We start from the raw sequence: 72,089 nt of genomic DNA on the forward strand, positions 1-72,089 counted from the left end.
TAGCAGACAATAGAGTCTATGGGAGTATTCCTGTCGCTTGTTAGTTTGCTTTTAGTTTGAGGTTTAACAAATAAAACGGCGAGAGCATGAGCTTGTTCATGCCTTGACCGAATCTGTCGTAGCAGCTAGGTAGTGTAGGCGACCATGCGCGCTTGGTGGGATGGCACGAACCAAAAACGCCCGTGGTGGCATCGTGGGCGTGGCGAGTGGCTGTGGGATGGCGCGGCCGAATAGCTCGGGCACGACCCCTTCTCTCGTAGATTCAAATTTTGTTTTGCTGTTAATAAAAGGAAATGACTGAAAACGCTGCAAGTTTAACGCAGCACAAGACTCTCTCGAGTCTCTCTCTGAAGTTTCTGACTAACATTGGCATCAGAGCCTCGTTTGAAGGATCCGGCAAGTCCGCCATGACCGGCGGCGAGAAGACTAGAGAGAACAGGGACAAGGCGCAAGGAGGAGCTGCGTCAAGATCCCCGGCGCGCACGCCATCGTGCGCGCCCTCACCTCCACCAGAGCGCGGACGAAGCCTGGTGCGCAGAGGCGGCAACGAGATTGTTGTCCACGAGCACGTGATCCGGGAGAGCCACGGCGGCGGCAACATCATCTACCCCACGCTCACGTCCACGAACTACATCGAGTGGGCGTTGGTTATGAAGATGAACCTACGCACTGTGAGGCCGTCTCCGGCATGGGTGAGCCGGGTGACCGCAAGGACATGGCGGCGCTGCTTCGTGCGGTGCCACCAGAGATGGTGCCAGTCCTAGCCGTGCATGCGAGGCGACGGCACAACGGCTGTGCAAGGAGTTCGAGCAGATCGCGTTCAAGGACGGCGAAACGCTCGACGCATTAGGCATGCGCATCACCAACCTCGCCAACACCCTGCGATCTCTTGGGGACGTGATAGACGAGGTAAAGATAGTTCAGAAGTTTCTTCGTGAAGTGCCATCGCAGTACACCCAGATCGCCTATTCGATAAAGACGCTCCTTGACCTCAACAGCATGTTCGTCGAGGAGCTGATCGGCCGGCTGCGGTCGACCGCGGAGAGGTGCGCGATCGGGACCACTGATGGGACCGGCTCCCAGTTGCTGTTCATGGAGGAGCAGTGGCTGGCACGAGCGAAGAAGAAGGAGCAGGGACAAGGATCCGGCTCCAACGGCGGCGGTGGCAAGGGGAACGACCGCGGCAAGCAGGGAGCCATGCCAACCATGGGCGCGGCTCCAACGGCGGCAACAGCAAGCGCGACATGTCTGGGATCAAGTGTTACAGTTGCAACAAATATGCAGGACAGATATCCCAGGACTGCCCTGACCCTCGTCGCGAACGCAAGCAGAAGGAGCATCACGTGCACCTGGCCGCAGCTGAGGAGGAACAGCCCGCGGTGCATCTGGCACGAGTGTGCAACCTCAGCAACGACGACGGGCCGGTGCTTATGATGGCCACCATCGCCAGCACCAGCACGCAGGCGGGCACGTGCGTCGACCTCGTGGAAGAGTGTCTTCCTCACCTCCGCCGGCCACGACGACGACACCTGGTTTCTGGACACGGACGCTAGCAACCACATGACCGGGCGGCGCGATGCATCGGGGGCACGGTGAAATTCGGCGATGGATCCGTCGTGGAGATCAAGGGGAGGGGACGATCCTGTTCCCCTGCCGCAACAGTGACCATCGTGCGCTCACTGACGCATACTACATCCCTTGCATGTGCAGCAACATTATCAGCCTGGGGCAGCTCGACGAGAACGGCTGCCACATCGACATCTGCCACGGCTTTCTGAAGGTGTTCGACCGACAACAACGGCTGCTCGCAAGGCTGCCACGGGAGCGCAACCGGATGTACGTTGTCGCTCACAACATCGCGAAGCCAGCGTGCCTGGCCGCGGTGCACACGGACGACTCCTGGTGGTGGCACGCACACTACGACCTCTGAACTTTGACGCGCTCAGGAAACTTGGGCGTCTGGGCATGGTGCATGGGCTTCCCTGCATCGAGCACGTCGAGCTGCTCCGATGGGTGTTTGGTCGGGAAGCAGCGTCGCGCGTCATTCTTGCTGCAAGCAAAACGGCAGGCAGAGGGATTGCTTGACCTGGTGTGCGGTGACCTCTGTGGTCCCATATCGCCGGCGACACCCGCGGGAAAGCGTTATTTCCTATTGCTGGTGGACGACAAGAGCCGGTATATGTGGGTCACGCTACTGCAGTCCAAGAATCAGGCAGAAGGAAATATGCCCTAGAGTCAATAATAAAGTTGTTATTTATATATTTCCTTATATCATGATAAATGTTTATTATTCATGCCAGAATTGTATTAACCGGAAACTTAGTACATGCGTGAATACATAGACAAACAAAGTGTCACTAGTATGCCTCTATTTGACTAGCTCGTTAATCAAATATGGTTAAGTTACCTAGCCATAGACATGTGTTGTCATTTGATGAACGGGATCACATCATTAGAGAATAATATGATTGACTTGACCCATTTTGTTAGGTTAGTACCTGATCGTTTAGTATGTTGCTATTGCTTTCTTCATGACTTATACATGTTCCTATGACTATGAGATTATGCAACTCCCGAATACCGGAGGAACACTTTGTGTGCTACCAAACGTCACAACGTAACTGGGTGATTATAAAGGTGCTCTACAGGTGTCTCCGATGGTGTTTGTTGAGTTGGCATAGATCGAGATTAGGATTTGTCACTACGATTGTCGTAGAGGTATCTCTGGGCCCTCTCGGTAATGCACATCACTATAACCCTTGCAAGCAATGTGACTAATGAGTTATTTACAGGATGATGCATTACGGAATGAGTAAAGAGACTTGCCGGTAACGAGATTGAACTAGGTATTGAGATACCGACAATCGAATCTCGGGCAAGTAACATACCGATGACAAAGGGAACAACGTATGTTGTTATGCGGTTTGACCGATAAAGATCTTCGTAGAATATGTGGGAGCCAATATGAGCATCCAGGTTTCGCTATTGGTTATTTGCCGGAGACATGTCTCGTTCATGTCTACATAGTTCTCGAACCCATAGGGTCCGCACGCTTAAATTTCGGTCACGATCGGTATTACGAGTTTATGTGTTTTGATGTATCGAAGGTAGTTCGGGTCCCGAATATGATCATGGACATGACGAGGAGTCTCGAAATGGTCGATACATAAAGATCGATATATTGGACGACTATATTTGGACGTCGAAATGGTTCCGGGTGAGTTCGGGCATATACCGGAGTACCGGGAACCGGAACCCAACGGGAGGTATATGGGCCTTATTGGCCATAGTGGGAGAGAGGAGAAGGGAACAAAGGAGGGGGCTCCCCCCCCCCCAAGCCCAATCCAAATTGGGAGGGGGGCCGCCCCCCCCCTTTCCTTACTCCTTCCTCCTCCTTCCTTCTCTCCTAATCCAACTAGGGAAGGGGGGTAATCCTACTCCCGGTGGGAGGAGGACTCCCCTTGGCGCGCACCTAGGAGGCCGGCCTCCTCCCCCTACTCCACTCCTTTATATACGGTGGAAGGGGGCAGCCCATAGAGACACAAGTTGATCATTGATCTCTTAGCCGTGTGCGGAGCCCCGCTCCACCATAATCCACCTCGGTCATATTGTTGCAGTGCTTAGGCGAAGCCTTGTGCCGGTAGCCTCGTCATAACACCGTCATGCTGACGAAGCTCTCCCTCGACACTCTGATGGATCATGAGTTCGTGGGACGTCACCGAGCCGAACATGTGCAGATCGCGGAGGTTCTGTACTTTCGGTACTAGGATCGTTCGGATCGTGAAGACGTACGACTAGATCAACTGCATTGTCATAACGCTTCCGCTTACGGTCTACGAGCGTATGTGGACAACACTCTCCCGCTCGTTGCTATGCATCACCATGATCTTGCGTGTGCATAGGAAAATTTTGAAATTACCGCATTTCCCAATAGTGGCATCCGAGCCAGGTTTATGCGTAGATGTTATATGCACGAGTAGAACACAAGTGAGTTGTGGGCAATAATAGTCATACTGCTTACCAGCATGTCATACTTTGATTCGGCGGTATTGTTGGATGAAGCAGCCCGGACCGACATTACGCATACGCTTACGCGAGACTGGCTCTATCGACGTGCTTCGCACACAGAGGCTGGCGGGTGTCAGTTTCTCCAACTTTAGTTGAATCGAGTGTGGCTACGTCCGGTCCTTGTTGAAGGATAAAACAAACATAGTTGACGAAAAATCATTGTGGTTTTGATGCTTAGGTAAGAACGGTTCTTGCTCAGCCCGTAGCAGCCACGTAAAACTTTCAACTACAAAGTAGAGGATGTCTAACTTGTTTTTGCAGGGCATGTTGTGATGTGATATGGTCAAAACATGATGCTAAATTTTATTGTATGAGACGATCATGTTTTGTAACAGAGTTATCGGCAACTGGCAGGAGTAATATGGTTGTCGCTTTATTGTATGCAATGCAATCATCCTGTATTTGTTTTTACTTTATCACTAAGCAGTAGCGATAGTCGTAGAAACAATAGTTGGCGAGACGACAACGATGCTACGATGGAGATCAAGGTGCCGCGCTGGTGACGATGGTGATCATGTCGGTGCTTTGGAGATGGAGATCAAAGACACAGGATGATGATGGCCATATCATATAACTTATATTGATTGCATGTGATGTTTATCCTTTATGTATCTTTTTTGCTTAGTTCGACGTTAGATAAGATGATCCCTTACTAAATTTCAAGGTATAAGTGTTCTCCCTGGATATGCACCATTGCTACAGTTCTTCGTGCTAAGACACCACGTGATTATCGGGTGTGATAGGCTCTAAGTTCACATACAACGGGAGCAAGCCAGATTTGCCCACGCAGAATACTCGGGTTAAACTTGACAAGCTTAGCATATGCAGATATGGCCTCGAAACATTGTAGACCGAAAGGTCGAGCGTGAATCATATAGTAGATATGATCAACATAGTGATGTTCACCATTGAAAACTACACCATCTCACATGATGATCGGACGTGGTTTAGTTGATTTGGATCACGTGATAATTTAGATGTCTATCTAAGTGGGAGTTCTTAAGTAATATGATTAATTGAACTTTAATTTATCGTGAACTTAGTCCTGATAGTATTTTGCAAATAATGTTGTAGATCAATAGCTCGCGTTGTTGCTTCCCTATGTTTTTATATGTGTTCCTAGAGAAAACTAAGTTGAAAGATGATAGTAGCAATGATGCGGACTGGGTCCGTTATCTGAGGTTTATCCTCATTACTGCACAGAAGAATTATGTGCTTGATGCACCGCTAGGTGACGACCTATTGCAGGAGCAGATGCAAACGTTATGAATGTTTGGCTAGCTCAATATGATGACTACTTGATAGTTTAGTGCACCATGCTTAGCGGCTTAGAATCGGGACTTCAAAGATGTTTTGAACGTCATGGACCATATGAGATGTTCCTGGAGTTGAAGTTAATATTTCAAGCACAAACCCGAGTTGAGAGATATTAAGTCTCCAACAAGTTCTATAGCTAAAAGATGGAGGAGAATAGCTCAAGCAGTGAGCATGTGCTCAGATTGTCTGGGTACTACAATCGCTTGAATCAAGTGGGAGTTAATCTACCAGATAAGATAGTGATTGACAGAGTTCTCCAATCATCATCACCAAGTTACTTGAACTTCGTGATGAACTATAGTATGCAATGGATGACGAAAACAATTCCCGAGCTCTTCGTGATGCTGAAATCGACGAAGGTAGAAATGAAGAAAAGAGCATCAAGTGTTGATGATTGATAAGACCACTAGTTTCAAGAAAAGGGCAAAGGGAAAGAAAGGAAACTTCAAGTAGAATGGCAAGCAAGTTGTCGCTCCCGTGAAGAAGCCCAAAGATGGACCAAAGCCTGAAACTGAGTGCTTCTACTGAACCAAAGATGGACCAAACTAATGATATTGATCATGAAACTTCAGATCAAGTTTCTACTGGACCTCGTAGGTCTACCAGAGTAAGATCCGCACCAGAGTGGTATGGTAATCCTTTTCTGGAAGTCATGTTACTTGACCATGATGAACCTACGAACTATGAGGAAGCGATGATGAGCCCAGATTCCGCAAAATGGCTAGAGGCCATGAAATCTGAGATGGGATCAATGTATGAGAACAAAGTATGGACTTTGGTTGACTTGCCCGATGATGGGCAAGCCATTGAGAATAAATGGATCTTTAAGAAGAAGACTGACGCTGATGGTAATGTAACTGTCTATAAAGCTCGACTTGTTGCGAAAGGTTTTCAACAAGTTCAAGGGGTTGACTACGATGAGACTTTCTCACCCGTAGCGATGCTTAAGTCTGTCCGAATCATGTTAGCTACTGCTGCATTTCATGATTATGAAATTTGGCAAATGGATGTCAAAACTACATTCTTGAATGGATTTCTGGAAGAAGAGTTGTATATGATGAGCCAGAAGGTTTTGTTGATCCAAAAGGTGCTAACAAAGTGTGCAAGCTCCAGCGATCCATTTATGGACTGGTGCAAGCATCTCGGAGTTGGAATAAATGCTTTGATAGTGTGATCAAGGCATATGGTTTTATACAGACTTTTGGAGAAGCCTGTATTTACAAGAAAGTGAGTGGGAGCTCTGTAGCATTTCTGATATTATATGTAGATGACATATTATTAATTGGAAATGATATAGAATTTCTGGATAGCATAAAGGGATACTTGAATAAAAGTTTTTCAATGAAAGACCTCGGTGAAGCTGCTTACATATTGGGCATCAAGATTTATAGAGATAGATCAAGACGCTTAATAGGACTTTCACAAAGCATATACCTTGATAAAATTTTGAAAAAGTTCAAAATGGATCAGGCAAAGAAAGGGTTCTTGCCCGTGCTTGAAGGTGTGAAGTTGAGTGAAACTCAATGCCCGACCACAGCAGAAGATAGAGAGAAAATGAAAGATGTTCCCTATGCTTCAGCCATAGGCTCTATCATGTATGCAATGCTGTGTACCAGACCTGGCGTATGCTTAGCAATAAGCTTGGCAGGAAGGTACCAAAGTAATCCAGGAGTGGATCACTGGACAGCGGTCAAGAACATCCTGAAATACCTGAAAAGGACCAAGGATATGTTTCTCGTATATGGAGGTGACAAAGAGCTAGTCGTAAATGGTTACGTCGATGCAAGCTTTGACACTGATCCGGACGATTCTAAATCGCAAATCGGATACGTGTTTTTATTAAACGGTGGAGCTGTAAGTTGGTGCAGTTCTAAATAAAGCGTCATGGCGGGATCTACATGTGAAGCGGAGTACATAGCTGCTTCGGAAGCAGCAAATGAAGGAGTCTGGATGAAGGAGTTCATTTCCGATCTAGGTGTCATACCTAGTGCATCGGGACCAATGAAGATCTTCTGTGACAATACTGGTGCAATTGCCTTGGCAAAGGAATCCAGATTTCACAAGAGGACCAAGCACATCAAGAGATGCTTCAATTCCATTCGGGACCAAGTACAAGTGGGAGACATAGAGATTTGCAAGATACATACGGATCTGAATGTTGCAGATCCATTGACTAAGCCTCTCTCACGAGAAAAACATGATCAACACCAAGACTCCATGGGTGTTAGAATCATTACTATGTAATCTAGATTATTGACTCTAGTGCAAGTGGGAGACTAAAGGAAATATGCCCTAGAGGCAATAATGAAGTTATTATTTATTTCCTCATATCATGATAAATGTTTATTATTCATGCTAGAATTGTATTAACCGGAAACATGATACATGTGTGAATACATAGACAAACATAAACGTCACTAGTATGCCTCTACTTGACTAGATCATTAATCAAAGATGGTTATGTTTCCTAACCATAGGCATGTGTTGTCATTTGATTAATGGGATCACATCATTAGGACAATGATGTGATTGACATGACCCATTCCGTTAGCCTAGCACTTGATCGTTTAGTATATTGCTATTGCTTTCTTCATGACTTATACATGTTCCTGAAACTATGAGATTATGCAACTCCCGTTTATTGGAGGAACACTTTGGGTGCTACCAAACGTCACAACGTAACTGGGTGATTATAAAGGAGTACTACAGGTGTCTCCAAAGGTAGATGTTGGGTTGGCGTATTTCGAGATTAGGTTTTGTCACTCCGATTGTCGGAGAGGTATCTTTGGGCCCTCTCGGTAATGCACATCACTATAAGCCTTGCAAGCAATGTGACCAATGAGTTACTTACGGGATGATGCATTACGTAAAGAGTAAAGAGACTTGCCGGTAACGAGATTGAACTAGGTATTGGATACCGACGATCGAATCTCGGGCAAGTAACATATCGATGACAAAGGGAACAACGTATGTTGTTATGCGGTTTGACCGATAAAGATCTTCGTAGAATATGTAGGAACCAATATGGGCATCCAGGTTCCGCTATTGGTTATTGACCGAGAATAGTTCTAGGTCATGTCTACATAGTTCTCGAACCCGTAGGGTCCGCACGCTTAACGTTATGATGACAATTTTATTACGAGTTTACAAGTTTTGATGTACCGAAGTTTGTTCGGAGTCCCGGATGTGATCACGGACATGACGAGGAGTCTCGAAATGGTCGAGACATAAAGATTGATATATTGGAAGCCTATGTTTGGACATCGGAAGTGTTCCGGATGAAATCGGCATTTTACCGGAGTACCGGGGGGTTACCGGAACCCTCCCGGGGGTTATTGGACCTACATGGGCCATAAGGGAGAAGAGGAGAGGAGGCAAGAGGTGGGCCGCGCCCCCTCCCCTCCCTAGTCCGAATAGTACAAGGAGAGGGGGGCGGCGCCCCTCCCTTCCTTCCCCTCTTCCTCCTCCTTCCCCCTTCTCCTACTCCAACTAGGAAAGAAGGGAGTCCTACTCCCGGTGGGAGTAGGACTCCCCCCTTGGCGCGCCCTCCTTGGCCGGCCACCTCGTCCCCCTGGCTCCTTTATATACGGGGGTGGGGGGCACCCTAGACACACAAGTTGATCTACGGATCGTTCCTTAGCCGTGTGCGGTGCCCCCCTCCACCATATTCCACCTCGGTCATATCGTCGCGGAGTTTAGGCGAAGCCCTGCACCGGTAAAGCATCATCATCGTCACCATGCCGTCGTGCTGATGGAACTCATCCCCGAAGCTTTGCTGGATCGGAGCCCGGGGATCGTCATCGAGCTGAACGTGTGCTGAACTCGGAGGTGCCGTACGTTCGGTGCTTGGATCGGTCGGATCGTGAAGACGTACGACTACATCAACCGCGTTGTGCTAACGCTTCCGCTTACGGTCTACGAGGGTACGTGGACAACACTCTCCCCTCTCATTGCTATGTCATCACCATGATCTTGCGTGTGCGTAGGAATTTTTTTTGAAATTACTACGTTACCCAACAGTGGCATCCGAGCCTAGGTTTTATGCGTTGATGTTATATGCACGAGTAGAACACAAGTGAGTTGTGGGCGATACAAGTCATACTGCTTACCAGCATGTCATACTTTGGTTCGGTGGTATTGTGAGATGAAGTGGCCCGGACCGACATTACGCATACGCTTACGCAAGACTGGTTTCACCGTTACGAGCACTCGTGCTTAAAGGTGACTGGCGGGTGTCTGTCTCTTTCACTTTAGCTGAATCGAGTGTGGCTACACCCGGTCCTTGCGAAGGTTAAACAACACTAACTTGACGAACTATCATTGTGGTTTTGATGCGTAGGTAAGAATGGTTCTTGCTAAGCTCGTAGCAGCCACGTAAAACTTGCAACAACAAAGTAGAGAACGTCTAACTTGTTTTTGCAGGGCATGTTGTGATGTGATATGGTCAAGACGTGATGCTATATTTTATTGTATGAGATGATCATGTTTTGTAACCAAAGTTATCGGCAACTGGCAGGAGCCATATGGTTGTCGCTTTATTGTATGAAATGCAAACGCCCTGTAATTGCTTTACTTTATCACTAAGCGGTAGCGATAGTCGTAGAAGCAATAGATGGTGTAACGACAACGATGCTACGATGGAGATCAAGGTGTCGCGCCGGTGACGATGGTGATCACGATGGTGCTTCGAAGATGGAGATCACAAGCACAAGATGATGATGGCCATATCATATCACTTATATTGATTGCATGTGATGTTTATCCTTTATGTATCTTATCTTGCTTTGATTGACGGTAGCTTTTTAAGATGATCTCTCACTAAAATTATCAAGAAGTGTTCTCCTTGAGTATGCACCGTTGCCAAAGTTCGTCGTGCCCAGACACCACGTGATGATCGGGTGTGATAAGCTCTACGTCCATCTACAATGGGTGCAAGCCAGTTTTGCACACGCAGAATACTCAGGTTAAACTTGACGAGCCTAGCATATGCATATATGGCCTCGGAACACGGATACCGAAAGGTCGAGCGTGAATCATATAGTAGATATGATCAACATAATGATGTTCACCATTGAAAACTACTGCATCTCACGTGATGATCGGTTATGGTTTAGTTGATTTGGATCACGTGATCACTTAGATGATTAGAGAGATGTCTGTCTAAGTGGGAGTTCTTAAGTAATATGATTAATTGAACTTAAATTTATCATGAACTTAGTACCTGATAGTATTTTGCTTGTCTATGTTTGTTGTAGATAGATGGCTCGTGTTGTTGTTCCGTTGAATTTTAATGCGTTCCTTGAGAAAACAAAGTTGAAAGATGATGGTAGCAATTACACGGACTGGGTCCGTAACTTGAGGATTATCCTCATTGCTGCACAGAAGAATTACGTCCTGGAAGCACCGCTGGGTGCCAGGCCTGCTGCTGATGCAACTGACAACGTTAAGAACGCCTGGCAGAGCAAAGCTGATGACTACTCAATAGTTCAATGTGCCATGCTTTACGGCTTAGAACCGGGTCTTCAACGACGTTTTGAACGTCATGGAGCATATGAGATGTTCCGGGAGTTGAAGTTAATATTTCAAGCAAATACCCGGATTGAGACATATGAAGTCTCCAATAAGTTCTACAGCTGCAAGATGGAGGAGAATAGTTCTGTCAGTGAGCATATACTCAAAATGTCTGGGTATAATAATCACTTGATTCAACTGGGAGTTAATCTTCCGGATGATAGCGTCATTGACAGAATTCTCCAATCACTACCACCAAGCTACAAGAGCTTCGTGATGAACTATAATATGAAGGGATGAACAAGACAATTCCCGAGCTCTTCGCAATGCTAAAAGCTGCGGAGGTAGAAATCAAAAAGGAGCATCAAGTGTTGATGGTCAACAAGACCACTAGTTTCAAGAAAAAGGGCAAAGGAAAGAAGAAGGGGAACTTCAAGAAGAACGGCAAGCAAGTTGCTGCTCAAGAGAAGAAACCCAAGTCTGGACCTAAGCCTGAAACTGAGTGCTTCTACTGCAAGCAGACTGGACACTGGAAGCAGAACTGCCCCAAGTATTTGGCGGATAAGAAGGATGGCAAGGTGAACAAAGGTATATGTGATATACATGTTATTGATGTGTACCTTACTAGAGCTCATAGTAGCACCTGGGTATTTGATACTAGTTCTGTTGCTAATATTTGCAACTCGAAACAGGGACTACGGAATAAGCGAGCACTGGCGAAGGACGAGGTGACGATGCGCGTTGGAAACGGTTCCAAAGTCGATGTGATCGCGGTCGGCACGCTACCTCTACATCTATCTTCGGGATTAGTTTTAGACCTGAATAATTGTTATTTGGTGCCAGCGTTGAGCATGAACATTATATCTAGATCTTGTTTGATGCGAGACGGTTATTCATTTAAATCAGAGAATAATGGTTGTTCTATTTATATGAGTAATATCTTTTATGGTCATGCACCCTTGAAGAGTGGTCTATTTTTATTGAATCTCGAAAGTAGTGATATACATATTCATAATGTCGAAGCCAAAAGATGCATAGTTGATAATGAGAGTGCAACTTATTTGTGGCACTGCCGTTTAGGTCATATCGGTGTAAAGCGCATGAAGAAACTCCATACTGATGGACTTTTGGAATCACTTGATTATGAATCACTTGGTACATGCAAACCGTGCCTCATGGGCAAGATGACTAAAACACCGTTCTCCGGTACTATGGAGAGAGCAACAGATTTGTTGGAAATCATACATATAGATGTATGTGGTCCGATGAATATTGAAGCTCGTGGCGGATATCGTTATTTTCTCACCTTCACAGATGATTTGAGCAGATATGGGTATATCTACTTAATGAAACACAAGTCTGAAACATTTGAAAAGTTCAAAGAATTTTAGAGTGAAGTGGAAAATCATCGTAACAAGAAAATAAAGTTTCTACGATCTGATCGTGGAGGAGAATATTTGAGTTACGAGTTTGGTTTACATTTGAAACAATGCGGAATAATTTCGCAACTCACGCCACCTGGAACACCACAAAGAAATGGTGTGTCCGAACGTCGTAATCGTACTTTACTAGATATGGTGCGATCTATGATGTCTCTTACCGATTTACCGCTATCGTTCTGGGGTTATGCTTCAGAGACGGCCGCATTCACGTTTAATAGGGCACCATCAAAATCCGTTGAGACGACGCCTTATCAACTGTGGTTTGGCAAGAAACCAAAGTTGTCGTTTCTTAAAGTTTAGGGTTGCGATGCTTATGTGAAGAAACTTCAACCAGATAAGCTCGAACCTAAATCGGAGAAATGTGTCTTCATAGGATACCAAAAAGAGACTGTTGGGTACACCTTCTATCACAGATCCGAAGGCAAAACATTCATTGCTAAGAATGGATCCTTTCTAGAGAAGGAGTTTCTCTCGAAAGAAGTGAGTGGGAGGAAAGTAGAACTTGATGAGGTAACTGTACCTGCTCCCTTATTGGAAAGTAGTTCATCACAAAAATCAGTTCCCGTGACACCTACACCAATTAGTGAAGAAGCTAATGATATTGATCATGAAACTTCAGATCAAGTTTCTACTGAACCTCGTAGGTCTACCAGAGTAAGATCCGCACCAGAGTGGTACGGTAATCCTATTCTAGAAGTCATGTTACTTGACCATGATGAACCTACGAACTATGAGGAAGCGATGATGAGCCCAAATTCCGCAAAATGGCTAGAGGCCATGAAATCTGAGATGGGATCCATGTATGAGAACAAAGTATGGACTTTGGTTGACTTGCCCGATGATCGGCAAGCCATTGAGAATAAATGGATCTTTAATAAGAAGACTAACGCTGATGGTAATGTAACTATCTATAAAGCTCGACTTGTTGCGAAAGGTTTTCGACAAGTTCAAGGGGTTGACTACGATGAGACTTTCTCACCCATAGCGATGCTTAAGTCTGTCTGAATCATGTTAGCTATTGCTGCGTTCATGATTATGAAATTTGGCAAATGGATGTCAAAACTACATATTGCGCATCAAGATTTATAGAGATAGATCAAGACGCTTAATAAGACTTTCACAAAGCACATACCTTGATAAAATTTTGAAAAAGTTCAAAATGGATCAGGCAAAGAAAGGGTTCTTGCCCGTGCTTGAAGGTGTGAAGTTGAGTGAAACTCCATCCCCCTTCTCCTACTCCAACTAGGAAAGAAGGGAGTCCTACTCCCGGTGGGAGTAGGACTCCCCCCTTGGCGCGCCCTCCTTGGCCGGCCGCCTCCTCCCCCCTGGCTCCTTTATATACGGGGGCGGGGGGGCACCCTAGACACACAAGTTGATCTACGGATCGTTCCTTAGCCGTGTGCGGTGCCCCCCTCCACCATATTCCACCTCGGTCATATCGTCGCGGAGTTTAGGCGAAGCCCTGCGCCGGTAGAGCATCATCATCGTCACCACGCCGTCGTGCTGACGGAACTCATCCCCGAAGCTTTGCTCGATCGGAGCCCGGGGATCGTCATCGAGCTGAACGTGTGCTGAATTTGGAGGTGCCATACGTTCGGTGCTTGGATCGGTCGGATCGTGAAGACGTACGACTACATCAACCGCGTTGTGCTAACGCTTCCGCTTACGGTCTACGAGGGTACGTGGACAACACTCTCCCCTCTCGTTACTATGTCATCACCATGATCTTGCGTGTGCGTAGGAATTTTTTTTGAAATTACTACGTTACCCAACACGCACCTGCCGGATCTGCGGAGCCATGGGCCGGATCTGCAGAGCCAGCGGCCGGCTCCGTCGAGGTCACTCCTTGATCTCGATCTTCTTGTCCTCCCCGCCTTCTCCGTCAATGGCAGGCAGCAGAAACATGCAAGCCGCACGCGACTGCTCCAACAAGAGGAAGACGTGAGGTGCGACGCAACGACGCGTGGTATCCGGCACGGCACCGGCGGGCACCACCTCACAAGGGCACGACTTTGGCAACCAACACCGGCGCCCAAATCGGATCCACCGAACCCAGGCGTGGGTTCCGAAGGGTGTGAGGAGGAGATGACCAAGGGCAAGGGTCCGTTGATCGGCATCGACCTCAGGAAAACCTACACCACGCCCTCCTACGTCGCCTGAACCATCTCGCAATGAACCCCACCAACACCATCACCGGTACATGCAGCCATCTGGAATTTCTTCTAGTGCGCAGAGTCGTTGTTCTATTCCCATGCACAAGATATAATCAGTTGGGGTTGTATCTATAGTTATTTTTTAATCAGATGTAGCTGTTGTCGAATCCGTCATGCAGTCCCCTGTTTTTAAGATTTACTACAGATTTATTAGTATACATATCTGCATGTCTACTCTTTGTTTTGAGATTTGTTTTGCTATGTTAGGTTGTCAAATTAGATACTTCAGAATCGGTGGCTTGATTTAAGTTGGGATGCTTCCTTAGGATTGAACTAATGATTTAGTGTTACATTCTGCTGTTTCAGATTGAACATAGCATAGTTTGGCAGCACCGTTTAAAAAAAACCATAATCTGTAACCGCAATTTTTAAATGTGTGGGCAGGGAATATTCAAGTTTCTAAAAACCAATCTCATTTTATCAACTTTGGATGTAGGCGAGCGATGAGTTCTTTCAGTTCAGTTTAGTAAAAAGAGGCCCCGACCTCTTTTTTAAATACCGCAATAAAACCACAGTATGATAGATATGAAAGTACAGTATTTGTTTTATTCAATCCACTCAAAGTATTTAATACCAAAGTTATTTCGGAAATCACAGTATTTTAAAAAACTGCAAATATACATTGCATCCAATCACAGTATGTGAAATTATCTTAGAATCAGAATTACGCTATCGATTGATTCATATATTTCAAATTGAACATTAGTTTCAGTGCATTATTAGGTCCCTTCTAGGTTTAATATTCCCAAATTATTTCCAACTTAGATATCAGGTAAGCACATGGACAAAATTGTGGTTTGAAGACAAATGTCGTGCCCTCCAACTTTTTTTCTGGAATATTTTTTCAGAAACTGCACTTCAAAACTAATAGTGATTGATAGCTTGATCAGATACACAGATCACAGTACAAAGTTAAGATGGCAATGAGGTACACTTTCCAACCATCATCCCTGGTTTATACATTTGTCCAGGATCTGACTCACCTAGTCTGAACAAATGCTTTATGTCCCGAATTTCATCAGCCTCCTGAATTTTGGCTTGTGGAATTTCAAGGTGAATGCTTGTTCCACTGATAATTTTGTTTGCTATTTAGGTCCAGTGGGGTTATAGTCAATACTCATGCTAATCAATAATTTTCCTAGGATGTTACTTAGAATTTTGGCATGGTACTGTGGTGATTTGTAGGTTGGCTTTTTTATTTCTCCATGGCTTGTAGCCACGATTTCAAATACATCATGCACACCAATTGTACCTTGTTGTTTCTCAGTTCAGTTAGTATCCATTTGAATTAGCTCTGTAAGAATTCAGTTAGTCAATAAAAACATTTGGGAAGGCCTGATTCTTAAGAATTGGGTACAGGTGAGACCAAATTTCTGTGTTAGTAATAATAAAATGAAACTACACATCCGATTTTAGACTAATTTCTTCGTTCTGGACAATATAGTCTGTACATCTCCTTCCTGATCGACGCCCACAATATAGCAGCAGAAGTACTTTTCAGTTTTGCTTTTGTTAAGATTTAATCTTGGCTTTTCAGCTTTGGCGAAAAGAATTTGCTTTCTTTGACATTAGCTTGATGGGTGGAATTGTTGGTCGTACATTTTCCCTGTACTTACTTATTTCCTGTGCTATTCACGATGTTGCAGATTTATGCAAATTTCTGTAAGGTATTCAAAAGTACTTATTTCCTGTGCTATTCATGATGTTGCAAACCTTCTAGCAGCATCATTTTAACTGGTTAAAACCATTCCCTCTTACAATTCATGATGTTGCAAATTTCTGTAAGGTATTCAAAACTAGTTAAGTATTTACTCATTTGCATTACAATATCTTTTCTAATATATACCGATTGTGATTAGTTTTTCTATTGTACTGATCCAGGTTTGGGTCTTCTTACTAAGTACACACTAGTTGAGCAGCTGAGCTTGAGGCATTGCATGTTGATCAAAATCAAGAAACACATGTAAGTACTGTTGTGCATTAGTTCCATTGTTTTCCATATTCCATGGCATGTGTGATGAATAACCAATACTCTTTCTATGCAACATGGAACATGATTTCTTACATGTCATCCTTCTTCTTGACCCATGTGTAAAATTGTGGTGTTGCTGCCACCATGGGTGCTACATGATGCTTTTATTGTACATAGTTGTGTTACAAGGCAAAATTATCAATTGTGTGTTGTTGTATTATGCCATCTGTTGTGCTACTTGCTATACTGTATCCAATGAGTACCCCCACACATATAATTATCACACACTAGGAATTCTTCTTTTATGGAGATAAGTAAATGAAGATGTATGTGCGCAATAGCCAGTTTGTTGGCTTAAATTTCACTTTTTAAAGCAATCTGTTATGATGTCTCTGATTTGGTTTACAAACATGTTAATTGTTAAGTGAAAGAAAGCAAATTCAACTAATATTATTGTACATCTGCACAATTGGAATGGTGAATCTGATGGTTACTTAACCTGACTTTAAATCTTTAAATCTGACTATTTACTTGGTGGAATGAGCTCAACATGATGCTGAAACTTTTGTCCATGATAGAATACTATTTACTTGGTAGAATACTATTTATCACCATTCGTTCTCATTGTTCATGATGCTGAAAATTTTGTAGCGCATTGGAAAGCTGCTGCTGCAGAACAACCAGGCCCGTATGCTGCATCTGCTATCGCACTTGGGAGTTTTGTGATGTGTGTTTTGTTTCTTTGTCATTTGTCTTTCATTTAACACAACTTTTCTTTGGATTAATTATAAGAAACCTCGTGTTTCTTCTTGTTTTATAGTAGATGTAATGTAATGTTATTCTCATTTGTAGGATTATTAAGATTTAAGAATCTTAGACATCATATAATTCATTTTTATCTTTGTTGCAATTCTCTTATTTCTACTATCTATTCATATCTACAAATATCTAATATGCTAGGTAAGATTGGGTAGCGAGCTACTTGGTGTTTCCTATCACATTCAGCAACGACATGATAATTGCCACAAGAGGGCCGAGGACGAGAACATGAATAAGAGTCTTAATAGTTTATATGGTCTGTTGATGTAAAATTGACTGTGCTGGTTCCTAACCTTGATGTGATATATTTTGTCAATCTTTGTTGTAAGTTATTATTTCATAGAGGATTTTGGAGGAATAAACTGGTATGTTGTACATACATACAGTTGGCTGCATACTCAATGAACCGTGTAATATTTGACACCTTGCAAATACTTCCTCTGGGGTCAAAGTTGGCATTAGGATCTATGTGATGCATTATGCTAAAAACGTGCTAATAATGGGCTCGACCCAATTTATACTATACCTAAATCCGTGACGGTTTTTATGACGAAAATAGCAACCACGTAGGCAGCCATGTTGGTCAATTGAAAATCCTATGTGGCATTAATCCATGATGGATTGTTCCGTCACAATGGTTTGGGCCTGGGCGGGCTTGGGGCAGATCCATGACGGTCAAGAACCGTCAAGGAAGGAACGATGTCAAATTATGACGCGATATACATGACGGACTTCATGTCCGTCATGTATGGGCACCCATGACAGTATTTCACTTATCCATGACGGATCAGATCCGTCATGTATTAACAGATTTTTTGTAGTGGAAGCGGAAATGCCCTGAATATTTGGTGGATAAGAAGGATGAGAAAGTAAACAAGGGTATATTTGATATACAGGTTATTGATGTGTAACTTACTAGTGTTTATAGTAGCCCCTGAGTATTTGATACTTGTTCGGTTGCTAAGATTAGTAACTCGAAACAGGAGTTACAGAATAAACAGAGACTAGATGAGAGTGAAGTGACGATGTGTGTTGGAAGTGGTTCCAAGATTGATATGATTATCATCGCACACTCCCTACACTTTTGAGATTAGTGTTGAACCTAAATAAATGTTATTTGGTGTTTGCGTTGGGCATAAATATGATTAGATCATGTTTATTGCAATACGATTATTCATCTAAGACAAAGAATAAATTTTTATTCTCTTTACATGAATAAAACCTTCTATGGTCATACACCCAATATTGATGGTTTATTGAATCTTGATCGTAGTGATACACATATTCATAATATTGATGTCAAATGATGCAAAGTTGATAATGATAGTGCAACATATTTGTGGCGCTGCCGTTTGGGTCATATCGGTGTAAAGCGCATGAAGAAGCTCCAGATGGACTTTTGGAATCACTTGATTATGAATCATTTGATGCTTGCGAACACTGCCTTATGGGCAAGATGACTAAAACTCCGTTATTCGAACAATGGAACGAGCTAGTGACTTATTGGAAATAATACATACCGATGTATGCGGTCCGATGAGTGTTGATGCTCATGGCGGGTATCGTTATTCTCTGACCTTCACAGGTGATTTGAGCAGATATGGGTATATCTACTTAATGAAACACAAGTCTGAAACATTTGAAAAGTTCAAAGAAATTCAGAGTGAAGTGGAGAATCATCATAACAAGAAAATAAAGTTTCTACAATTTGATCGTGGAGAAGAATATTTGAGTTACGAGTTTGGCCTTCATATAAAACAATGTGGAATAGTTTCACAGCTCACGCCACCTGGAACGCCACAGCATTATGGTGTGTCCGAACGTCGTAACCGCACTTTATTGGATATGGTGCGATCTATGATGTCTCTTACCGATTTGCCACTATCGTTCTGAGGTTATGCATTAGAGATAATTGCATTCACTTTAAATAGGGCACCATCAAAATCCGTTGAGACGACTCCTTTGAACTATGGTTTGGTAAGAAACCAAAGTTGTCATTTCTTAAAAATTTGGGGCTGCGATGCTTATGTGAAATAGCTTCAACCTGATAAGCTCGAACCCAAATAGGAGAAATGCGTCTTCATAGGATACCCAAAAGAAACTGTTGAGTACACCTTCTATCACAGATCCGAAGGAAAAATCTTTGTTGCTAAGAATGGATCCTTTTAGGAGAAGAAGTTTCTCTCGAAAGAAGTGAGTGAGTGGAAAGTAGAACTTGATGAGGTAACTGTACCTACTCCAGAATCGGAGAGTAGTTCATCATAGAAATCAGTTCCAGTGATTTCTACACCAATTAGTAAGGAAGCTAATGATGATTATCATGAAACATTAGATCAAGTTACTACAAAACCTCATACGTCTTCCACGGTATGGTCCGCACCAGAGTGGTACGGTAGTCCTATTTTGAAAGTCATGTTACTAGACCATGATGAACCTACGAACTATTTTGATTCGGCGAAATGGCTTGAGGCCATGAGATCTGAGATGGGATCCTGATACGTCTCCAACGTATCTATAATTCTTGATTGTTCCATGCTATTATATTACCCGTTTCGGATGTTTATGGGCTTTACTATACACTTTTATATTATTTTTGGAACTAACCTACTAACCGGAGGCCCAGCCCGAATTGTTGTTTTTTTTGCCTATTTCAGTGTTTCGAAGAAAAGTAATATCAAACGGTGTCCAAACAGAATGAAACCTTCAGAAGCGATCTTTTTGGAACAAACGCAATCCAGGAGATTTGGTGTGAACGTCAAGAAGCAGCCGAGGCGGCCACGAGGGTGCAGGGCGCGCCCTAGGGGGTGGGCACGCCCCCACCCTCGTGGGCCCCTCGTTACTCCCCTGACCAACCTCCTTCTCCTATATATACTTGCATACCCTGAAAATATCCAGGAGCACCACGAAACCCTATTTCCACCGCCGCAACCTTCTGTACCCGTGAGATCCCATCTTGGGGCCTTTTCTGGCGCTCCCTCGGAGGGGGAATCGATCACGGAGGGCTTCTACATCAACACCATAGCCTCTCCGATGAGTTGTGAGTATTTTACCACAGACCTTCGGGTCCATAGTTATTAGCTAGATGACTTCTTCTCTCTCTTTGAATCTCAATACAATGTTTTCCTCGATCTTCTTGGAGGTCTATTCGACGTAACTCTTTTTGCGGTGTGTTTGTCGAAGATCCGATGAATTGTGGGTTTATGATCAAGTTTATCTATGAGAAATATTTGAATCTCCGCTGAATTCTTTTATGTATGATTGGTTATCTTTGCAAGTCTTTTCGAATTGTCAGTTTGGTTTGGCTTACTAGATTGATCTTTCTTGCAATGGGAGAAGTGCTTAGCTTTGGGTTCAATCTTCTATAGTTTGCCAGCCAGTTTTTTCTAGTTTCGGGACCTTCTAGAAGGTTCCCTGAACCGGTTTTCCTTTTTTTATCCTTTTCCCCGTCCTTCTGTTTATTTTTCTGCTTTCTTTTTTCTTTACTTTTCTTTTTTGTTTTCCAGTTTAATTTCTTTTTAAAAAGTTCATGTTTCAAAAATTGTTTGGAAACATAAAAAGATGTTCATTCTTTTAAAAAACGTTCAATTTTTTTTTAAAATGGTCATGTTTTTCGAAATTATTCATAGATTTAAAAAATATTCACATTTCTAAAAAATTGTTAGGGAATTTCATAATTGTTCAGAACATATTTGTTCAATTTTTCAGAACTTTTCAATAGACAGGGATTTTAAAAATTGTTCACAAATTTCAAAAATTATTCTTGCATTGAAATTTCTGTTCACATATTAAAAAAAGTTGTGTTTCAAATTTGGTTGGGATTTTCAAAATTGTTCTAAGTATTCAAAATATGATCGTGATTTTAAAAATTGTTGCCGTTTTGAATTTTTTTTTTCAAAAAACCAGAAAATGTTCATGTTTATGAAAAAAGTTTAGAAATTTGAAAATGCGTTCATCATTTCAGAAAAAAATTCAGGTTTATTAAAAAATGTTTGTAAGTTCAGAAAATAACTCAAATTGGGAATGTTCTTCGGGATTGTTTCAAATAGTGTTAAGTCTGCTAATATGCTATTAGGTATTAACACTTGCGAAGGTCTTTTGTCACGAGTCGTCTTCTGTCGTTGTGGATAGTAGCGAGCGCACTTGAGTAGGTAGTTGCGTGTTTGAATCCCAGCAATCGCCACAGCCTTCTCTACGATTTTTCGCCATCGCATTCACGGCACACCACAATGATTGACAGCAACCTACCGGCCTACCCCGACGGTCGAGGATCTTCGGCCGGATCCTAGGATGGCGGCCACGCTCGTCCAAAGGAGCTCGCGCCGACCATCCAGCTCGTCGTGATGGTCTATGGCGGCTGCCGCCTCAACCACACGCCAGAAGACTGCCTCGTCACCGCCCTCACCACGAGCAACAAGACCAATCCATTCGACGTTGTCTCGACCCCGGGCAGTGAAAGCAGCGACGTGGTGCCGCTCTGCCTCACAAATGAGGATGAGAATGCTGGCCTTCATCCTAACAATGGAATCACTTACTCCGACCTTTGCGGAAGCTCAAAATTGCCAAGGCCAGAGGCCGCCGCCGACCTTGCCCAGGACCCATCACAATCTGAAACACCTCTGGTGATCTTCCACCATCAATTCAAGATGGCAGAACCAATCACGAGGGTTCCACCAGTGGCAGCAACGACGGGATCTACGCTTCAAGCATAACCACATCAGGATCGGTGGACGCGACAATGCAACCTCCCACCGACCCCATCGCAACACCCCAGCAGTAGGTTGGTACGCTCCTCCTAGCCAGCTCACCGTCGGGCCTCCTAGCAACAGGAGGACGCGACATTAAGGAATGACGCATCCAGTCTAGCTCCCATAACAGGGTACATCCTGAATTATCTCACGACGCTCATTATAGGCAATGATCCAGCATCCAGGAGCCTCCCAGCTTAACGTACAACTCATGCTCCAGCAAAGGAGATGGAGGCCTCAACGCGCGAGGCACGCTGGAATGACACAATGACGCTAGAATGTCTGTGCTGTGCCCCCCGTCGACCGCGGAACCTCATCAACGAGCTCATCAACCACGGATAAGAGCAAGGTATAGGATTCAACGAACCAGCAAGGGTGGCCGCATCGCCGCCAACTCCAGCTCACGGACTCCAAGCAGCGGCAGCACTTGCAGCCGACTCCAGGTCACGCCAGGAGATCCTAAATTCTTGGCCGACCTCACCCACATACTCCACAGAATAGTGGAGTTTGTGGACAACATCTCTCGTTCGAGGGACAAGCTTGCGGGCAGTGAAAGTGCCATATCCTAGCACATACATCAAGATGTTAACAACATATATTATCTTTGATGCATGTCTCGACTAAATTTTTTTCCAGGATCAACTACAACCGATAATACCCTTTATTTCATTATCGAACAGCAGCACATACTGAACATTTTGAAGACAACATGTCACATGAAATTGACAATTCTTCAAGGAGATCCAGTCGTTTTTTGTGCTTACTCCCTTGAAGCGGCGAGGAATAAACTATATATGCCGCTATAGCTTATATGGAGTCTAGCGTATCCTTATGTTTTTTCGTCCTATATTAGCATAATATATAGCTTATACAGAGTCTAGCGTATCCTTATCTTTTTTCGTCGTATATCAGCATAATCTATAGCTTATACGGAGTCTAGCTTATCCTTTTGTTTTTTCATCTTATGTCAGCATAATCTATAGCTTATACCGAGTCTAGCGTATACTTTTGTCTTTTCATCGTATGTCAGCATAATCAATAGCTTATAGGGCGTCTAGCGTATCCTTTTGTTTTTTCATCGTATATCAGCATAATCTGGATGCAGAATCTCCAACACAAATCAACGGAAGATCAATGCACGCTATATAGCATACGTGATAGAAAAATCACTCTCTTCAATATGCCTTTCCGGCAAATATGTATTAAAGAGTCTTTTTGAGGTCGCGTGATAGTAAAATGTTCAACCATGCTTATAAGAATAATACTCTCTCCGACTTATATTAATCGCCCCTGATTTAGTACAAAGTAATTTTTTTTTTCAAAATTTACTGTATATCCTGGGTGCATATATGCACCCAAAAGCAGAATAATACTTCCGTATTTGTCTTTTTCTCGTGATGCCAGAGAGGATACAGTCAGGCCACGTTAGAGAGAGAACTAGAAACATGCTGCATGAAGCATATAGGAAACTGAAAGAATAAAGAGCTTTGAAGAGGGAGAGAGAAACTTGCTTATCTGCTGCATGAGAGAGAGAGACAGAGAGAGAGAGAGAGAGAGAGAGAGATTCGGCTATCGATCTCCTGAATGATAGGGAATGCTTTTGAGGGGAGAGTGTAAACTTTAGTTCTGGTTTCATTTAATCGATAATATGCTTTGCTGAGAACAAACCCCAAGGCTTGTGGTCAGACTTGCCATTCCACCCGCAAAAAAAAAAAAAGACTTGCCATACTTTGCAAATTAAAAAATGAAAACAAAATATACGCCACTTACGTTTTCACTATTCGCGCCATGTTCGTTATTACCAAAATCCTCTGTAGGTAAGATATCATATGACAAACATGAATCGTTGTCACTGTTGTTATCATCTTTGTTAAAACTATCGTTATCAGTCTGAGTCACCTTATCAGTGTCATTCTCATCCCCGGTGAATACGGTTTGTTCGTCCATGGCAACATACCTAACTCACAAAACTGCACAACATTGATAATTTAACACGTGTTAAATTTCTTACCGTGGATCATGCCCAAGTGCAACACTAGTTTTCTACATCATGCGATCGTCCGGGGAGGCAGCGCTGCGGCAGTAGGTTTAGAAGAACCCTAAACTCTAAATCTCTACATGGACTAAATCACTTCCATCCATCATTCTATGTTTAGATGCCAAACCTTGCGCCGCGGTGTAGACGACGCCGGCGTAGGACGACGGGCCTTCACGAAGGGGTCTCCGACTTGATTCTAGCCGGTGGCGACGTGCAAGACAAGGAAGCCGCGGAATTTTTGGCCACGACAGCGGTCACTAGCGGAGGAGGCGGGCGTTGGACGTCGGGGCGTTCACCCCCGCAGCGTCGGACGAGGACGGTGAGATGCGGCGTCAGACGGGGTTGGGACGGCGGCGATCGGCCAGTTGGAAAAATGTAACTGGAGGAGCGTGATCGCCGGATCCTATGTTTTTCCATCGTATATCTGAAAAATCTAGATGCACGAATCTTCAACACAAATCAGTGGTAGATGGATGCATGCTGTGTTGCATACGTGGTAGAAAAATCACTGTCTTCATTATGCGTTTGCGAATATGTATTGAAGAGAGTATTTTCTAGGTCAGCGTGTGCCCGTGTGGATTGGAGGAAGTATAATTTATTGTTTATTTGGTCAAAATTTAGTGTACATACCGGATGCATGTATGCACCCAAAACAGAACATTACTTCCATGCTTGTACAGCCAGGCCACGTGAGAGAGAGAATCATGCTGCAGGAATAAGCATAGGAAACCGAAAGATTAAAGAGCTTTGGAGAGGGAGAGAGAAAATTGCTTATCTGCTGCATGAGAGAGAGAGAGAGAGAGAGAGAGAGAGAGAGAGAGAGAGAGAGAGAGAGATTCGGCTACCAATCTCGTGCTTGATAGGGAATGCTTTTGAGGAACCAAAAGAGGGAAAGAAGAGAGCGGCCACAGTATAAACTTTAGTTGTGGTAACATTCAATCGACAATATCTTGTGCTGAGCACAAACCCCAATAAGGCTCGTGGACGGCTACAATAATGGTGTCGGTATATGGATTGAGACATCTTTTGGGATATCAGATCTCGACCATGACCAAGACAATTGTTTAAAATATTTCGCTTCTGGTGAGGCCGATGATCTTATCTGGGAATAATTAGTGATCAGATGGAGATGCATCAGGTAATTAAACTCTTGCTTGTAAGTAGCGCAGGCGCTTGGATCCAGATCGATATACTCCTAGTAATGTTTTGAGAAAGGAAGCAATATTAATCAACGCAGGGTTCATCATCAGCCGGCAGCAGCAAAGTAGAGGTCAAGGATGCCGAGATGGCTGAGAGCAGCAACAGCCGCAGCATCCCCATGATGGTGAGCATCATGGCGCCGTCCACAAGCACAAGGGCGGAGCAGCGTGTGCCCGTCGACCTTGTCCTCCTTCTCCACGCCCACGTACGCTACAAGGCACCGGACAAGTGGCAGGATCTGCTCATGGAGGCCGTGAGGGTGGTCATGGACAAGCTCGACGACAAGGACCGGCTCGCCGTCGTGCCGGGCGGTGGCGGGAGCAGCATATCCAAAGAGTCGCTCAAGTACACGGAGACCTTGCTGCCCATGTCCTCGGACAACAAGGCCTCCTGCTCCGACGCCGTCAGAACGGCGATCCAAAAATGCGACAACTCGCTGGTGAGAGCTCTGGAATCGGCCAACTCGGTACGTTACGTACGTGTTTCTTCTTTTTATATATTGATTGATGATGTAATCTGTGGGGTTTGGGAGTAAGAATGTTTCTAATTCTGGATTTCTAATGGTGTGGAGTGGTGTGGTGTGGTGTGGTGTGGATTTCTAATTCTGAATTGGTTGCAGATCTTGCATGGCCAGGGTGGTTACAGCAGTAACGAGAAAGAGAGGCGTGCGGGCTACATCATAGTCATCTCTAACAGCCAGGAGGACATGGCGTCCTTGGTCACCTGGAGGTTCCGGTCTGTGCTGGCCTTCGGATTCCGGGACGCGCGCAATGCTCGGACCATGGACGCCATCACCAGAAGCCGGGACTGCACTTACGCCATCTTGGACGACGACCGGGGCCGGGTCACCGAGGCCTTCGCCGGCACCGTCGACAGGATCATCTCCGGCGATGCAAACATGGCGGTTGAGGTGGAACTGCAGTACGTCGGCCACCAGGAGGTGGTTAGGACCAAGGTCGTGGCTCCTCACGTCAGCTACTTTGTCTCATACGACAAGAGGAAGATCTGGGCCAGCGCGCACCTCCCGGGCTCTGGCGCGGCCACCAGCTTCATCGTCGACCTGAGCCTGACCCCCGTCCCACCTGCTGAAGTCGACCTGTCGGGGCTGGTCACCGTTCGTGCCAAGTACGGCCATGCACCGGATGACACGCTCGAGAGGCAGCAGGCGCTCACCGTGAACCTCAAGGGCGGATGCGGATCAAAAGAGGTGGCGGCGGAGATGATACGGATCAAGGCCATTGAGATGGTCGACGAAATCACCAAAGACGACGAGACTGACCCGGAGAAGCTCCACGCGCTCGCCGACAAGCTTTCCGAACGGTGGACCGACCTCAGCAGGTCCCTCGGCGACATCATGTCCATGCTCGACGCGGAGATGAGAGAGATGGAGATAAGGCTGTACAACAACTACTTGTGGCTGGAGTACATGCTCTCGTGGAGGTCACACCAATGGTGGCAGCTGCCTCTGCCGCGAATGTTCATGGAGGATCCTTTCGTGCGGCTGACAGTCGTCTCTGCCAAGGTGGACGACGCTTCTACTTGTACCACGCACCGGCGACCGGTTCTGCTGCGCATCGTGGCGCCAGAGGCGGGGTTGGCCAAGGCGAAGCGCCATCCCGTTCACCTGGTCGCCGTGCTGGACGTCAGGGATGAAGCTGGTGATGGAACCAATGACAAGGCCAAGGAGAGAAGGATGGAGCAGCTGACGGAGGCCATGATGCTGGTCATGGACAAGCTTAGCCACAAGGACCGCCTCGCCATCATACCGGTGCAATCTCATTCTTCGCCACATCCACATGCACATGTATCTGGCTTCTTTTTTTTTTTTTGAAAGGATGTATCTGGCTTCTTGGAGATGTCTGAAGAAGGGCGGAGTGAGACCTCCGCCAAGCTGCAGTGCCTCGTCGACCAAGTCCTTCACCACACGGCATCAGCTAACAACAAGGCCCCGGAACAGCAGGTCCGTATCATTTGGCTCATGGCTCCCACAGTTTCATAACTCAGACAAGATAAATATTTGACTTAGATGTGCAATATTTATGGCACATTTAGACGTGCTTTAGTAAAACTGTAAATATTTAGCCTCAATTAAAATTACAGTTGGAATTCTTCCAACTCTTTTTTTTGTTAAAAAACAGAGAAATTAGCTTCAAAGTGCTCTGCACTTTATTGTGAACTCAGTGCAGTATTTTGTACAAAAGGTTGGAAAATTCTTATTTCTTTTTGTAGTAGTTGTTCACAAAACTTTATTTTGATTTCTCCTATATAAAATTAAAATGTTCTATTTACTATATCTTCCAAAAGTTACAAATATTCAATTGGGGAGTATCTATTTCCAAGAGATTACGGCGTTTCTCTGATTATCCATGCTTAGCCCCGTGCAGTGCAGCTGCGAGCTCAGCTGGTGCGCGCAAGATTATTGCGACATGCCCAATGAATATTGCACGATAAATGACCTTGGAATTGAAACATCACTCATGCCATAGATCATGGGTGCAGTAATTTGGCTCTTAACCAAAAAACAAGTTCTTTACCAATACTCCCTTTGTTCATAAATATAAGTCTTTTAAACATTTTAAATGGACTACAACATACAGATGTATGTAACATATTTTAGAGTGGAGATTCACTCATTTTGCTCCGTATTTAGTCACTTGTTGAAATCTCTAAAAAGGCTTATATTTAGAAACGGAGGGAGTCGTTCCTTGGTCCGCTTGCCAATTCGGACACCTCACTTCCCCTTTAAATCCGTGAGGAACGGAGGAAAACATCATCATCATCACATTTGGTTCGACTTAGGCTGGTCATAGTGGGAATAACATAGGTAGTAACATAGATGTCACATAAGCAGAAAGTTTTGTGCGATGACACCGAGGTACGGAACACCGGGTGGCACCTATTGGACGGCCGCATGCGTCCAGTAGTTGAGCTTCCGCTAAAGGGGAGGGCAAACTGACCGGCCTAATTGGGGAATCTAACGAAGAATAAAAGACACGAGCGGGAGTCAAACTGACAACAGATGATGGACAACATGCAGCGGTAAAGCTAAAGTACTAACTACAACAACAAATCCTTCTTTTTCAAAAAATTTAACATTTCCTGGAAAAAGATGTGAAGAATGTTTGTAAATGGTGGGAAATAATCAAAATTCTAATAACATTTTCGAACAGGAGAACCAATTTCAAAAACAAAAATTGCTTTCCAAAATGTGAACATTTTTCTGAAATTGTGAAGAAATTCTGAATTCCAAATTGTTTTCTTAACTGTTAACAAAATTTAAAAATGTGATTTTCAAATACGCAGTGATCATTTTTCAAAATATACTTTGAACGTTATTTCAAATGCACTCTGTAAAATTGCTATAGTGAACATGTTTTTCGATGTAGGAACATTTTTCTTTCATACTATTAAATTCTTTTGAATTCGTGAAAAATTGAAAGCGACGCACATTTTTGTAAAACACGATGAACGTTTCTCAGAGAACATAATGAATTTTTTAAAATAAACTTATTGAACATCTTTATAATATAGAATCAACATTTTTATTACCGTAGCGAACATATTTATTATATGTGAGGAACATTTTTTAACTACACGATGATCATTTTTGCAATATACATGAAATTGTTTTGGTTAGAAATAATTTGCTTTATACGATGAACATTTATTTATACATAGTGAACCTTCTTTCAATCTACGTTGAACATTTTTTTTCAATAAGGTGGTGAAAACATGATCAAAATTAGAAAAGGTAATTTTTTTAGAAACGTGAACAAGTTTGAAATTTGAAATATTTTTTGAAAAATTAATAATTAATCGAAGTTCTTAATTTTATTAAACATTAAAAATTTAAGAAAAAATAGAAGAAAAGAAAAGAATTCAATAAGCAGAAAACCCGGAAAGAGATAGCAAAAAAAAGATGAAACAAACAAAACAGGACAGAAATGTTCAGAGAACCTTCTCAAAGGGAGAGCAACTAGTTGACGAGCGCTCTTTCAGGAGCCTCACAATGATCAACACCACTTGGCCCGCTGTCAGCCACCGCCACATGTCGCGCTCTGTTCGCTCCCTTCGGATTTTGTTTGTTTTATTTTTCCGACGAGTTTTTTGCTTTTTAAACCTTTTTTTCTTTTTGGTTTTCCACGGGTCTTCTTTAGCTTTTGGACCAAAACAAATTCGACTTTTTTTGCGCGAAAAAATAATGTGCTTCCGCGAGAGGCACATCCATGCCTCTTGGAAACGGAAATAAAAGTGTTTACATTTTTTTCCTAACACGACAGGCAAGGTTTTGCTTCCGCGAGAAGCACAACTGTGCTTTAGCGAGAGGCACAGCTCGAAACAGAAAAAAAAAACATGTTTTTTGTATTATTTTTCTTCTGCGAGAGGCATGGTTTTGCTTTCGCGAGAGGCACGGCCGTGCCTCTCGGAAATAAAAAAACAGTTTCCTGTTTTTTTTGCTTCCGCGAGAGGCACGGTTTTACTTCTGCGAGAGCCACGGTTGTGATTTCGCGAGAGGTATGGCCGTGCCTTTTTCGGAAAGGAAAAAAATTGTGCGCATTGGTTCAGTTTTTTTGTCCGCTTTTTATCGACCAGCTTTTTCACAATTTTTTTTGTCAAAACCTATCAACATGGGACCTAGTTTTGAAGATCTCGACACGAGGAATCCAATGATGAAAACGGTTCGAAATTTGGACGCACGATTTAAGAGATAAAATATTTTAAATAAAAAAATTTGTGAAAAAAGGAAAAATTCGCAGGTTGTGACAAGAGGCGCACATGCAGCGCGCCACTTGTCACAACCTGAAAAGATGGGACTGATCTTTGCAAGTAGTGCTCCTCAATTGATGATTTCGTCTAAAAGGTCCCCTAAACCGGGGAGCAACTAATTAACGAGCGCTCCTTCGGGAGCCTCGCAACGATCAGCGTCACTTGGCGCGCTCATAGCCATTCGCCACGGGTCGTGCTCTGGGCGCTCCCTTCGGATTTTATTTTTTTATTTTTACGCACGCGTTTTCGGCTTTTTAAACTGTTTTTTTTTCGGTTTTTTTGACGTTTTTGTTTTCTACCGGTCTTCCTTAAATTTCGACCAATTTTTTTTTTCAAAAAAAATTAATTTTTTTCCGCAAAAAATGCAATTTGTTTTCCCGAGAGTCACGGTTTTGTTTTCGCGAGAGGCACGGTTGTGCTTTCGCGAGAGGCACGGGCATGCCTCTTTCGGAAAGGGAAAAACGCATTTTCTGTTTTTTTTTCTTTCGCGAGAGGCACGGTTTTGCTTCCGCAAGAGGCACGGTTGTGCTTTCTCGAGAGGCACGGGCGTGCCTCTTTCGGAAAGGAAAAAAATGCGATTTTTGCTTTTGTTTTCTTTCGCGAGAGGCACAGTTTTGCTTCCGCGAGAGGCATGGTTGTGCTTTTCGCGAGAGGCACGGCCGTGCCTCTTTCGCAAAGGGACAAAAACGCGGTTTCTGTTTTTTTCTTTCGCGAGAGGCACGGTTTTGCTTCCGCAAGAGGCACGGTTGTGCTTTCGCGAGAGGAACGGGCGTGCCTCTTTCGGTTTTCTTCCGCGAGAGGCACTGTTTTGCTTCCGCGAGAGGCACGGTTGTGATTTCGTCAGAGGCATGGGCGTGCCTCTTTCAAACAGGGAAAAAACCCGTGTTTCCGGTTCGGTTTTTTTGTCAGGTTTTTTCGTCCTGTTTTTTCGTGAAAAAAAAGTTCGTCAAAACTTATCAACATGGAATCTAGTTTTGAAGATCTCGACGCGAGGAATCCAATGACGAAAGCGGTTCGAGATTTGGACGCACGGTTTACGAGATAAAATGTTTTGAATAAACGGATCTACGAAAAAAAGGAACAACTCCCAGGTTGCGACAAGTGGCGGACATGTAGCGCACCTCCGCCACTTGTCGCAACTTGGTGGAGTTGGAGTGATCTTCGCAAGGAGTACTCCTTAATTAGTGATTTCACCTAAACCGAGTGGTTGCTCGGAGTGGGCCGGGCCATGTAGCGTCTCTTGATCGCTTCGGTTCAGCCAAGCTGCGACAATCGGATGCACACTAGCGGCAAATAGGACCTGCCGCAGAACTCGACTTATAAGGGCAGTGGCGTTCTCTCCTAACAACACACAAGCTTACTACATTTCGTTTATTGAAAGCTATATAAACTAACTCTAATTAATATACGAATGAAATATTGCAAGTTCATAAAATATATATTTTTAATATTTATTCATTTTAATATTGAGGCAACCTTATCTTAATTATTTCTTCAAGAGATAGTTAATCATATTAACTAGTGGATGACAAATTATGTACAATTGACACGCATTGGTTTATAAAAAAATAGAGAATCGAAGTTCATTTTTTTCTCATGTTGAGTGCTTGCATACCATTCGTTTATATACCGTATAAATTCATCAAATGGGTGTAATTCATTACTGCCAAGTGGGTTAGCAATTCAGAAGGTTACAAGCTGTAGAGTATTAGAAAGAAAAAAAACTGTTGAAATAAATATTAATGTTTTGAGTATTTGTTTGTTAAGATGCCATCAACAGTATCCGTACATATATTTCGAAAAAACTTGTCCATCAACAGATGCCATCAACAGTATCCATAACATTTCCCCAATTCAGACCTCGCACTACAGGCATCAGTTCAAGAAGTCCATGGAGCATGTAAGGAGGTGGCTCTACATCCCCTCGGTCAGCGAGTCCATTCTCACCTTGCCATCCGCCGGTACTCAATGCAGAGCCTTCACGGGTGGCAGCACAGGGGTGTGGAAGGCATTGGTGGATGCGGTAAAGGTAAATTCAATGGGCATTTTTAGCACACTTTTCTTACATCTGAAACATATCGTGTTTGCCATTTCTTCAGTAAAAGGTTTTGTTAATTCTTTGCAAAACTTATCCAGATATATATGCCACACGGCTCGAGTAGAATGATTATTTTCCATAATTTCCACAAAGCCATAATGACCAACACGAAGCCGCTCCCACACCAGAGCCGGCTTAATCTTGTGGATGACAGTAGATAAGTATTTGTGCACTAGCCCCTAAGAGCAACTCTAGCAGACCCCGCAAAAGTTCCGGGAGTATGCGGGCTCGGGCCAATTTTCCGTCTAGAACAGAGCCCGCATACTCGCCCAGCCCGCAAATTTTTTTGCCGCAGCCCGCAAACCGCATGCCCCGAGCACTATAAGTGTGGTTCCGCGACCCTTTTGCGGGTCCAACCCTATACCCCCGCCGCCGCGAGCCACTCGATTCCCCGTTCCCCTCTCCCAATTTCATGCCGCCGGCGACCCTCCGCCCCGCCTCCAGCCGTCATGTGGGGGCGAATGTGGAGCTCCGGACGCGGCTCCGGCAGCAGATCCGGCCGTGAGAGGGAATCGGAGCGCGAGCGGCGCGTCCGGTCCGACGGCGCGAGGAAGCGCGGCGCCCGGAAGTGGACCAACCACAGGCTTTCGCCGCCGGCGAGCTTCGACCGCCGCGAGATGGAGGAGTATGACCTCCGGCGGACGTCATTCGCCTCCGCGAGTTCTTCGTACACCAGATCCTCCTCCTCCTCCGCCGCGGGCTTCCTCCCCGTGAAGAGGGAGTGGTCGAACGAGGAGGAGGAGCCGGAGCCGCCAGCGCCGTTCGCCTTCGGCCCGGTGAAGGAGGAGCCCGAGGAGCCCACTCCGCTCGGCCGCCGCGGAGTCGTCGGGCCCGAGGAGTACGTCGCGGACTTCGACGCCGTCACCGCCGCCATCGCCAAGCGGAGCGTGCGCGAGGAGGAGGAGCGCCGGCGCCACGCCGGGAGCTCGAAGCCCTCAAGTGGCGCCAGGCGGTCGCCGCCAACGAGAAGGCTGATGAGTGGCGCCGCATCCACGCGGAGCAGGCGGAGAAGTACATCGATCTGTGCAGCTCCGGCGAGGAGGATTGAGCGTCCCACTCCTCCACGGCGTCGTCCAGTTTGCCGCGACCTCGCCGCCGTTAGATCCGACCCCCTAGTACTAGTTTAATGTAGTATGTAGTATAGTTATGCTTGTAGTTTATTGATCATGTGATGAACTATGTAGTGACGAATCCACGAGCTTGTCAACAAAAGCCTGGAGGAAAGAGTTTTCCCTAGTCAACGATGGAAGGGGACGATACATATGGGCAACTATAACGTCCAAATTAAAAAATGATTTTTTTCCAACCATTTAGCTTTTGAAAACTATATTTGGGACCTGTCCGGAATGATGAAGTTTCCATAACACAAGATGCCTAGTTACACCCGCATAAGGCCCACCCAAAAATATGAGTCATATAGTCTCCAGTCCACTTGGGAGAGTTGTTTAGACCCCATTTACTGAAGAGTAGCTCTTCCCATCGTCCTTCCTCATTTAGAAACTCGAATAGCCATTTACGTACAAGCTTGTTATTTTTTAAATTGCAAATCTTGATGTACTTATTTTCCCTAATCCTTAGGATGAGAAAGCCAATTTTCTACTTAGCCACGTGGCCTTTCTTTTATTACGATCTATCACTTTGTAAATGGAAGTGATTTGAAATTGGGAAGCCTCCCCATGACCCATGGCTCGATTTTGAAGGAGAGACTATGTGGGAATTAGTTAATGAGTAGAAGGTAATTTGAGTAACTTAGTTAGTAACCGTAACATCACGTGTCCCAATACAATATGTGTCTATAACCTATAAATACAGCTTTCCATGACCCCACAGTAATATTACTATCTACTATGAAGGTAATAACATAGCATAGGGTCACATGTATGTTACTAGTGTAAGTTACTCTCCAATATGGCTAGTCTAATGTGTTTTTAAAAACTATGTTTGCTCGCAAAAACATGTTACTTTATGTGACGGAGGGAGTAGATGATATGACAGAAATGGATGTATCTAGACGTATTTTAGTTCTAGATACATCCACTTTTATCCATTTCAGTGACAAGTAATATATATAGTAACGCTAAACTAAGCGTGAGTGTATCATGTTTTAGTACCATGTCGTATAGTATGATGTTTTAGGTATATACTATTTTATCATTCCAACTATGTTCATATACTATGGCTAAGATTTTCATAAGCGGGGTATATAAGAAAATTGCATTTCAATCCATACTTTTTTATATTTATAAAATACCTTCCTATTTTTACGTATAAAACAATGTAATTAAAAGAAGACATACCACCTTGAAAGGTGTAGATATACTATATAATATTATTATATACTATATATGTTGCTTACATACTCTCCGGTTTGATCCATACTATATACAACAAACATAACTCATACGAGTGTAACTACCACCAGGTGGTGGGAAACATTTGTTATATCATAAACTAGTATCATGCATGTGCATGATACTACCAATTGTGAGAGGGATACAGTATCATAGCTTTTAATTCGTGAAAACACTTATTTCATTGATCCAATGCAATCATCTTTCTATGGATTCCAAAAAATAATAAATGATATTTTCTAAAATACAACCCTATGATGCCATTGCTAGGAAATATGTGGCTCGTGTTTTTAGGCGGCCACGTGACAGTATATATACATGTACATGGGTGATATAATATGCAGAAAAGCCCTTACAGAACATGTTGTATAGGTGACATGTCTGGAAGCAACCATCGATCTAAACAGAAAAAGGATGAGGACATGTCACCTATAGCAACATGTGATATCTCTCGTAGGGTGTGGAGGTCTTTGAAAATAGCGTTGCCCAAGAAGGAGGCATTTCTACCTAGACCAGTATGCAGAGGTGAGTGATTTAGAATTTAGTCCTTCCAAGGTAGCATAGGTGAGTGAAGAAATTTGAAAGAAAATTTTAACATAAGGAAAAACATTCGTGTAGTGCATGGGTTAGTATCTTAGATGACTCAAGAAAGAGAAGATACTAACCCATGACTGTTTTTATGACATATAGTAGCACAAAATTTGTGATGATATGGTAGCTTGATGTGATACTAGAATCTTCTCTTTCTTCTATTAACACTATGTCATGTTATTATTACTGATTGGCATTGCATGGAGAGCTGCATGATACCCTCGCTACGGATGATCTTACTGTGCATTAGAGAGGTGTAGTTTATTCGACACCCCAGAAACACTACACAGAAAATATAATATTTTTCTGTAAAAATGTAGTAAAATACAAGCTTGGATAGTACACAAATACGGCAGCCCCGGTGCATGTAGCTCCCGCTTGCGCAGGGTCCGGGGAAGGGTCCGACGACTTTGGGTCTATTGTACGCAGCCTTTCCCTAAATTTCTGCAGGAGGCTGTTTCCAGAGCTTGAACCCGTGACCTCTTGGTCACAAGGCAGCAGCTTTACCACTGCGACAAGTCTCCCCTTCACCCATCGAGAGAGAGGTCTTATGAAAAAAATGCCCTTAATTCATTTGTCTCTCTGTGCATGCACGGGCTGGTGTAGATATTGGACGATCGGGAAGAAACAGAGAAAGACCACCCGGGCTTTATCATGGTCATCTCCAACAGCGGCGACGAGTCGATTCCCCGCTGGCAGGAATCTTTGAAGCCCAAGTATATCACACACGCCTTCAGCTGCCACAACAGCGACGCGCGTACCACCAGGGACATGCACTACCTCGCCAGCAGTTCCCGCGGCATCTACGCCAGCCTCCACGACCACCGCAACCAGCTAACCGAGGCCTTCACGGCCTGCATTAAGAGAATCACCTCCACCATTGGCGTCCAGACAACGATTGAAATCAAGTGCACCCACCCCAGCGTTTCGTTGTGTACCACTGAGTCTGGTGAGTTGGGGCCTCGTATCGGTGAAGACGGCAGGTCTGTCTCCATAAAGGTGGATAACCTTTACGCCGGCACGGCAAAGAACTTCATGTTCAACATGGAGAACGCTTGCGACAACCTGTCCGATCTCCTCGACGTTAAATTCACATGGGGAGGCAAGGTGGACGATCAAGTGGTCATTGTCAACAACGGGAGTGATGGATCTGCGGAGGTAATGGAGGATATCGCGCGCGCTGAGACAGGCAAAATCATATGCGAGATTACTGATCCAAATTACGATATGGCGGCGGACAAGTTGCACAAGTGCCTCAAGCAGGCTTCCATGAAGGCACAAGCTTCTGGCGATGCTCCCCTCGCAGGGGAGATGGAGAAGATGGCGGCCATCCTGCACAGGAAGATGAGGAGCCAATATCCGGATGCCGTTGATCCGAGTTACGTTAAAAAACTTCTAGAGGACAGGCTGTCCAACATGCTCTCGTGGTTGTCTTTTCAAGCCTTGTCTGAACAGCCACCCAGGATACCATGGCGCAGTTCTTTTCAGCCGGAGCTTCTCCAGAATTACCCACACAAGAAACAGGAGTGAAGAAGAAGCCTCGGACAAACTGCAGTTCAGTTCTTTTCTGTTTCTGTTGTGTGAGCTTGATGTCTAATTTATGTGATGAAAAGGCTAAAATGCCTGGTACTGAAATTTTGTGCTCACCTAACGGACATTGAGTTATTCTGTACTGTTTTTGCCATGGATATGAGCACAAAGAAAATTTCCGATCATCACAAAGTGCGTCCCGGCCTCCTTGATCTTGTACGCCAGGCACCTTGTTGAGCTATACGAGCGACGCACATGGTGAAGCATTACGGTGTCGCGACCGATGTGGAGGTGGAGGAGCTGGGCTGGGTCAGTGTCACGTTGGATTGACGCCCGTCTGGTCTGAAACATACAATACTCACTATGAGACTTTTTACGGTACATCATACTACTCGTTATAACGGGTAGTATTAAGTTAATCCAACGATCAACATGAGTCCATCAGATTTTCTATTAGGGATAGAGTTGTCTTTTCCCAGGTTCAACAATAACGATTCATCTAATTAATTAAAATACGTTTCATCTAATTAATCACAGCCGATGCCTCTGCAGGCCACCGTCCCCAATATCAGCCAGCCCAACGCCGGCAATAATCACCGGACACAGCCTGCAGTCGCCACGCGCAGATCAAATTAAAATATGTTTCCTGACTGTGCCTGTAGACCGCGGCCTTCAAGAACTCGGCCATCCCAACGCCGCTTGCAATCCTCCCGGTGTCCTGCCATCTCAATGCCGCTACAGCTGCCGCCGCCGCTGCCATCTCGGTGTAGCAACTTAATAAGCTATCGTTTTCGGAAAAGAAGGCACATGACATGATGTCAAGACGGGAGTTCAATGGAGTTCTAGCCATGATATAGCGTCGCATTCCAGTATTAGCGAGTGATGCCTGGGACGGGTTGAACAAGGTCCTCGTCATGGCCCCATGGGCATGGTCAGTTTTCAGCTGATGGCATGACCTCGTTGCTCTTTCACTACTACTAATAAAGCTTTTTCACTAGGGTGGAGCGGGCACGTACCTTCCTCTAACTCGTGGAGGTCGGCGGCAGGGAGGGCCGTGACCGCGATGGGGTATGCGGCCGGGGCGACAACTCGCCTTCGAGTCTCAGCTGGTTACCAGCTCCAGATCCGGCAGGCAAGATAGGAACAAGAAATGCAGGGCATCTTGCCGCCGATGACGGTCGGCTAGGCAAGGACGGGGGCGCCACTGTGCCAGCGCAGAGCGGGCTGGATAGGGCGACCGGCGATGGCGACGGGAAATGTACAGTGCGGGATGAGTAAATTACCTGCCTGGGGATGGATAAATGTGAACTACCCAAAATGCCCCTGATTACTTAATATACTACCAGAAATCTGGCGTAGTATTGGCCCATCTCGGCCGTACAACGAGCAGAAATAAACGATCCATATTAAGTTGATGCACTCACTATACATAAGGGGTCTTCGAAAGAAGCATCCATAGATTATGGGCTTACATAAGGAGTCCGCCGCCATATACATAAGGGGTCCTTTTTGAAATAAAATAGACAATAACCATACACTCCACATCAACACCAACCACCGTCAGTTCGAGTGTCTTCGAAAGAAGCAGAAGATTTGGAGAAGAGTGGCAATTCCATAGATTAAGGGGTCCTTTTTGAAATAAAATAGACAATAACCATACGTTTTTTAGACAACAACCAGACGTGGGAGAAGACATAGTGACAGGGGGCTAGCAAAATAGTCCCTCTCTTTCGAAATACTTTTTGCAGAAATGGATAAAAATGAATGTATATAGAACTAAACAACCCTTCGGCAAATCCATTTCTACGACAAGTAATTCTGGGTGGCAGAATAGTTGATACACTTCTTCACCTAGCATGGTTTCATCTCGAACATTTGAAAATATTAAATAATTTTCAAATGTATCATGAATTTTTGGAAACATGCAGTAAACATTTTTAAATAATGTTGAACATATTTAATTGTGGGCTCCAGATTTTTTCTAAATACATGCCTAACCTTTCTAAATACGAGTTGAAAATTTTCTAAATATGCCAAGAACATTTTTGAAAACATTAAATAATTATAATGGCAAGATAAATTTTGACAAAATGCAATAATTTTTTTATATGACATTGAATATATGCAAATGCAGGGAGAGTATTTTTATAAGTACTCGGTTAACTTTTGTAAATACAAGTTGAACATTAACTGAATATATGATGACCATTTGTTGATAAACATTAAATCATTTAAAAATAAATGATGTATTTTTGGAAACTTCCAATAATGTTTTTAAATAACATGGAACATATTTAAATGCGTGGCAAGTATTTTTCTAAATACATAGTGAACATTCATTTATAAAAGTCAAACCTTTCTAAATCAAAGTAGAACATTTTCTAAATATGTGATGGGCATTTTTTGAAAAAGTTAAACAATTTTAAATTGCATGGTGATTTTTGAAAATATTCAATAAAGAAATAATGTCGAACTTCTTTAATTGCGCGACGCACATTTTTATAAATACCCAGTAAACATTTCTTTATGAAAGTAGAACATTTCTCACTAAGAATTGAATATTTTATAAATATGTGATGAACATTTCAAATGCGGGATGGATATTTTTCTAAATAGAAACTCAACATTTCAAAAGATATGTTGTACATTTGTCTAAATATGTGATGAAAATTTCAAATGCGGGATGGATTTTTCTAAATACAAACACAACATTTCAATATACATGTTAAACATTTTCTAAATATGTGCTGATTTGTTTATAAAATTCTGAAAATAATTTTCAAAGGCGCGGTGATATTTTTTTCAATTATGCAAACATTTTTAAATTACCCTCAACATTTGGAAATGCTGCATTTTTCTTTCTAATTACACGGTGATCATTTATAAATACAAGTTGAACATTCTCTTAATATTTGATGAACATTATATTTTTCTGAAAAAAATTAAGTAATTTTACAATGCACATTGACTGATTTAAATATGCATTAAACATATTTTAATAAAGTTCAACTTTCTAAATGCGGTACAAGTTTTTTTATTCTAAGTACAAGGTGAATATTTCTGAAGAGACATCGAGCATTTTTTAAATATGTGATGAACATTTTTAATCCAAGATGAATTTACTAAAATATGCAGTAAAATTTAAATAAGTTGAAGTATTTTCTAAATCTGAGTGTGATTTTTTTAAATACTTGGTGTGTTTTTCCTAATACATGTTGAACATTTTTATAATTATGCAGAAGCTAGGTGTACGCATAGAGTTGGTCTTATATGACTTCGATATTTGCCAGTGTACTTCGTGCGTGTGGTTGCCATGGCATTGGCTGTATGCATCCTAGTTATGCACAAACTGGATCTGTCCTCATCGTGTTTATATCCTCTTAATGCTCCATTTTGAGCCAACAAAACCACCCTATTTCGAAAAACAGTTGGACGAATCTTAAAGTAACCAAGTACACTCCAACCAGGCATGGGATATCCGATGCATGGAAGAATTGCTTTTCTTGTGGCACTCCACAGATGTGAACTCCAGAGAGGTAGAGGGGATGGCTTCCACCTTCCATACACGATACTATCACCCCATGCTATTTGCAACAGAAATCAGTGTCTGCGACGCATTGAAGATCCTCAAGAGATGGAAAAGACACGGGAAAATCATTCTCTCCATGTGGGACGGCCTCCACTTTAATAGCTCCGGGACCCTTGCAAGCTTTGCCACCTCGATTACCATGACGTGTGTTATCAACTCACCACCCCGTCACTACAACCAAAGCCGCAGGCGACGCTGCATGGCATGTGTCTCGAAAAACCGAATTTAGTGCTTCTATGAACATCAAGTCATTAGTTCCTTGTATTGGAAATATACCCTAGATGCAATAATATTGTATTATTATATTTCCATGTTCATAATTATGAGTTTATGTTCCATGCTATAACTGCTATGATCCTGGAATAAGCGATTTAGTGAAAAACACATATGCACGTGTGGAATGATAGATAGTAAATTATGATTCCTAGTCCCGCCTCTAAAACTAGCTCATGTGTTGTTGGTGATCATGTTATTCGCATCTTAGGATATCATTAAGTGTAATGATAGTCCTAAAATAACATTGAGAGTATGACTTTGGAAGAACGATCATATTGAATCGGCCCAAACTTGTTTGTTATACTTTGGCATGCAATCATTTTTATAACACGTAGTCTGAACTTGTGATTAACTAGGAGATCATAACGACAACTTACAGGTTCATCGCAAAGTTTGACAAGGTACTTGATAGCTCAAGAGTGGAATTTGCTCCTCCGACGATGGAGAGATATTCTTAGGGCCCTCTTGATGTGATGACATCCATCATCATCTGGCCAGACACAGGTGACTATATCATGGGTATCCCGGAACATTTCACCGAGAAAGAAGAACAAAACCGGCAAAAAGGAGACCGCTAGAGTGAGCATGTGTATGACTCAAGAAGATACCGATATATCTCACCTCGGATTTTTCAAAGTATCGCGAAGCAAAGGGAACATCACATGATAACCAAAGTTTCACTCGAATGTTCTAAGTGTAATCATCGGGATGGATATGGACATCCACGGTTCCGCTATCGGTAATTGAACGAAGGGGTTTCGTTCATGTCTGTGCTTTACCGAACCTACAAGGTCACAAGCTTAAGGTAATGATGATTTGCTGAGTTTTAGTAGGACGAGAGTATCGAGGATTTATTTTTCGAATTGTTTCAGTAATATTTGAAATAATTTCGAGAGGAATCAGAAGTATTTCGGGGTCACCGGAAGGGTTTTGGAGTTTATCAGGCAATACCGGGAATTACCTATAAATAATATATAGGTGGAAAATGTACCCAGGGATGTTAAATTAATAAGAAAAGGCTTTACAAATCGTTAGGAGTATTTTATATTTAATTTAATATCAACCGGCCTTAAAAGGACAAGTGGTCGAAGGTGAATTAGGCCACAAGGGCACAATATGGGTGGCACCCCTCCCCCCATGAAAAGGAGAATAGGGAGTGTTGGGGATATTACCCATGGAGGAGACCCGACATTAAGGCCCAAGACCGGGACCCATTAGGTCTAGGTGGTTAAAGCCCAGGTTATCTCTTGAGCTTCCAATGTCGGGTGCCAGTGGGCCAGAAAAAGAACTGGCTAGGAAGATCATGACGAAGCCGTGAAAGAGTGGACCCAGAAAAACATGGAGTCCTAGTACGAGAAGGAGTCTACTTATCTTGGAAGACACAAAAGGGTTATCTGACTTAGAGTAGGATTCCGACTGTGGGTATAACCCGATGTAAACCAGAGGGACCCAACTATTATATAAAGGGGGATCCTGGGTCGTCTAAATGGTAAGTTAGAATCTCTCGAGTAACATTAGAAAAACAACACCCTTGTAATCAAGATCATCATCATCAATAGCAATAAAGAAGGGGTAGGCTTTTACTTCCACCGTGAGGGGCTGAAACTGGGTAAACTCGCGTCTATCGTCTTTGATCAATCCCATCCATGCCTTCACCTAGAAGGAATGGCATCACAACATAGTTCTATTATTAGTACATCCATCGTGACAAAACAATGATAGTTGGCACTCACCGTGCGACCAGCGCACGGTGGTGTATCCTTGGAGGGAGCTCTTCCAGGGATCTAGAAGCTCGCGATTAGCGGAGCAACGAAGAGCTGGCGTGGCAACCTCTACATCAACGATGCCGGCTGGGGTCATGAGGCCAACTCGATCGAGTTAGAATAGTGGGTCCCCATCGGCAAGATCCACGTCTTCATCGGCGGGTCCGTGCAGGAACAAGACGCCACAGATGACTTTATCGAGTCCGCACATCGAGTCACACCCCTCTCCAGACCAACGCTTTTATTGGCTTTATCAATGGGACCGTGCAGGAGCCGGAGCCACTGATACGCCTCCAACGTATCTATGATTTTTTATTGTTTATGCTTTTCTATTATCAATCGTGTTTGCTTTATATGCAATTTTAAATCATTTTTGGGAACTGACCTATTAACCTAGTGCCAAGTGCATGTTTATGTTTTTTTGCTATTTTACTGTTTAGCAGAGAAACCATACCAAACGAAGTCCAAACACGATGAAACTTTATGGTGATTTTTTATGGACCATAAGGGACCCTAGAAGCCTTGGGAGGAGGCCAGATATGAGAGCCACAAGCTCACACAACGCGCGCCCCGGGGGGCGTGACACCTAAGCTTGTGGGCCCCTCATAGCTCCACTTGACCTAATTCCAGCGCTATAAATACCATAAATCCAGAAACCACCAGAGCGAAACCCAAAATAATTATTACGCCACCGCAATACTCTGTTATTTTGTAATACCATCTTGAGGCCTCCGTCGGTACAGTGCCGGAGGTGGAATCGATCACGGAGGGCTTCTACATCAACCATGTTGCACCTCCAATGATGTGTGAGCAGTTCCCACAGGGCCTGCGGGTCCACAATGACTAGCTATATGGCTCTCTCTCTCTCTCTCTCTCTCTCTCTCTCTCTGATCTTCAATAGATTTTTCTCCCTAGAGATCGATTCGATGTAATCTTGTTTTGTGATGTGTTTGTTGGGATTCGATGAATTGTGGTTTTGTGAGAAGATTATTCATTGAGAGTAACTGAGTCTTTTTTGAACTTTATTATATGTGATTGTTATAGCTTTGTACTCCTCTCCGATCTATCCATTTGGTTTGGCCAACGAGATTGATTTATCTTCAGTGGGAGAGGTGCTTTGTGGTAGGTTCAATCTTGCAGGGTCCTCAATCTATGACAGGAGGATTAGTGACGCACATATTGGTATTGTTGCTACTAAGGGCAAAACGATGGGGTTTAATCATATTACTTGGTTTTATTCTGTCTACATTATGTCATTATTCTCCAAGCATTACTTTGTTTGTTATGAACTTAATACCTTAAGATGCATGCTGGATAGCGGTCAAGGGGTGGAATAATAGTAATACATGCAGGTAGGAGTCGGTCTACTTGTCACGAACGTAATGAGGATGTAGTGATCATGCCATGAATAGTGTTAAAAAATAATCAAAAATACAAAAAAATATCTTGTTTGCTCTCTTGCTTGAATTGTCACTATGTCAAAGAAGATTAATATTTCTCCCGCCACTAGTGTGGAACCTTATGATCATCATGCTATGCAGTTAAATTTTGTAAGGGACAAAAATCCTAAAAGAAGCTTTGATGAGATTGCTAAGGATAAAGCTAATAAAAAGTAATTTTGTAATCTTGCCGATGATGATCTTTGTAGTAAAGAGGAAACCACTATTATGCATAAAAAAGACTCTTAATAAGTAGTGGTGATACTATTGGAAAAAGTATTACTTAAGATTTCTTTACTTGTGCGAGCTCCTTACCTATGATAGGTGGATCCATCCTTGCTAGAACTACCAATTTTGCTGATGCCATATCTTTGCTGTAGTTGACTGTGAAAGACAATTTGTGCACATGCATCGTCTATTACTAGAATTCTCCAATATTCAGGATCCTTTTGTTAAGCGCATGGCTATGATATTTCTAGTTCACGAATTTGGTCATAGTATGAAAGAGGCATGAGAGGTATTTTTTACAGAAATAAATAGTGACTATCCACCTATAGAAAATTAAATTCTGTAGACTATGCTTCATACAGCTAGAATCTTAGGGAAAACGTTCCCCCACCTTCCTTGATTCATAAACTGTCTAAACATAATAGTCAATTTTCTATAGGTAATAATGGACTAGGATGTGTACTGAAAGGAAAGTTAAGCGAATATCTCTAGTTTCTAAAGAAAAAGCGAATATCTCTATAGAAACCTATACAGTGAAGAAATAACTATCACTTACAAAGAGCCGAAGGAGGAACCTCCCTTAGACTTGATTTTATGAATCCAAATCCTACTAAATTTAGCCATTTTAATCACTATTTTTTGCCTACTAGAAAACTTGCTGCTAAGGGAAGGGAGTATGAAATATGAACGATCTCCCTTACAGGTATGATAATACTTGAAACAATGCATTATGCCTAGCTAGGGGCATTAAACAATAACGCTTGTTGGGAGGTAACCGAATAGTTATCTTTATTTTTCCTTTTTCCTTTTTTGTGTGATGAAATGATTATTGCTACTCCAATGATTGTGTTTTTATCTTTTAGTTAGTGTTTGTGCCAAGTAATGCCTTTCGGATGATTTAGATGAAAGTATAATGGATACTGTTTGAAAACAGAAACTTTTGCACCCAATATTTGAATATTGAGATTTTACGTAATGTGATAAAATCTTGAAATTTTTGGACAATACTGGGACACAAATTTTCAACGCTTTCTTAATTTTTCAGATTTGTTAGAGCAACAAAAGTATGATTTGAGTTCAGACCATTACAGAATATTGTGTTTTAGAAAGATTATGTTTCTATTGCATAGTGTGCTTATTTTGATGATGCTATGGATTATACCGGGGGTGGGGGGGGGGGGGCGTGTAAGTCATGGAGAAGTTAGAATACAATAGGTATTATGCAAGAACAATTATGAAACAATTTATAACAGTACGTAAAGAGGATGATTGATTTATTTTACTAACATATCTCATGAAGTTTCTGTTTAGTTTTGTGTGCTGAACTTTTCTAGTTTTGGGCAAGATCATCATGGATGAAGGAATAAGGAGCGGCAAAATCTTAAGCTTGGGGACGCCCAAGGCACCGCAATGTAATATTCAACAAAGAGCCAAGCATCTAACCTTGGGGATGCCCTGGGTGGCATCCCCTCTTTCATCTACAATTCACCGGTACGTTACTTGGAGCTATATTTTTATTCATCACATGATATGAGTTTTACTTGGAGCATCTTGTGCCATACTTTTATTTTGCTTTCTTTTTAGTTTGCCACATTCATTGTTTGCTGGACACACCTTTTCAGAGTGATACCCATTCATCATGTTTTCTAGAATATAGTATGTGCTTCTCTTATATCTTTTGAGTCATGCAGTTGCTCATATGCTTCACTTATATCTTTAGAGTACGGTGGTGGCTATATTTTATAGAAATCATTTGCACTCTCATGCTTCACTTATATTTATTTTGGAGTGTCCAAATAGAAAGTGGTAATGTGCATGGGTTATAAGACTAGTTCGAGAATTATAAGAATACAAGAGTGGTATAATAAAAACATTCATGTGAAATCATTGAATATGAAATGTGTGAGTTAATTATATTGATGTATTAATATGAAAGGGTGCTATTTCATAACCATTGGTTATTAAAAATATCGATATTGAAGGTTGTTATGTATTACTCATTTAAGTGTCTAACATGGCATGACGGGGATGTTGGAGCATATTTATTCCACTAGGAAATCCTTTGTGTTATTCAAATCAGGGAAACGCGATGGTTAACTCCTATCAACATCCTCCCTAGGGGCATGCGAGTACTACCTTTCTTCAGGGCTAATGAAACATTCACAATAAGTATATGAGTTCTTTATGACTAATGTGAGTTCAGGGACTAATACGGCACTGCAATCACATAGCTAGCCTCTTCGGTCCCATGCATTGCCCTTTCTAACCTCTAGAGATTGCAAATTTTGCCAGTGCATGTTACGATAGATCATTGCACATCCTGGTACACTGCCAAAGGCTTTCATATGGAGTCATATTATTTCAGCTTATCGAGTTGAAGTAAATAAAAGTGTGATGATCATCATTATTAGAGCAATGTCCTAGGAGGTAAAGAATGATGGAGACTGATGAATACTTCAAAAAGTAGGGATGAGATTCATGATATTGTTCTGACAAAAGGAGAGAGAGAAAAGAAAAAATTAAAAATGAGATAAAAGAAGACAAGGAGCAATGCTACTATCCTTTTACGACACTTGTGTTTCAAAATAGCACCATGTTGTTCAAATAGAGAGCCCATGATTTGTCACTTTGATATACTAGTGGGAATTTCTACATTGTAGAACTTGGCTTGTATATTCCGATGACGGGCTTTAACACGTCTATTTTGCATCATGTTTCCTACTATTATTTATAATGTTTTTGGTCATTAGTTCACTTTATCATGCAATTCTAACGCCTTTACACGGAGTGGGAAATTACCGGTGGCTGGAATTCTGGAGCCTAAAAAGCTACAACAGAGATACCTATTCTACGGAGCTCCAAATAACTTGAAACTTCACGATGATTTTTTATTGAATATATCAAAATTACTGGAACAAACATATACCAGAGGGAGGCTACTAATTGCCCACAGAGCAACAGGTGGCGGCCACACCCTAGGCGCGCCTTGATGCCATGTGGGGCCAACAGCCTGCCTCTGGTGCCCATCTTATGCTATATTAGGGGGTTTTCCCTAGAAAAAAGAAGGGGGGGGGGCTTTCAGGATGAAGAGCTGCCCTCTTGAGGCGGAACTTGGGTAGGAGCACTTTTGCCCTCCGACGTAGCGATTCTACTAGGGGATACTTCCCTTTGAGAGGGAGAAATCGAAGCCATCGACATCACCAACGATCCTCTCATCATGGGAGGACCAATCTTCATCAACTTCTTCACTAGCACCATCTCATCTCAAACCTTAGTTCCTCTCTCGTATTCAATCATTGTATCAACACCTCAGATTGGTACATGTGGGTTGCTGGTACTGTTGATTACATCTTGTAGTTGATGCTAGTTGATCTATTTCGTGGAAGATTATGTTCAGATCCTGGACAATATTCAACATCCCTCTAATCTTAGACATGAATATAATTTGTGAGTAGTTCTTTTGTTCTTGAGGACATGGTATAAGTCCTGTTATAAGTAATCATGTGAATTTGGTATTCGCAATGATGTGTATGTAGTTCTTCCTTTAGTGGTGTCATCTGAACGTCGAATACATGGCATTTCACCATATTTGGTCCTAATGGAAGGCATTGTGGAGTAATACATAGATGGTGGATTGCTAGAGTGACAGAAGCTTAAACCCTAGTTTATGCATTATTCTGTAAGTGGCTGATTTGGATGCATATGTTTCATGCTATGGTTAGATTTATCTTAATTATTCTTTAGTAGTTGCGGACGATTGCGATAGTGGGTAATCATCAGTGGGTTGCTTTTTCAAATAAGAACAACACCCTAGCACCATAGCAAACGCAAATCAACTGAACATGATGAAAGTGACTAGACGATAATTCCCATGTGTCCACGAGAATGCTTTGCTTACTATAAGAGAACATTCTGGCTTGTCATTTGTTATAAAAAGGATTGGATCACCTTGCTGCACCTTTGTTACTATTGCTAATTGTTACTTGTTACAAATTACCTTGCTACCAAACTATCTGTAACCGCTACTTTCGGTACTTGTAGAGAATACCTTCCTGAAAACCTCTTATCATTTCCTTCGACTACTTGTTGGGTTCAACAGTCTTGCTTATCAAAAGGTGCAAAACATTTGCGAAGGAGGATGCATCAAACACGGTTCAGATTATAGTTCCGTGTGAGATGCTTGGCATATGGTTCAGTTCAATTAACTGTTTGTGATGTGGCAATACAAAAGAAACGAGCAACGAGATGAAGGCGTGTGCGATATACGGCTTACGGTTCACTCGGATGAACTGTTTGTGATTATGTAACACAAAAGAAATGGTCAGCCAGATCAAGCCATGTGCGATATACGGCAGGTGGTTCACTCGGATGAACTATTTGCGTTGAGACATGAGAACAGAAATGTTTCAACTTAACAAGATGTGTGTGATACGCGACAAACAGGTCTGTATCGGAAACGTGTGTGAAGACCGATAACAACACAGACGTTTACTGCTAACAAGCCGTGTGTGTTGTGAGCGAATGATTGCTGGTATACAATTGTGAGTGATTGATGAAAACATCACCGATGGGTTCCATTGTTTAGTCCGTGTGCGATGTGATTTTCTTTGTCCGCACAACATCTACGCTCTGTCTATAGAGCATCAAACATATATACTTAAAAAGACCGCATTGCATAACCAAATTAAGCATACAATTACACATGTGACTACACACATAACATTTCCACACACCAAAGTAAGCAATTACATGCATACTAAAGTAGGAGAAATGAGGATCTAATCATCTACTTATTGTTGCGACGACTCTTGCCATTGCTCTGCTTCCAGCCGGATCCCTGGCCGTTTGGGAAGGAGGCACTTCCTCATGTCAATGATCTGCTTGTACATGTAGTAGCTCGTGTATGCCTCCTTGGCCGCGTACACAATGTGAGCTTTGTCGAGTTTCTCCATCCAGGCCAAGTGCCAGGCACGCTTGTCCTTGTTGCACGAATCCTTCATGTCTCTGTAGTAGGGGTCGATGATGGCCTTGGCGAGGTCAACTAGTGAGTCCTTCTCATGCTACTTGCTGCCCCAGATCTTGATTGGCGCTGGATGTCGACAAGATTCTGGCAGGCGATGCACAAATTCTCGAGCGCCTTTACATTGTTGGTGATGTCCACCATAGCGAACATGTAGTGGGGGATGTTGACAAACCTAGCGAAATGCTCGCAAGGCCTTGTGGCCATGCAGTAGTGGTATACGAGGACGTAGTGGTGCATGCACATCTGGTCGACAGCGACCTTGGGACGAGACCTGGCATGAGCGCAGGTGTACTTGAGTTCGAACCCGACCACCTTGTACTTCTCCTTGTTAAGCAACAACTCCATGATGTGGATGGAGTGCTCCACCCAGACCAGGTCGTTGATGTACACCACCGAGAGGTCCATGAACCTTCTGTGGGTGTCCACCACGGCATGCATGGTGAACTGCTGCTCGTCGTCGGCAGCCGCTCGGAGCGCCATTGGACCCACGAAGGATACCCTCTAAGAGTTTCGCATGGTGGGTGTGCTTCTTGCAATGGTGGGGCGCGACCGAAAGGTTGAAGAGACACAAGGGTTAAATGGCCGTTGTAATAAATGGGGGCCGGCCGGCCTGTAATTGTCATGTCTTGTCACGGCGTTCATAGTGGAGGATTCCAGTGCACGCTTGACAACACCACACCACACGCATGGGCTCGAAGAGGAACCAAATGTATCGTCGGTGAGCCTGTTCCCGCTCTACCGCGTTGTTTACCATGCAAGCTTCCCGCCCGGCTAGTTTGGCCATGCGTCTGCAAGAAGAGGGACAAATCATGGGCGTTTATTGGCAAAAAGCTTTGTAAAAAGGAAGTGTGTGGGATGACTTTGGTCATAAGTTTACCCATGGGTGATGAGGTCAAAGTTACACAGAAGGGTGATGATGGACACTCAAGTGCCATAATTAATTCTGCGCTCTACAGTGCACACCGTGGAAGAAACCAACTGTGCGCAATAATGTGGAAGATCATAGTCGAGTTAGCTATACAGATCGCGTGTTGCGAGATCGACAAGGTAAATAGATTTGAGAATGGTTAATAAAATCTAAGACCATTGCATATTAAGGTCAAAATAGTGCTAGCAATATGCGAGTCTCATATGATGCCATTTCAATGATTGTACCACAAAAGCTCGAAATATTACAAGGTTCAAATTCTAGAGTTATATGGCTCAAATTCAAATATTACAAGGTTCAAACTGATATTAGAAATGAAATTCGGCTCGTCAGCTGCAAACGCTCGCGCTGACCCGCTGAACATGGATATCAGAGAGGTTCAAACTAATATTACCACTTCTAAGTCTGGTTTCACAACCTCAGAATTTTTGCAAAGGGGTCAGCCACTGAGAATTCATGTATGGGCTTGACACGATGACTTCCGATTACTCCGTCATCTGAAGTTCAAAAATGAAATTCAACCTCAAATTTTTGGAGAAAAATAAATGTAGGGAAAACCTCATTTCCTTCAGCACCCTTGCTATGAGAGCAAAGAATCTGGCGAATATAATCTCCGGTAAGGTCCCTCGGTAGGAGTTCAAAGTAATTTCTGAGAGATGTAGATCTAGGCATTCGACGTGATTGTTATCTTGTATCACATTATCCACCAGTGGGCCTAATCTTATCTGCAAAATAAGAAAACATGTTCGTGCCTACATGCAGTTTTGAACATTACTACAGGCCTATTTGGTTTGGAGGATTTGTAAAATGTACTAACATGCCATCTTCGATCTGACATGATTAACATGGGCATTTGATTACATTCTGAAAAAATGTAGGCTTCTTCACAAGAGGTTGGAGCGGATGAAAAATTCCCTAGGAAAGCTAGTACAGATGAATCCAAAGGAGAAATGCTTATTGATTGTAACCATATGGATCAAGCAACCAATATGGGGGGTGGAACATGTTTGTACTGAAATCCTCCAAAAGAATCCTTCAGAAATCGTAATACATTGTCATTGTAAACTTGGAAAAAGGTGTCACAAATTGAACTCCCTTATGGTTAACATTTAACAGGAAAGGAACATCACCTCGATATATAGCTTCTCATGGCACGGAAAGCATCTCAGGAAACTGACAACTTGCTCCAGGTTGGGGCTGATAGATTCTAGTGCCAAGACCTTCACTATGCGCAGTTTCGGGGTCAAGCTTGTCGGAATCATTTTCTGAATGACGGACAGACAAATATCTTCAAAATTAGAAATAATGTTAATTTGTAGAAGGAGAGGTAGAAGGCGGTTGTTGTACCTGAACGGGTGTGGATCCAATAACAAGTTCAGAGTATTTGTCAGACGAGTAGCCCACCACTATCAATTTTGGCGTAGAAATGACATTGCCTCTTGTTGGACCTTCTTGATCAACTACAAGTAATCTCTCAGGTGCAGGTGTGTCGTCAGTGACCATACCGTGGTACACATCTTATGATGTCTTCCTGCCCCACCAGCAACTCACATAAATAGTCCGGAGAGTCATGGAGGTGATGTGGAAGGTACTCAACACATTGATCGCCTGAAGACGAAGGTACTCGAGTGCAGTACAGCCATGGAGCAGGTGCTCCATGTCACTGTTTGAGAGGAGCACGACGACGATATCGAGGTGCTTTTGTTGTGGTAGAATAAGAGCGGGCGCTTCATTAAGAGGGGGGGGGATTGCGGTTCCTCAACTTGGCGACGCGCAGCGTGGGCGCGAGGCGGAGTGCGGACGTTGGCAGCGACCGAATATGCCCATCATCAAAAGTGAGCTCCTCGAGCTGATCTAGGGAAGGGTATCGGAACCAGTCGTCAAGCTTAGCTGGGTCCTTGCCATTGGAATGGAACTTGCCCATTCTAAGGCCTCTGGTTGGGCCATGGTGACTGGCGAGCATCTTGGAGAACGCTTCCAAGCTTTTGCGATAGCCATGGCAGAGCTCGTGGGTGTCGATGAGGTCGAGACGGCTGGAGTTCCATAGGGGCTGCCACCGCCAGGAAAGGAAGGTTGTCCGTGCCCCATATTTTATTGGGAGGAGGGAGATGATGACTATCAACATATCATTGGGGAGGCTATTGATGATGTCTAGGCCTGTTGGAGTTGCTTGCGGTTCTAGCTCGCCCCACCTCCGCTTGTTGGGAGCCCCGTTCTCCACCTCCAGAGTCTCCTTGTCAGCGGTGCATTCTGATAGAAATGGGAGTACATGGAATATTTTGTTAAAACAGGTCAATAGAAAAGTGTATTGGTAACTAGAAGTTATTAGGTAGGAATATAGTAAGAAAAGGGAATAACAATTGGTTGCTTAAATACTACACAATTCATTTGACATTGCTGGGTAAGTCAACATGCAGATAGTTGAAAAGAAAAATTACTTCGAACAAAGTCTGGACGGATGATTTTGTCGGGGAAGTGAGCATATATCTCATGACCAGGCCCTTTTATGTGCAGCGCATATTTAGTGCCAGCTTTCAGTACATAAAACTTAGAAATTTCATTCCAAAAGCCAGTGCCAAAATAGGAGTAACCACGTTCATCAAGTCTTATAGTAGCAACGATTGTAAATCCATGGTTTGTGTGCAGTATGACGTCCATGCAGCCTTGATCTATGTAAAGGGAAAAATTATGCACTACATAATCTGTTGCATAGCAAGGGAAAATGGTAGGACTGTTAAAGAAATATGGTAACATGCAAATATGGGCCAAAATTGAAAGAATTGTACAACAGTTGAAATCAAAGGACAAAAATCTAAAATTAAAAAATAGGGTAAACATGATGTCATGGAAATATGAGAGTCATCGATAGAACAATACATCATTAATTTGCCTAATATAGAAAGAAGAGGGGGGAAATCCCCTTTGACGTATATGGTGCATGTGGCACCTTTTATGTTCACCAAAGTAGGCCATGCCAACTGATTTAGGGTGAGATTGAACATACCACGCGCGTCCTCAAGTTATCTGGTATGGTGAGATGGAATCTCTGGCAGAGGTCGCAAAGTCCTGAAGTGTCGGCGCACTCTACATTCTATGGATGAAAGAAAACCCTCAAAACAGCTCGAATAAAATTGAATTCACGGCGATTTCTGCCGGGTGATTAAAGGAGGTAGATGAACTAGGAAAGAGACGAGATAATATCTAATTAAATTAGTTACCTCGTCGTCCATGAGAAAGAACCCTCAACTGGCAGATTCCCCAACCGAGCGGAGCTGAGTCGACCGCGAGTAGAGTCAAGAAAGTCAATGGCGATAGGCGGCAGCAAGCGGACGTGGTGAAATGTGGTGGGCTTTGCCGACAGCCTGGCGGTGGCGGCAGGAGTCGAGCTAAGTGTTTACCACCGCGATAGGTGGTGCCATGGCATAGACGTGAAGGAGCTTGTGCAGGTGTGAATGGGGACCGTACCAGAGTGGGTGGCGGGCAGGGTGAGGGATTTTGTGATTCAGGATGGTGAGGGTTTTCTTTTTTCTTTTTAGAATTGGGTGGTGAGTGTCAGCGTGCTGGGAACGGGGGTCCCCAGACTTTCCTGCTTGTGGCCCACAGCGTGACTCCACCAGCGGCCCTGTACGTCCCATCTTCACCAGCAAACACTCAAGACCCTTGCGAGGGGCCAAGCCTCGCGAGGCAGACGACACAAGACCTCCTCAGCGGCAGCCTCCCTAGGCTGGCTTGCGAGGGGCGGAGAGATCAAGGCAAGGGGCACCTCGCGAGGTTCCCATGAGGTGAGCCATGACGACTGAGGGAGTCCTGCACTAAGGGGTCCTCGGGCGTCCGGCCTATTATCCATGGGCCAGACTGATGGGCTGTGAAGACACAAAGGCCCAAGTAAGCCACATATTCCAATTGGGTTATGTATTTTGATGGCTCCAAAATGCTGGCGGGGCTAGGAGCGGGCGTCGTGTTAATATCCCCCACTAGAGATATCGTCCAGTACGTACTCCAAATATTATACACACACTCCAAGAACGCAGCCAAATACGAGGCCCTATTGCACGGTCTTCGGATGGCCATATCCATGGGAATACAACGCCTGGAGGTGCGCGGGGACTCAAACCTCACAATATCTCAAATAAATGGAGACTTTGAACCAAAGATACAAAGATGGCAGCTTATCGCAATTCCATCTTAAAAATGTCGGCCCGGTTCGAGGGGCTTGAATTCCATCACGTCGCTCGAGAAAGTAATCAAGCGGCGGACATTCTTGCTCCCATTGGCACTGAGCGCGACCCCGTCCCACCTAACATCTTCCTAGAAAGGCTTTTTAAGCCATCCGTGGTGTGGCAGGGGGGGGGGGGCAGCAACGACAATCTCGATCCGAACACACATCCAGATTCCGAACACACCGATATTATCGGGGGCTCAGCCACCGAAATAACACCGTCGGCCCACCTCATTATGGCAGTCATTGCCCCGTGGACCGAACCATTCTTGGCCTACCTTAATAGGAAGGAGCTTCCAGAAGACCAAGAATGAGTCTCGCCGCATTGTCCGGCGTTTGAAGGCCTACAAGGTTCACGAGCAGATGCACAGGACCTTGTCCAGGGGCTGCAACTTTTGGCAGAAATTCACGCTGGTCTCGGCGAACACCATGCTGCAGCCCGGGCACTCATCAGCAAGGCCTTCCGTACAGGGTTTTATTGGCCGACGGCCCGAGCAGATGCACAGGATCTCGTCCAACATTGCGTCGGATGCCAACTTTTCGCCAACGAAAGCCATATGCCTCCAACCGCCCTACATACAATCCCCATTACTTGGGCTTTCGCGGTCTGCGGATTGGATATGGTCGGAACCCTTAAAGGGGGAAGCCATAAGAAAAAATATCTGCTCATTATGGTGGACAAATTTACAAAGTGGATAGAGGCCAAACCGGTCAAAACGGTTGAGTCCGGCCTGGTGATAGAATTCATATCTGGCGTTGTGCACCGTTACGGTGTCCCACCCATCATCATCACCGACAACGGCTCTAATTTCATAGCCGATGAGGTGGAAATCTGGTGTGCTAATCTGGGCATTAAGCTCGACTACGCCTCTGTCTACCACCCACAAACAAACGGTCAAGTCGAACGAGCTAATGGTCTTATTAGTAGCGGCATCAAACCCAGACCGGTGCGGTCTTTGAAAGAATCAGACAAGCATTGGGTTGAGGAGCTTGACTCCGTACTCTGGGGGCTGCGGACCACGCCCAACGTACTACCGGATACACACCTTTCTTCATGGTGTATGGCACAGAGGCTGTGTTACCCTGCGATATTATTCATGACTCACCTTGAGTGCGTATGTATGAAGAGAAAGAAGATGAGCTAGATCAGCAGGACAACCTAGATGCTCTGGAGGAGGAGCGTGACATCACAAAAGCCCGTTCAGCATTTTACCAACAGCAAGCTCGAAGATATCAAAGCAGAGAAGTACAGGCCAAGACTTACAACGTTGGCGAACTCGTTCTATGCCTTCCCGAGAAGAAAAAGGACAAACTAAAGCCCAAATGGGAGAATCCCTTCATAATTGACAAAGTTCTCACCGGTGGAGTGTACCGTCTTCGTGATGCATCAGACAATCGCCTCGATCCGAACCCCTGGAACACGGCCAGACTCCAAAGATTCTACACCTAGCGCCGAACTCCTTGTTTGTCTCCTTCTCCCTTGAAGTTTCCATTATTTTTTCTCTCTTTTCTGATTATTCTTTTTTTCGCTTTAAAACTCTCGTACGGCTAGACCGCACACCCCTGACGTATACATCTTCACATATGTACGTCCATTATACCTGGGGGCTTGTTGGACAGAAGCTTTATTAGTTTTTGAGCATCAAGCTCTTCACATATGGGCCCTCCTCCATATGTACCCTTTTTTCGCCATTATATGCATCAATATGACTTAAGTTTTGGCCAAGCTGGGTTGCCTGGCTCCTGTGCTTATGCCCTACGTTCCCGTTAGTTCGGCTAGGGCATAAAGGAAGCACCTCTGCGATTGTTACTGCCGGGTCATCCGGATGTGTACCCCAGATTGGGTGAAGCCGAAAGCTAGCATTCTTAAGGCAATATTCAGTCGGTGAATTTGCATTCACTACATTGTGAACCCCCATAACTTACATACACTGTGATTTTCCCATCACAAGTTGGACATGTACATTAATGCATGCACACCTAGGGAAAGGAACCCTTAATGGAACTATTCTCTCTAGAAGATATTTCTTACGATCTCAATGTAATATAACATAACTAGCCGGATACAACTTGTCTGTTCAAGCAACTATGACCCCTACACCTAGTTTTCCACACATACCCCGGTCTATTCGGCCGTGATGGTATTCAGAGACACTCCGCACCTTCGGGTCCGCAGGTTGAAGCGAAAAGGTCTGCCATGACAAATGCTATACAATTCAGTTAGAGTTCCATATGTCAAGGAATGTACATAGTCACTTGGACTCAAACACTTCCTCCTCTATACCGTCCAACAGGCGGTCTAACTTACAATCCTGTTGGGAGTATTTAGTGGCCACATCTACTTGGTCATATACTAAACTAACGAGAATTTCTTCCCCATTTGACCCTAGCGGCCCGACCCGGGCCATGTGATTCGGATCCAGCTTGGTATACTGTGTCTTTACCATGGCCCAGGCTTCTGGCGCACCTTCCCAGCAGGTCGATATCTTCCATAGTTGAATACGCCGCCACGCTCCCTTGAACAGCTCTACAAGCTCCTCCATACTCCCTGGAGGGGAGGCGGATGGCCACAAGGCCTTGGCAACACTCCGCATTGCCTACCGAGCCTGCTCGTGCACTTGCGACAGTCCTTGCAGCAGATCACATGATGATCCGGACACCTCCTCTTCGGGACGGCCCGTCAATATACCTGCAATCATAGCTATATCAGCTACTTTTACTTCCAAACTGTTATAAGGTAAATACGGCCACATATTGAATATGTCGCCTTGCAGTTTTTTGTTCTCCTTCCGCTCCTCGCCCAGCCGGGTATTTGCATGTTGGAGTTTGTTTTTCTCCTGTCTGACACGGGTCAAAACCCGCTCACCTATGGCATGCAGTCTTTTCGACTCTTTTTCCTCCAATTGATCTGATGATCCTGTTATGAGATAAACCCGGAGTGTTAACATGGCCGCTATGCAATAACTGTTCCTCTATGGAGGGTAATATTGCTAGAAGATGCCTTCTTGGAGTTTTTTAGTTCGGCGGTAGCAGCATTTATCTGTGTCCGACACTGCTCCAGATCGTGGGCTAGCAGATTGTTCTTCTCTATAAGGACCTGGTTACACAACGATCCTTAAATCAGTTGTACCAACTGCTTTTAGTCTCGGGGACTACTGGCATATGGTTATCCTATTTGGACAAAGAAAACTTACCTGCACATCTGTCAAATGCTGCTTTGTGGTTCTACTAGGCCCATCTCGAGCAGCTCAGATGTATGCGTCAGCCGAGCTGAAGGCATTAAATGACTCTTCTGAGAACTTAGGATCCCGTAAAACAGCCCTGCAGCATCGATGATTCATGGCGCTCTCTACTTCCGACTTGGTAACAGACATATCTTCCGAACCCTTGGCCGAAGGATAGTCTGGCGTTGTCCCCATAGTGGCCCCGGCCTCTCCGGCAGGATCTAAATCCCGGTTCTTGGGAGTGCGACCGGCCGGATCCCCGGACATAGTCTGGCGAACCTTTTTCCTGATACAAGACAAACATAACAATCACAGTTGGGTATGAGTGCTAAAGCATACTTTCGAATCCGTACCTCTTCGACGAAGGAGAGGCCTTGTATTCATTGACCTTCCTTTTTGAGGCCTTGCTTGGCGCGGGAGCCGCTCTCTTTGGAGTCGTCCCCGGAGTAGCATGACATACCGAACACCTCCCCTTTGGAGCATGAGACAGTGCGGTGGGTGAGGCAGTATGAGGAAACTCTTTTGAGGGGAATTTCTCCTGATGACTTACATGGGAAGTGTCGGTGTCAAAACCGGCGGATCTCGGGTAGGGGGTCCCGAACTGTGCGTCTAGACGGATGGTAACAGGAGACAAGGGACATGATGTTTTTACCCAGGTTCGGGCCCTCTCGATGGAGGTAAAACCCTACTCCTGCTTGATTGATATTGATGATATGGGTAGTACAAGAGTGGCTCTACCACGAGATCAAGGAGGCTAAACCCTAGAAGCTAGCCTATGGTATGATTGTTGTTCGTCCTATGGACTAAAACCCTCCGGTTTATATAGACACCGGAGAGGGCTAGGGTTACACAGAGTCGGTTACAAAGGTAGGAGATCTACATATCCGTATTGCCAAGCTTGCCTTCCACGCCAAGGAAAGTCCCATCCGGACACGGGACAAACTCTTCAATCTTGAATCTTCATACTCTTGGAGTCCGGCCAATGATGATATTTCAGCTATCCGGACACCCCCTAGTCTAGGACTCCCTCAGTAGCCCCTGAACCAGGCTTCAATGACGGCCAGTCCAGCACGCATATTGTCTTCGGCATTGCAAGGCGGGTTCCACCTCCGAATAATTCGTAGAAGATTGTGAACACTAGGATAGTGTCCGGCTCTGCAAAATGAATTCCACATATCTCCGTAGAGAGAATAATTTTTACACAAGTTCAATCTGCTGACGTATTTCGTGGCGTGACGTCACACCACGGCCAAGCCTTTACGCGAATCGTTTTTATCATCCCACCTTAGCGTGTTTAGCGAAGCGGTTTCCTTGGCACGTCTTGTCTAAGCAGAGATCGTGTTCCCTTATTCCGGGATTCTCATCAATACGGACGTGGGTAACCCAACCGCACCATTGATTGTGGCACTTGGGAGATAAGCAAGTTTTACCAGGCTGGTGGGGATGCATAGTTTCGTCCGCCCATATATAAGGGGATAAGGATCCACCATTTTACCTACGCCTTCTTCCTCCTTTGCTTAGCCATCTCCACGCACTCGAGCTCCAGCGCCCAAGTCCGCACATCTCACCTCAACCTTCTCCGACCATGTCAAGAAGCTGCGCATCGCCGGATATTTGTCCAGCGATATCGCACACCAGCTCCCCGACGAGGGGCAGCTCATCCCCACCCCCAGGCCCCATGAGAGGGTGGTATTCCTTCCCCATTTCCTCTGCGACTGGGCTTCCCACTCCACCCCTTTGTCCGGGGGCTCATGTTCTACTATGGCATGGATTTCCATGATCTGGCCCCGAATTTCATCCTCAACATCTCGGCGTTTATCGTCATGTGCGAGGCCTTCCTCTACATCCAACCCCACTTCGGCTTGTGGCTCAAGACCTTTAATGTCAAGCCGAAGGTTGTGAAGGGCAGCCAAGCGGAGTGCGGAGGTGCAATGGTGGGCAAAATGCCCAACGTCACTTGGCTCGAGGGCTCCTTCGTGGAAACCATCAAAGGGTGGCAATCGGGGTGGTTCTACATCACCGAGTCGCGTGACCCTGAATGGGCAGCGGATCCCGAATTCAGATCTGGCATCCCCATGCGGCTCACTTCCTGGAAAGAGAAGGGCCTGCTTTGGGGCGATTCGGAAGAGCTGACCGGACTCCAATCCTGTCTCCAAACCCTGGTGAACAAGAAGCTCAAGCTTGTCAACGTAATCCAGGTCATGCTCATCCGCCGGATTCTCCCCTGCCAGCAGCGGGACTTCGACTTGTGGGAGTTCGATCCGGCACAGCACCAGACCTTGAGAGGGCTCTTCGACACTACGTACGAAGAGGCCTGCAGGGTGCTGTTCAAGGGCGCCGAGGCTCCCGCATCCGCTACCGAAGATCGCGGATTCAGCTCGCAGCGTCCGGCTGGTGAGGCAAGCCATGTTATCCTTTATGGGACACTTGCTTTTCATAGTTTGACTCTATGCGGGATCTAAACTCCCAATACCTTTAACAGGCCTGGCAGAAGACGTCCGGACAGGTTAACTGTCCGGCTCCCATTCCAGAAGACTCAACGAATGCCCGTTTGACAGGGCTGGTGGTCTCGGCGCCTCCAAGAAGAAGGCCACGGGATCCCGGAGGAGTTCCCGGCGTCATGTGTTATCGGATTCATCGTCCGACGACTCCGAGGCGGACTCCTCCCACGAGAATGAGGAGGAGAAGAAAGAGGACTCTCCCCCAGCGGGGGGAGAGAAGAAGAGGAAGGCCTCCCCAATGAGGGAGGCCGAAGGGTCCAAGAAGGGAAGGACCCTTCCCCCCGACTGTTCTGCCAACGCCGGTGATGGCGATGAGGAGTGGCCCTCAAGGGCCAAGCCCCTGGCAAGTTCGTAAGTATCCGGACTCCTGAATAACTATTAATTTTTCTTTTTGTCGCATAGTGTCCTTCTAACGCCGCATACAACCCTGTAGTCCTCCCAAGGACGATCTTCCCACTTCGTCGAGCGGGTCCTTGGGTACGTCGGATGTGAATAGCACTTCACTTCCGACCACCTCCTCCCCCCGTGACGCCGACGACGCTGAGGTGGGATCCCGGAAAGGGACCTACCAGGAGGAGGAGGCCCCGGAGGTGCCGCAAGGCAACCTCCCGGACTTTGGGCCGGACTCCGCACCGGAACCTGCAGTGGTTCCGGAGTCCGGCGGGCGGCCCCTTCATAAGAACGGCGCTTCCATCGAAGAGGAACACCGCACTGTCATGAGTGCGGTGATTCAGAAGGTTCAGCTCGCCAAAAGCGGGCTGACCGAAGCCTACATCAGCCTTTTAACAGGCTTTGAGGTAAGAATTTTAAGATATTTAATATAATACCGCATAGACAGTAGCCCCTGATGCTCGGTTCGGTGTTCGGAAAGAAAAGCCGAACTGAGGATCTAAAAAGATATACGCAAGAGTCTTAACAAAAATGTGCCAATATGGGAATGCAGGCTGCGCTGCTGACCTCTGCCGCACTGACTACGGAGGTCAATGCCTTGAAGCAGAGCCTCGAGCAGTCCGAGAGCGAGCTCGGCCGTGCCAAGAAGAAGCTCGAGGACAAGGAAGGTGAGTAACACCTTATTAAATTTGTACCTTACAGAAAAGGATTTGGTTGCAAGAGGAATGACAAGGATAACATGGGTACTCCAGGGGCTACGAACGAGGTGGCGACCCTAAAGGAGGCGGTGTCCGCGGCCGAACGCAATGCGGCCACGGAACACGCCGGGCGAGAGAAGCAGGAGGCGCGGGTGGCGGAGGTACAACAAGAGCTCCAGGCTCTCGTGGAAAAACACGAGAGTTTGGAGCATGACTCGAAGACTCGAGAGTCCGAGCTTCCGTCGGCTCTTGAGAGTGCCAAAGCCGCTAAGGCCGAAGCCCACAAGGCCCTCCAGGAAATCGAGGCATTGAAGAAAATAGCGGCGGGTAAGGCATTCTTCATGCAAAGCAAGCATGTAAAAGTGAATTACCTATTACTTACCCGAATTCGGAGCTCTCCAGGAGTGTTCGCAGATCTGCCCCGTAGCGTGTCCGATGCTGCCGCTTTCTACAGAGCCGAGGAGGGGAGTTCGACGGAGAAGGTGTTCTGGTCTCAGTATGCTGAGGCCGGACATCCGGTGCCCCTTAGCGACCAGCTGAAGCAGCTGGTCGAGCTCCACAAGGTGGCCGAACAGGACATGAAGGGCCTTATTGTTCGGCTGTGGCCCAAAGAGGCCATGCTTGGGAGCTACTTCGGCCTGGTGCGGCGGCTGGTGGATGCGTGTCCCTGGGTTGAAGTCATCAAGCACTCTGCCTGCATTGAAGGTGCCCGTCGGGCCCTTGCCCGTGCTAAAGTGCACTGGGGCAAGATGGACGCTAAGAAGCTTGTGACGGACGCGCCACCATTGGGCAAGGAGTATCGCAAGCCCGGGATGTATTAGAAGGGTGTCCTGAAGGGTGCCCGCCTTATTGCGGGTGAGTGCTCCAAAGAGTAATATTTGAATAGACTCGCATTTTGTTATCCTATGCGCTGAAAACTTTGTTCATATGCGCTAAGCAACGCTTGTTAATTTAAAATATTACCTTCTGTGCGTCCGTTTATCAAATCTGAGAGATGGCAAGTCGTCGGCTTCAGCCCCCATGCCACAAGTGCTGGGGTGTTCGGGATAAACTTGAGCGCTCTTGTTCCCATTGTTGGGTCCTTCTAGGGAGGCGCTCAACACAACGAACGAGGCAACCGGACTTATAATGCTTGAACACTCTCACTTAGCCATAGAATTCTATGATTTTAAATTTCGGAGAAGCCCCTAGTGTTCGGAAGGCTGAATTCGGGGCGCTATCCATGCCTGGGCCGGACAAAGCCGGTTCCTCACTCTAAGCGGCATAAGTCTTTAGGGACTCGAAAAAACCTCTCGAACAGCGACCGGCTCTCGCCCCATCATGATGGCCAGTTTTAGCTTTCTCCACTGAGGTGCTCGCCCAGCTCAACTGGGGCACAATCGCAATGGTTCTCCCAGCGCTACCTTAGCCGATATAACGGAACGTAAGGTACCACAACATGGGAGCCGGGCAAACCCAACTATTGACACAAGACATGATTCGGACCCGATGCATATAATGCTATAAGTTCGGGGTGCCGCACTTGTGTGGGGAACTTAATCCCCTGGTGTATTTAGTCGTACCAAAGTGTACGGATGCAACATGTCATAAATGAACATATGTATAAGAAAGGAATGCAGTTGTAGGCAAAAAGCGATGCGTTGTTTATTCAGAAAGTACTTCCATGAGTGCAGAATGATACAAATAGTGCGATAAGCAAGAGATGGAACTATTTAGCATGTCCCCCTCCAGGGGTAGGCTGCGGAATGGTGTATAAAACATGTATAATGCTCGTAATGGAGACCGCCTGGATACTCGGCGTGGCCTTTCTTCTTCCCTGGCTGTTGCATCGTGAGTTCGGCAGGTCTACTGCCGGATAGGGCCCCTGGTAAACGGAGTCCTGAGGATAAGAGAAAAAAAGAAAAAAAGGAAAGAAAAAGGATGACACACTTGGGAGCCCTTGGTGTGGTTGAGCCGCACTCTAGGCCTGCCGTGGTCGTGCCCCTCCCCCTATGCCCATGGTATCTCCAGAGCGTAGTGATGTACGCGGAGTACTGGTTTTGCAATTTTGCAAGGGCCGGCGTTGGGGCCGCATTGCTACGCGTGCTCGGAACGTGCCAGGTGGTCTTGTTGTAGGTTACTCCGGGCGCGGTTGGCGATGTCGGGCCGCTTAACGGCCGGACTCGAGAATTGCCTTAAGAGGCTGCTCTGCACTTCTGCCGCGAGATCTGCTGTATGCTCCTCCGTTCGAAGAGAGCGTTCAGTGTTTCCGTTGACCGTTATGACTCCTCGAGGGCCTGGCATCTTGAACTTGAGGTATGCGTAGTGCAGCACCGCGTTGAATTTTGCAAATGCGGTTCGTCCGAGCAGTGCATGATAGCCGCTGCGGAACGGAACTATGTCAAAGATTAACTCCTCGCTTCGGAAGTTATCCGGGGATCCGAAGACCACTTCCAGTGTAACTGAGCCTGTACAATTGGCCTCTACACCTGGTATGACGCCTTTGAAGGTCGTCTTTGTGGGTTTAATCCTTGAGGGGTCTATGCCCATCTTGCATACTGTATCCTGGTAAAGCAGGTTCAGGCTGTTGCCGCCGTCCATTAGGACTGTAGTGAGGTGAAACCCATCGACGATTGGGTCTAGAACCAATGCGGCGAACCCGCCATGGCGGATGCTGGTGGGGTGGTCCCTTCGATCAAAAGTGATCGGGTAGGAGGACCATGGGTTGAACTTTGGGGCGACTGGCTCCATCGCGTATACGTCCCTGAGTGCACGCCTCCGCTCCCTTTTGGGTATGTGGGTTGCGTATATCATGTTCACTGTCCGCACTTGTGGGGGGAAACCCTTCTGTCCTCTATTGTTCGGCGGCCGGGTCTCTTCCTCGTCATCGCTATGCAGCCCCTTGTCATTGTTTTCGGCAATTAACTTGCCTGCCTGCTTGAATACCCAACAATCCCTGTTGGTGTGATTAGCTGGCTTTTCGGGGGTGCCATGTATCTGGCACGAGCGGTCGAGTATTCGATCCAAATTGGACGGACCCGGAGTAGTTCTTTTGAATGGCTTTTTCTGCTGACCGGGTTTGGAGCCTCTGAATCCGGCGTTAACTGCCGTATCTTCAGTATTGTCGCCGTTAATACGGCGTTTGTGCTTGTTGCGACGCAACCTGCCATTGCGGTCCTTGGTATCCGGACTGTCAGAATTTTTGATGAGGTTGTTACTGCGGGCTAGCCAGCTATCCTCTCCCGCGCAGAAGCGGGTCATGAGTGATGTGAGGGCTGCCATGGATTTCGACTTTTCCTGCCCTAGGTGCCGGGCAAGCCACTCATCTCGGATGTTATGTTTGAAGGCTACGAGGGCCTCTGCATCCGGGCAGTCGACGATTTGATTTTTCTTGGTTAAGAACCGTGTCCAGAATTGTCTGGCCAATTCATCTGGCTGCTGAATTATGTGGCTTAGGTCATCAGCGTCTGGTGGTCGCACATATGTGCCCTGGAAGTTATCAAGGAATGCGGCTTCCAGGTCCTCCCAACACCCAATTGATTCTGCTGGCAAGCTGTCAAGCCAATGCCGAGCTGGTCCTTTAAGCTTGAGTGGGAGGTACTTGATGGCGTGAAGATCATCACCGCGGGCCATGTGGATATGAAGGAGATAGTCCTCGATCTAGACCGCGGGGTCTGTCATGCCATCGTAGGATTCAATGTTCACGGGTTTAAACCCTTCGGGGATTTGATAATCCATTACTTCATCTATGAAGCATAGTGGGTGTGCGGCGCCTCTATATTGCGCTATATCACGACGTAGCTCAAGCGAGTTTTGTCTACTGTGTTCGGCCCGGCCGGAGTTGCTGTATCCGGCGCGACGGTTGTCGTCGTGTATCGTGGGGCGCCCGCGCAATCCGTAGATTGATCTTGATTGTCTTGCCTTATCCTCCAATATATCTCGCAAGTCCGGCGCATTCCCTCGTGGCTTTGTACTTTTCGAGCGATGTCGGGGTACGGCTTTAGCAGAAGGCCTAGAGGCCTCTCTGTCGCGGCCAAGAGGTGGCCGTTCGGCCGTATTGTGCGCTGGTGATGTAGTTTTATATGCTTCCTTCTCTAATCGGGGCAACATCTTGCGTTTGGGATAGCTTTTGGATGGGAGTTCGAGTTCGTACTCTTCTGCCGTGAGGACTTCGGTCCAGCTGTCAGCTAGCAGATCTTGATCATCTCTAAGCTGTTGCCGCTTTTTCTTGGGGCTGCTTGTCGTGGCCATAAGCCTGCGTTTGAAACGCTCTTGTTTGACAGGATCCTCAGGCTCGATGAATTCGTCGTCGTCGAGGCTTGCCTCATCTCCAGAGGGAGGCATGTAATTGTCGTCCTCTACCTCTTCTTCTGCCACTCTCTTGTGAGGGCTGGCTTCTCCGTCCTCTTGTGCTGAATCTTGCTGGAGGGGGTTGTCTTTGGCACTGTCCGGGGTGTTATTGTCTCCGGTGCCGGAATCTCCATTCTTGGTGTGGCGGGATTTGGAGCGGCGCCGCTGACGCCGGCGCTTAGGCTGTTTCTTGGAGGGGTCTTCCTCCATTGTTCCCTCACCATTCCCATCCTTTGGGATGTCTACCATTTATATGTCGTATGACGAGGTGGCTTTCCAGTGTCCCGTAGGTGCTGGTTCTTGGTCGTCTCCGGCATCGTCATCCATTCCGTCGATGTCTTCGGAGTCAAAGTCTAGCATGTCAGTTAGGTCGTCGACAGTGGCTACAAAGTGGGTGGTGGGTGGGTTTTGAATTTCTTCGTCATCCGCATCCCAACCGTCTTGACCGCAGTCCGGCCAGGGCTCTCCTGATAACGAGAGATATTTTAGCGAATGCAGGATGTCGCCAAAAGGTGAGTGCTGAAAGATGTCCGCAGCGGTGAACTCCATGATCGGCGCCCAATCGGATTCGATTGGTAGGGGCGCGGGAGGTTCGGAGTCCGGCAAGGAGTCCGGCACCTCGGAGTCATGAGCTTCACAAGGGACAGGGTCGGTATTCGGCTCCATTGCCATAGAGGTAGTAGCCCCCGAGGCGGTGTCTAGCCACATCGGCTCCGAGTTAAGGGTCGGAGCGGACTCTTGTGCGGCCTCAGGGCACTGTCCGGCAGCAGAGCTAAATCATGCCCATCGTGACAGTGTGGCGCACTCGGCCGTGGCTCGAATCCGTCGAAGATCAAGTCTCCGCGGATATCGGCCGTATAGTTCAAACTTCCAAATCTGACCTGATGGCCAGGGGCGTAACTTTTGATCTGCTCCAGATGGCCAAGCGAATTGGCCCACAGTGCAAAGCCGCCGAATACAAAGATCTGTTCGGGGAGAAAATTCTCACCCTGGACCGCATTACTGTTGATGATCGAAGGAGCCATCGGGCCTATGAGCGACGACACAGAGGAACTCTCATTCAAAGCACCAATGTCGGTGTCAAAACCGGCGGATCTCGGGTAGGGGGTCCCGAACTGTGCGTCTAGGCGGATGGTAACAGGAGACAAGGGACACGATGTTTTTACCTAGGTTCGGGCCCTCTCGATGGAGGTAAAACCCTACTCCTGCTTGATTGATATTGATGATATGTGTAGTACAAGAGTGGATCTAATACGAGATCAAGGAGGCTAAACCCTAGAAGCTAGCCTATGGTATGATTGTTGTTCGTCCTATGGACTAAAACCCTCCGGTTTATATAGACACAGGAGAGGGCTAGGGTTACACAGAGTCAGTTACAAAGGTAGGAGATCTACATATCCGTATTGCCAAGCTTGCCTTCCACGCCAAGTAAAGTCCCATCCGGACACGGGACGAAGTCTTAAATCTTGTATCTTCATAATCTTGGAGTCCGGCCAATGATGATAGTTCGGCTATCCGGACACCCCCTAGTCCAGGACTCCCTCAGGAAGCTGGAAGAAGACCAGGATAATCGGCGATGATAGTCACTTCAATGCCGTCGTAGCTCACCTAGTAAAACACCCCTTCTGCAAGTACCACGAATATATCCGGGTCCTCTTCATACCAGGAGCAAGCTCTTGGTTGTGCTTCTCTGGCTATGGGGCGGGGCTATTAAGCCCCTCGGTTATTTTTTGCCAATGCTGTTTCAAAATAAATGTATTGGGAACTCATTAAAGATGACTAAGAAGGTGGAGTATGTAAAAGCAAAAGGGTTAGGACTTACCCAGCTCGAAGGATCGTACATGGAGTACCCGTCTCTACGATTGATGCGAAGAAATTCTTCTTCCTCCCCTTTTAACAGCTCGGCCAGTATCTTGGCTAGAGCGGCGGGGGTGTTCGGACCTTTCCGACCACAGCGGGAGGCGTCATCCTCCCCATTGTAGTGCCACATTGGGAGCCCTCTATATTGAAGTGGCTGGACCCCTCGCGCTATGGAGGTCGCCATTACCTCAACTATTGTTAATACGGACTGGGCAAGCATCTTTATTTTGCCAAGGAGCTGACGAACTTCTGCACTGTCCTCTTCTTCAAGATTCCGGGGACGCCAGCTGTGGCATTTCTTCAGCGGAACGACTACAAATTTGGGTAGACCCTTGCGAATTGGGTTGGGAAGAGCGACGTCCTCAATGTAGAACCATTCGGAAGGCCATTCTTCAGATGCCTTCCTTGGTGTACCGGCAGGTATCCGGTATCGGCAATGCGCCATACTTCGGCTCCGCCCACTTCAAATACTGACCCCTTGTGGTTGCGCGGGACAAGACATAATAACCTTCTGCATAGTTCGAAATGGGCCTCAATGCCCAGAAATAGTTCGCACAAAGTGACATAGCCCGCAATATGCAGGATGGAGGCAGGAGTAAAGTTATGCGGCTGAAGGCCATAGTATTCCAAAAGACCCCGGAGGAACGGATGGATTGGAAATCCGACACCACTTAGCAGATAAGGGACGAAACACACTCGCTCCCACCCCTGGATGGATTGGGGAAGTCCTCCACCTGGGTCTCACCATTAAAGCAGGCTAGCCCTGCTCGAACAGGGACCAGATCCACAAGGGGGAGAAATCCCTGCGTTTGCATCTTCTCTAATTGACTGTGGGACATAGAGCACCTCTCCTGCTCGCCTTTCTCTGAGTCGGAATGGGAGGAGGAGTTGGGGATGCTAGCCATGTGGGAATGGTTTCTCCTAGCAGTCTTCGGGGATTTTTCTCTGCGTGATGCCGAATGGATCTAAGATCCAATCTCTTTAAATAGGCGCTCTTCCTGGCCTGGACGGGGTGTTATTTGCAAAAATACCCTAACCTTACGCATTCGCTCGACACGTGGAAGACGAAGTTATTAACGCACAGAAGCCGAGGGGAGGAACATTGAAACAACGGTCAAATACATTACTTGGAAGACGTCAGAGGAGGAACTCGCCTTGCAATGCGGAAGACAATCTGTGTGTCGAATACCTCATTATTGAAGACTGGTTCGGGGGCTACTAAGGGAGTCCTAGACTAAGGGGTCCTCGGGCGTCCGACCTGTGAAGACACGAAGGCCGAAGACTGTACCCGTGTCCGGATAGGACTCTCCCTGGCGTGAAATGCAAGCTTGGCAATCGCCCGTATAGATTCCTTTCTATGTAACCGACTCTATGTAACCCTAGATCCCCCCGGTGTCTATATAAACCAGAGAGTTTAGTCCGGAAGGGGGATATTCATTACCATAGTCATACAGGCTAGACTTCTAGGGTTTAGCCATTACGATCTAGTGGTAGATCAACTCTTGTAATACTCATAGTCATCAAGATCAATCAAGCAGGAAGTAGGGTATTACCTCCATAGAGAGGGCCCGAACCTGGGTAAACATCGTGTCCCCTATCTCCTGTTACCATCGACCTTAGCCGCACAGTTCGGGACCCCCTAACCGAGATGCGCCGGTTTTGACACCGACAACAACCAAGGTCAGGCGGGCGCCAGGCGGGCGCAGAGTACTTGTTTCCTCTTTGGTACTAAAGGAGCAGGGGAAGGCGAGGGGTCCCGAGGCATCATGCAAAGGTTTCCATATAGGTGCAATGAGACAAAGACCAGCAGGACGGTAGGATGGAGGTCATCACGGAGCCCATGACAGGGTCACACCAGAGCCTTTGGCAGGCGAAGACCACCTTTTGTCAGGATAGCTTGCACTACCTGTCCCCCTTCAAATTGGCCGTTGTGGGATCCCTTCCCGCCTAACATTTGGGAAGAGGACCCGGGCATATATAAATAGGACTAGCCACCACCGTAGAAGGGAGATCGATTCGGACCATCCTCACACACACAAGCTCACCGAGCTCAAGAACACCTCTCCTCAGGAGGTAGCTCTTCCCTTGTACTTGTTCATCAAAGCCTACGAGGCAATCCACCACACCACATTGGAGTAGGATATTACACCACATCGGTGGCCCGAACTAGTATGAACTTTGCGTCCCTTGTTCTTCAGGTTCGGAAAGCTGAGCTTTGAGATTGCGGTGAGGGCATGAGCTAGGGGAGAGAGATCTTTGTGTGCACCCTAGAGTTTGAACCTCAAGGGTTTTGTCAGAACCCGTAATCTAACATTTGGCGCGCCAGGTAGGGGTGCGGAGAAGTTCGTCTCTCCGCCGGCACCGCATCTCCGTTCGGTCCCCATGGCCGGCGTCGCTCCTCCAACTGGGCCAATGGACGACCGAGACGGCACCAAGAAGAAGAAGAAAGAGGAGAGGAGGAGAAGAAGAAGAAGAGAAGAAGAAGAAGAAGAAGAAGAAGAAGAAGAAGAAGAAGAAGAAGAAGAAGAAGAAGAAGAAGAAGAAGAAGAAGAAGAAGAGAAGAAGAAGAAGAAGAAGAAGAAGAAGAAGAAGAAGAAGAAGAAGAAGAAGAAGAAGAAGAAGAAGAAGAAGAAGAAGAAGAAGAAGAAGAAGAAGAAGAAGAAGAAGAAGAAGAAGAAGAAGAAGAAGAAGAAGAAGAAGAAGAAGAAAGAAGAAAAGAAGAAGAAGAGGAAGAAGAAGAAGAAGAAGAAGAGGAAAAAGGACAAGAAGAAGAAGAAGAAGAAGAAGAAGAGGGGGCTCAGGGCCTTTGGCCCCGCTTTGCGGCGGGTGTGGTGGCCACCCAAGTTCAAGCCAGAGATGCCGCTGTGTTACGATGGTGCGGTAGATCCCACGGCCTTCCTGCTGGCGTACGAGGAGGCCGTCCTGGAAGCTGGAGGCGACGACAAGGTCATGGCAAACTGGTTCCCCATGGCCCTCGCGAGCGAGCCGCGCGCTTGGCTGCTCAACCCGCCAGGGTCCTCCGTGGCTACTTGGGATGAGCTGCACGACCTCTTTGTCGCACGCTTCGCGGCACCGGCGACTGTCACCGTCGCGGCCCTCCTTGGTGGCGCGCAAGCACCACCCTCGGACCGCCACACCAAGCAGTTTTTCCACCAGATCAGCGCCTCTTCTATGCGGCAGGGAGCTCCTCTAGGATGGGAGGCGCCCAAGGCCGACCTCACCTTTGACTCGGGGGATCACCCTGTCACCACCATTGGCTCGAGCGTTCTCCCAATGCTTTGCATGCCCACCATCTGCAACGTAGCTATCACCAAGACCCTCATCGACGGTGGCGCATGCCTCAACATGCTCTCCGTGGAGGCTTTTGCCTGCTTCACATAACGCTCGAACGACACCGCCCCAGCAAGCCCTTCTCCGAGGTCGGCTGTGGCTCCACTAGCCCCCTAGGGCAGATCCGCCTCCCCATGAACTTCAGCACCCACGACAACTACCGCACCAAGCTGATCGACTTCGCCATCGCTCGCATTGGCCTCCCATACAACGTCATCCTCGGGTACCTGGCCCTGGCTCAGTTTATGGCGGCAACTCCTTCGGCCTACAACCTCATGAAAGACGCCTAGGAGCAAGGACGTCCTCACCGTAGTTGGAGACAACAAGGAGGCTCTGGCGGCGCTCAAGCTTGCCCTCAAAACCGCCGTGGTGGTACGCCCAGCCGACGAGGCCACCCTCAGAGCTAAGGAGGCCGCACCTGCAAAGAAGAAGCAATTGTTCACTCAAGATCGGGCCAAAACTAAGAAGGTGCCGGTCGAGGAAGGTGGGCCCTCAGGAGCCACCTTCACCATAGGCGCCAACCTCGTCCGGGATCAAGAGGAGGCATTGTTGAGATTCCTATGCGCGAACAAGGAGGTATTCGCCTGGGAACCCAAGCAGCTGGTAGGGGTCCCAAGGGGGGGTGATCGAGCATGACTTAAGGGTGTGCCCCAATGTGCACCCTATGAAGCAGAAGGCGTGGCGGCAGTCCATGAAGAAGCAGTACTTCACCAACCTCAACAAGAACTGTGCGTCTAAGGCTAATGGTAACATGAGGCGGGGGACACAATGTTACATAGGTTCGGGCCCTCTGGATGGAGGTAATACCCTACTTCCTGCTTGATTGATCTTGATGATCTGAGTACTACAAGAGTTGATCTACCATGAGATCGTAGAGGCTAAACCCTAGAAGCTAGCCTATGATTATGATTGTTGTCGTCCTACGGACTAAACCCTCCGGTTTATATAAACACCAGAGGGGGCTAGGATTACACAGAGTTGGTTACAGAGAAGGAGATCTACATATCCGAATTGCCAAGCTTGCTTTCCATGCAAAGGAGAGTCCCACCCGGACACGGGACAAAGTCTTCAATCTTGTATCTTCATAGTCCACCAGTCCGGCCACAGTATATAGTTCGGCTGTCCGAGGACCCCCTAATTCGGGACTCCCTTAGTAGCCCGTGAACCAGGCTTCAATGATGATGAGTCCGGCGCGCTGATTGTCTTTGGCATTGCAAGGTGGGTTCCTTCTCGGAATACTCCATAGAAGATTTTGAACACAAGGATCGTGTGCGGCTCTGCAAAACAAATTCCACATACCACCATAGAGAGTACAATATTCCACAAATCTAATCTGCTGACAACTTTTCACAGTGTTTCATCACGCCACGGCCCGGTCATTATTCGAACCATTTTTCTCAACCAGCTGCTGCACATATTGCGAAGCGATTTCCTTGGCACGTCTTGTCGAAGCAGAGATTGTGTCCCGTTATCACGGGATTCTCATCAATACGGGTGTGGGTAACCCAACCGCGCCTTCAATCACGGCGCTTGGGGAATAAGCGATTTTACGGGGCAAGTGGGGAGGCGCATAGTTTCTACTGCCTTTATAAAGAGATAAGGATTCCTCTTTTTCACCCATGCCTTCTTC

General features: G+C 45.6%; 1 protein-coding gene across 2 annotated transcripts; it reads left to right on the forward strand.

Annotated features, from left to right (window-relative positions):
- Window positions 1–25,043: 25,043 nt before the first annotated feature.
- LOC123135345 (uncharacterized) lies at window positions 25,044–36,844 on the forward strand. Of its 2 annotated transcripts, none has more exons than XM_044554372.1 (6): window positions 25,044–25,263; window positions 25,363–25,791; window positions 25,945–27,129; window positions 27,163–27,285; window positions 31,951–32,121; window positions 35,739–36,844. In XM_044554372.1, exons 1-6 carry the CDS (start codon window positions 25,249–25,251, stop codon window positions 36,660–36,662), a joined length of 2,847 nt encoding a protein of 948 aa, XP_044410307.1. In that variant the 5' UTR covers window positions 25,044–25,248; the 3' UTR covers window positions 36,663–36,844. The 2 variants fall into 2 exon arrangements, with proteins under 2 accessions (XP_044410307.1, XP_044410308.1); XM_044554373.1 differs by having other exon boundaries at window positions 25,363–25,764.
- Window positions 36,845–72,089: the final 35,245 nt, after the last annotated feature.

The sequence above is a fragment of the Triticum aestivum genome, chromosome 6B (genome assembly GCF_018294505.1).
Source record: "Triticum aestivum cultivar Chinese Spring chromosome 6B, IWGSC CS RefSeq v2.1, whole genome shotgun sequence".
NCBI classification, from domain to species: domain Eukaryota; kingdom Viridiplantae; phylum Streptophyta; class Magnoliopsida; order Poales; family Poaceae; genus Triticum; species Triticum aestivum.

What these genes read in the sequence shown, in the direction of transcription:
- LOC123135345 (XM_044554372.1), top strand. An exon ending in CTCTGGAATCGGCCAACTCG is followed by an intron (nt 25,792 to 25,944) that starts GTACGTTACGTA and finishes AATTGGTTGCAG; the next exon opens with ATCTTGCATGGCCAGGGTGG. An exon ending in ACAAGGCCCCGGAACAGCAG is followed by an intron (nt 27,286 to 31,950) that starts GTCCGTATCATT and finishes TCCCCAATTCAG; the next exon opens with ACCTCGCACTACAGGCATCA.